Source organism: Carassius auratus, chromosome 47 (assembly GCF_003368295.1).
Source record: "Carassius auratus strain Wakin chromosome 47, ASM336829v1, whole genome shotgun sequence".
NCBI lineage: Eukaryota > Metazoa > Chordata > Actinopteri > Cypriniformes > Cyprinidae > Carassius > Carassius auratus.
The window spans coordinates 9,463,175-9,521,342 of NC_039289.1; the positions used below are offsets into that span (position 1 = coordinate 9,463,175).

The 58,168-nt window shown below is 39.3% G+C and overlaps 3 protein-coding genes across 3 annotated transcripts; 2 read left to right on the forward strand and 1 right to left on the reverse strand.

The window, feature by feature from the left end:
• The first annotated feature begins 7,212 nt into the window (after positions 1–7,212).
• On the forward strand, positions 7,213–31,889 carry LOC113065034 (CD276 antigen-like). The gene is made up of 4 exons (XM_026236151.1): positions 7,213–7,340; positions 29,743–29,783; positions 29,888–30,208; positions 31,260–31,889. Exons 1-4 carry the CDS (start codon positions 7,330–7,332, stop codon positions 31,376–31,378), a joined length of 492 nt encoding a protein of 163 aa, XP_026091936.1. The 5' UTR covers positions 7,213–7,329; the 3' UTR covers positions 31,379–31,889.
• A 10,158-nt stretch (positions 31,890–42,047) lies between these two features.
• Positions 42,048–44,576, forward strand: LOC113065035 (uncharacterized). Its single transcript, XM_026236152.1, has 5 exons — positions 42,048–42,347; positions 42,450–42,782; positions 42,855–43,013; positions 43,092–43,192; positions 43,313–44,576. Exons 1-5 carry the CDS (start codon positions 42,275–42,277, stop codon positions 43,409–43,411), a joined length of 765 nt encoding a protein of 254 aa, XP_026091937.1. The 5' UTR covers positions 42,048–42,274; the 3' UTR covers positions 43,412–44,576.
• A 5,841-nt stretch (positions 44,577–50,417) lies between these two features.
• Positions 50,418–56,356, reverse strand: LOC113064561 (leukotriene B4 receptor 1-like). Its single transcript, XM_026235414.1, has 4 exons — positions 55,796–56,356; positions 54,812–55,012; positions 50,824–50,867; positions 50,418–50,705 (listed from the first exon to the last, which is right to left on the reverse strand). The coding sequence occupies exons 1-4, from the start codon at positions 56,354–56,356 to the stop codon at positions 50,462–50,464; spliced, it is 1,050 nt and encodes a 349-aa protein (XP_026091199.1). The 3' UTR covers positions 50,418–50,461.
• Between the last annotated feature and the right edge of the window lie 1,812 nt (positions 56,357–58,168).

Sequence of the window (58,168 nt, forward strand, 5' to 3'; positions counted from 1 at the left end):
GTGATTATTGTCAATCAGTTTAAACATTCATAATTCAGCACAGATCTGAGCTGATTTTAGCTTCACAAACGCTACAGCTCACACCTGTCTTAGACTCGCTCTACGAATATATCGGACATGGGCTCTGAATGAGTGAAGGCTCTGTTAAATCATTCTGGATAGCAGAACATCACAAAGTGCACTAAGAAGTGAGCATCCCTCTTTCTGTTTATGTGCAACGTTCTTCTTCTTCGTCTGCAGTTTGGCGGTTGTCGGGTAAATAAACGCCATCTAGAGCACAGCAGGAATCACAGCATTCGATCAAAGCACCTGTAAATTCTAAGAAATAATAAAGCATCGGTTGCTTATCCGTTTTTTATGTAACATGAAACAGGTGTGCTATTATGCTTTTTCAACTTTAGTTAGTGACGTGAAAGTGACGTGACGTGACATGACATTCAGGCAAGTATGGTAACCCATACTCAGAATTTGTGCTCTGTATTTAACCCATCCGAAGTGCACACACACAGAGCAGTGAACACACACACACACACACTGTGAACACACACCCGGAGCAGTGGGCAGCCATTTATGCTGCGGCACCCGGGGAGCAGTTGGGGGGTTGAATGCCTTGCTCAAGGGCACCTAAGTCGTGGTATTGAAGGTGGAGAGAGAACTGTACATGCACTCCCCCCACCAACAATTCCTGCCAGCCTGGGACTCGAACTCACAACCTTTCAATTGGGAGTCCGACTCTCTAACCATTAGGCCACGACTTCCCTTAGACTATAATGTTGCTGTTTGAGCATAGAAAAAGATCTGTAAAGTTACAAAGCTCAAAGTCCAATTCAAAAGAAGATAGTTTATTTAACAGAAAGCACTTTTAAAAACTACAACGAACGACCGTTTGAACTATAATGCATATTTTCCGGGATTTGTGATATCATAAATATCAACGAAAGGAACGAGACCTGGTTGGGCTGCACTAGAGAAGGCAACAAGTGTATTATAAACATAGATTAAAAAGGGCGGTTACAATCATCCGGGTTTAAAACTCGCTCAAATTTTGACGCAGTATTTAGGTATTTACACTGAAGCTCACAGGTGGCTATGGTAAGGGGCGTGTCATTTCCTGACCAGGCGCTGAGTGCTGTCAATCACAGTACACACTGGCCAGGCTAACCAGTCACAGCACGTTTCGTATTTCAGAAGGCGGGACTTCATATGATACAGGTCAGTTCATGCCAGACTGGGGAGAGAGGTGTAGTAATGTAAAATATGTGAAAAATAATGCTTTTAGAACAACCTAGTATGAGAGCAAGTACACCGCGAAAACAAAATCAAGACATTGTAAAAGAGCATAATAGGACACCTTTAATTAGACTAATGGATATTATTATTATTATGTAAAATATTCCATAGCCTATTCTTCTTTATCCATTTTCAGATTTTAATTTAGTTTAACCAGGGCAAAAAACGGTGCTAAACGTTTTTGAAACGGAAGCGGTGGTGCGTTGAACACGAGCGGCAACCTCACGCTCTCTCTCGTGAAGCCAATAAGGAAGTGACTAAAACTGCAATTCATTGACTGGCCGCTTGAGGCTGGCTGCAGAAGAGAGTCAGTCCCATAGACTCCCCATGTTAAAATGTCCAACTTTACAGCAGAAAAAAACATGTTTACAACCTGGTTCAAAAAATTATTTTGGTCTATATTGCTAATTTTGCCCTTCATGACAACTGTGAGGGGGGTGAATTTTTTTTATAACTCATCCGTTTAAGTTGTAATAAGCCTTAAAGTTCTGCATAATTAAGGGCGTGGCCATTTGAGTGACAGGTGGATTGCCGCTGCTGACAATGCCGTCGCGCTAGGTGGGCGTGACTTCAGCAATCAGTTCCCGCCTTTTTGCCCATTTTCGATTATCCGGGTGAGTCGCGCGGTGACGCGCTGCCAAGATAGTGACGGCTCACTCTGCACACTTTAGGCTTCAAAACCAGGGGGCAAGAAACTCGACCGGAAGTTGAAGTCGGGTGGGGGCTGCCATCTTTTAGCAGAACTTCACTTGCGTTAGCATTCCCATTGACTCCCATTCATTTTGGCGTCACTTTGACAGCGAATAACTTTACATCTGAGGCGTTTAAAGACTCCGTTTGTCCATTATTTATTTCTAAAGATACACAACAATGTATAAAGGGCTCCATTATCTTCTATGTTACATTATGGCCCCGTATACACAGTTTTTGTAAAAAATAGGCTAACGATTGTGTCATAACCACTCGTCTCTCTGTCGCATTACCGTACAGACATGAGGAGAAGCTCGCAGGCAATTAACTTAATATGGCGTACTGGCGTTACATTTTAAAATACTATACAAAATAATTAATCAGAATACTTACTCCTGCTCACTCACGACAAAGAACTCCCCGCTCAAGCTCGGCGTCTCTGCAAGATTAATGATGGCAGTTTGCACGCACAGCCACTTAGAAGATTTACATCTGTCAGACAGGTTGCTGACGTCGTCAAGCTTCGTTTGAGTCTGCGCGTCAGAAACGGAAGTGCTAAAAAATGCTAAAAATGGGCTTCACTCGTCTCAATTGAGTTCCAATGGGGTCGCTGTGTCCATTTCTTTTACTGTCTATGTTCAAAACCGCTATAGAGGAGTCTATGGGTGACGTTACGGACACTACGTCCATATTTTTTTACAGTCTATGGTTGAACACTGTTCTGATGACAAGAAGGCCATTCTTCGTGATATAAGCACGTGTTTAATACTGCAAAATACACCACGCCTTCCCCTTCAGAATAAAAGAGAACATCCCAATCGAGGGGGAAGGGTTTGTGGAAACTGAGGTTAATTATCGTGATCCAACATTTGCCTCGAATTTCAAGATGACAAGACAAACTTTTCAGATGAAGGATAATTACATCCGAGACGTATGAGCTATATAACCATAATATTTTTATTGGGAGTATATTATAAGTCCAGTTTTAGGGGATCCATTAGGAAAAGTGCTTTGTCAAGTCCCAAACCTGCAAAGCTCCGTAGAATCAGGCATGAAACAGCGCGCCAGTTACAGTCTGAAGGTCCATCCAGCAGTCTTTGCACAAACTGCAACCGAAAGGCTGCAATCCTGCTTTGAAGATGCATTAGTCCTTGTCCACCCTCCTCCTTAGGCAAAAACAATACATTTTGTGAAACCCAGTGTAACCTATCCCAAAACAAGTTCACCATGAGAGTCTGAATTTTTTAAAGTCCCTGCAAAGGAGGATCTACACAGGCAAACCTATGCCATAAGGAAGACGCCACCAAGTTGTTAACAATTAAAACGCGTCCTCTATATGATAATTTTGGAGACAAATGCTTCCACTTGTCTAGGCGTCCTTTGACTTTTTCAATTAAACCTTCCCAGTTTTTCTGTACTACTGTCTCCTCACCCAGAAAACCCCCCAAATATCTAAATCCTTCTTTTCCCCACTGTAAACCAGAAGGGAGTTGTGGTTTTCCACCTTCCCAGCTTCCTATCAGAAGGGCTTCACTCTTATTCCAGTTTACATTAGCGGAAGACAAGGTTTTAAAATCTCCAAGCAATTCGAATAAAACCTGCACATCACTTTGCTTACTAATCATTACTACTAAATCATCAGCATACGCTGATAATGAAAAGTTGCAATTACACGATGGCAAAGAAATACCCTCTAGTTACAACCTAATTTGCTGTAATAAAAGCTCTATGGCCAAAGAGCATACCAGAAAGGGAGCACCCCTGTCTAATACCTCTGCAGGCTTTAAAAGTAGCACACAAACCACCGTTAACCTTGAGAATGCTCTGAATGTCACTAAAGAGAACTTTCACCTGATCTATAAAGGTTTTGCAAAAACCAAAGGCTTCCAGAACTCTCCATAAATAAGTTTGCTCAACGCGATCAAAAGCTTTCTCTTGATCTAATGATATAAGGCCATAATCTGGATTTAGCCTCTTAGAGACATAAAGAAGATCACGAATCAGAAAAACATTATCAAAAATTGACCTCCCGGGGACGCAGTATGTCTGATCAGGATGAATTACCTGGTCCATAACCTCTGCCAATCGATTTGCTAAGACCTTAGAGAGCAGCTTGTAGTCGCCACACAGGAGGGAGACCGGTCGCCAGCACCTGATGTCCGTCAGATCACCCTTCTTGGGTAGGAGAGTCAGGACCGCTCTGCGGCAACTCAATGGCAGAAACCCTCCGGCTAAACTGTCATTCAGTACCTCTAGCAAGTCCTCTCCAATCTCTGACCAAAGGGACTTATAAAAGTCAACAGGCAGACCATCAATCCCTGGTGCTTTTCCCAACGCCATACCTTGGAGGGCTTTAACCAGTTCCTCCATGGTCACAGCACCTGAGATCTTTGCGTTGACTTCCTCCGCCACTTGAGGAAGATTTTAAAAAAAAAGCACTGTCACGCCTATAATCTGGACTCAGTTCATTTTTATATAAAGACTCATAAAAATTAGCTGCTCTCTTACGGATATCCTTAGGGTCAGTCAACAATGCTCCAGATTAAGAACGTAAGGCATGAATAACTCTATTCTGCCCATTTTTCTTTTCCAAGCTAAAGAAAAACCTTGATGGTACATCCATTTCATTTATGCTTAGAAAACGTGACCTGACCAGAGCACCCTGCGTTTTAAGCCCTAAAAGGTCAGATAGCGGAGTCGTCTTATTTTTTATAAGAGACTCCACCTCAGGCAAGTGAGCCAATTCTTGCAATTTTAAAATATCAGTCTCTAAGGAGCTCAAACTCAGGGTTACCTCTCTAGTGACGTTCTGAAAGTATTGTTGACATAGTTGCTTTATCTGGACTTTCCCAAAGTCCCACCATTGCTGCAGTGTTCTAAAATAATTCTTTGTAGTCTTAAACATGCTCCAAAAATATTTAAAACTTTCCCTAAAACACTTGTCATCCAATAAATTGGTATTTAAGTGCCAATAGGCACTCTTTGGCTTGATGGAATTTAAACAGATACCACACTGCACCATACTATGATCCGAAAGCCCAGATGGAATAATGAAACGGCTCTCAACAATACTCCCATGATGTTTAAAAACATAAAACTTATCCAGTCTTGCTAAATAAATTGTGTTACCACGAACATGAGACCAAGTGTATTGCCTTTGTTCTCCATTAAGCTGCCTCCAAATAATCAATTAATTCATGTGTTTTTTTTAACTGAACAAGACGCTGACATGAGGGTACATGAGGTTCCACATGATTCCTGTCCAGATTAGACTCTGTGCAATTAAAATCACCACCCAAAATTAAACACTCGTCATCAGCAACATTTTGTAAGATAGAAGACAAAGTACTTAAAAAAAGCATTCTCTCAACAGCTGAAGTTGGTATATACACACAAATAAAAACAAAGACAACATTTTCAAAAGAGGCTCTTACTTTTAAAAGTCTACCTTTAATAACCTCTTCAACCTGATAAGAGTGTGGGCTGAAACCCTTAGCGAAGAGAACAGCGACTCCACCACTAATTGTGGTATATTGTGACTTAGAACAGCAACCCCATTCCATTCCACTGCCCAATCAGCAGCATTAATAACATCAGTATGTGTCTCTTGTAACAGCATAACATCAATTTTTTTTCTGAGGAATTATTTCAAATAATGCTGCTCTTGTTTTTATACATATCTCTGGCACCATTCGCATTCAGAGGAGCAACATTAACGTGACACATACTTAAAGAAAAGAAAATAAAGAAAAACAATGTCCACAAAAAAAACAAAAAACACTAAAAGCCATGGAATTAGGTTTCCTCCTATCCTCATTACTACACTCAGAGTTAAGTTTCCTCACAATTTCTTTAACTTGTAGACCTCTTTATTTGTAAAGGACCCCTCCATCATGAAAGCCTTAGTATTCTCAACAAACTGCTCTGTATTAGGAAAAATTTCATCAATGCACACACCCCTCTTATTCTTAGTAGCTCTAAGAAACAGTTTAATATCATCAACCTCGTAATGACCAGAAAAATCACTCTGAGAAAGACAAACACTTGAATCAGATGATGTACTATCACTTTCCGTATCTTCATACAACTCACTTTTATCTGATTTTTTGCGTGTCTATCAATCCCAGTTCTACCAGGCTTCCTCCTCTTTAACGGGACTTAAAATCTGCCTGCACTGTTTCCATTGGAATGACGTCACCTACGCTCTCCACAGCAGGCTGCAGCTCAACATCGAGAGCATAGTTTAAATGCTTCTCCGTCTCATTAACGGCTCCCCCCTCCTGAACATTAGACACAACTAATGTAACACCAGTAACTGTGCTTTCAGGCGCAGGTTCTTCAGTTACAGCGATCGTAGGAACACCATCACTCCTATCCTCTGAGACGTCTCAACCGGCTCCGTTTCAGCACTAACGACATCGCTTCTGACGTCACCACCACCTGACACATTGGTTGAATTTTTCCCGGGACAATCACGAATTAAATGATTAGTTTGTCCACAACTAAAACATCTCATGTTTCCCGATGTCACGTAAATGATGTAATCATAGTCATCCGCCCGAAAGTGCAAAGACAGATCCATATCAGCATCATCATTCACTACCATGTAGATGAACCGCCTAAATGAAACTACATGCTTCAATAAACACAATGAACACAAATCAAACGAAAGACCAGAAAAAAGCCAGAAAGAAAGAAGATTAGATTTACTCAGACTCACCGAAGAGCTCTCACCCACACGCTCTGCACACTCACGCTCGCACCGGAAGTGAAAGTGAAAGTGAAAGAGACAGAGAGAGAGAGAGAGAGAGAGAGAGAGAGAGAGAGAGAGAGAGGAGAACTGGGCTACGTTCAGCCCCGACAAAACGTTGCGCACCGTTTTGAACTTGAACATGCCCCAGTTGTTAATATTTAATGTGTTTTGAACAAATAAGATCCACGTAAAAAGCAGCACGGTCTAAAATTTGTCATGCAGCTATACCTTAAATCAATAATAGCCTATCAATAATAACACAACATGGTTGGAAACAGGTGTTAGTGGTTTATTGATTAATTTTTATGATCGTTTTGTGTTGGTCGTAAACACCTACACGTTGAATTTTTTTTTTTTTTTTTTTTTTTTTTTGAAATAATGCAAATAACAAACACATGAGCATTATGTTGCTGTAGCCTACTATTCTTTTAACCGAACGTTTTATTATTTATATTACACAAGATAATATAACTGCGCATGTTCAGATCCAGACCACAATGCAAATTCAGGACAAGCTTCACTGTAATATTTAAGCCGAATTTTCTGCTCAACTCCTCCAATAACTGTCCGTTTATCTTCATGTAAATTTGTCGATCATGGTCAAAAGGTACGTTATGCGGAATATGTCGTCGTCTAGCATTGACGTTAAACACAGACAGTTATCTTTATTGTTCTCTGGCCTGTAGCTGCTATCACAGGCTTTGTGTTAGCTAAGCTTCAGTCACTATATTTATCTACAGACATATGTACATTTACGACGAGAGCGAGTCATAGATATTCTTAGGAACAGACGATTGTAATTGCCAATGAATTCGTTGAAAAACTGTCCGGTTTGTTGCGCAGTAAGGTCACCTTTAGCTTTTTCCAATAATAGCTTGTCAGGCTATAGCTGCACATAAACAACTCGTTCATTCAAAACTCGTGAAAAATGCATCAAAGCAAATCGAGTGTTATTGTATGTATTTACGCCTACTCTGTGTACTGTATTATATGGTTCATGTGTTTGTATTATATCTAACGGCAGACTGCACCTGCTGCAAGTAATTTCAGGTTAATGCATCATTTATGTAATCATGTTACATAGAGCAAGAATCTGTTTTAAAAGATTTATAATAATTCAAATATGCCTTTGTCCGTTAGTGGAAATGTAATGTAGCCTATGTTAATGTCTAGCTTATTTAAAGCAGCCCATAGTTTCTTCCCTAAATGTATGGGAGCATATGGGTAGCAATATTCAATTTGGGATGTAATATGCAAAATGACAATGCAATATGTAAAATTACAATGCATTTCTGTATTTACATTTACATTTTCCAATTAATTTGTGCAACGTTTGGTGCAAAATGAAAATTAAATTAAATATTTTTTCATTTGCCATTTCATACACCAGTTTCAATATATAAAATTAATACTAATTTTAATGCTTTATAAGTTCACTCAAAAAAAGAACTCATTGGACAAACACAATTTAATTGAGGGCAGGATTTCCATCCAATAAATATGTGTAGACCCAACTCATAAAATAATTAATTAATGCAATGAAATGTAATCAAGTTGTCCAACTTAATTTTGACCAACTTAAGTGGGTTGGTCCAGCTCAATTTTGACCAAATAGTTAAGATAAAATGGATACATTTATAAAATTAGTTTTATGCCTCTTAAAGTTATAACATTTAATAAAAAAAAATCAATTAGGAAATCATCATCAAAGTAGTCCATGTGACATCAGAGGGTCAGTTAGAATTTGGGGGCCCATTTCACTAAGGAGGTTTAACCAACTCTTGAGTTTAAACTTGAACTCTGAGTTGTCTTACCCTGAGATGTGAAACTCTGAGTTTTCGGTTACAAAACAGCTGAAATGAGTTGGTTTAATCAACTCTAAATTGACTGACTTTGAGTTAAGAGCATGCACCACAACTATAAAAAGCCATTTATCAATGGAGCGCTGATATTACGATTCACCATGGCAACAGATCCCGCCAAAAAGCCGTCTGCATACTTCAGACTCAATACAAATGCAATTCTTCTCAGTGTTACAATATCACAGGAGATAACTGGCAGAACGTTAGATTAATGAACTAATAGCTAATCATTTTATGGTATCTCATGGGCAAAAAATATATACGGTATATAATAATAATAATAATAATAATATTTTAAGTGCATTTTTCTTATTTTACAAATTATCTGCCAATAGAGTAAGAAAAATAAGGCAGTGGCTATTTACACTGTGGAATTAACATACTTTCTTAGCGATAGATCCTAATTACAGTAGGCTAAGTGCAAGTAGCTCTAGATGCTATTTACAGAAAAAATGTACAGTGAAAATTAAGATATATTCTATTTACCATGTAAAAGTAGCAGTTCTCTGCAACAGGCTAAGTGTAAATAATAATTAGATGCTAGTTATTCTTTATACTGGCATATACATTTGTACCTCAGTATTGTTATACATTAACTGAAGCTATAATAACAGATTGTAAATGATTATATTTATTACAATTATAAATAGTTTTATCATTATTAAACACTCGTTAGGCACTTTACTTCCACTTTTAGAACATTTTGTTCATTTTTATTGAAAATAAATTTGTCAAAATCAATCACGTTACAAGCTAGTTTTCCGTGCCCAAAACATTACAGCCTACACCACTGAAGCCATTATTCACATGTGTCGTATTTAACCTTATGTGTCGATGGAGGGCGGAGCTACAGTAGATTTGCACTTAGTATTAGACACTCAGAATAATCTTGTTTTCCATTTGCATTAAGATTATTGTTATTACCACACTGGCATATCAGAAGAAAACCTGCTCCTGACCAGGTTAGGTTCATAGAGAAAGTTACCATGGTAACTGACTCTGAGTATAAGTTAGCTCTCTTTCAGAAACAGGCTTGACTCATCCTGCTTTCTCAGGTTTGACAAACCTCCCATTCTGAAAGAGAAAACCTAGAGTTTACCTCATTTCAGGGTTAACATACTCAGAGTTTTCACAGTTTTTGCAGTATGTAATGTTATTTACTGTTTTGTTCTTAGATGAAGGTAAGCACGTACATGAAAATTGTTGAAATAATGCAAATAACAAACACACTAGCATTATGTACACAACTTATGCTGTAGCCTACTTGCTTTTAATCAAACATTTTATTTTACACTAGATAGGCTAATATAACAGAACAGATCTGAACTGCGCATGTTCAGGTGCATACTTTCCTGTCCACTAGTGATGGGAAGTTCGGTTCTTTTCCGGGAACCGGTTCTTTCGGACGGTTCGATTCAATAAACCGGTTGAAAAACCATAGACCGTAAAAGAAATGGACACAGCGACTCAACTTTATTTATAAAGCCCTTTCAACACCACAAGTGGAACCAAAGTGCTGTACAGAAAGTATAAAAGAGAAACATAAAAAAACAAAAAACAAAAAACAAAAACAGACATATGACATACTCACTTACAAAGCATTGTCAAAAGCCAAAGAAAACAAATAAGTTTTAAGCGCACTCTGAAAAACACCCAATGAAGGACAAGTTTTAACTGACAGAGGAAGGTCATTCCAAAGCCTAGGAGCTGCAACAGAAATCGCCCGATCACCTTTACATTTTAAACGCGTTCGTGGAACTGTAAGGAGCAACTGATCATTCGAGTGCAGAGATCTGCTGGATTAACAGCGGCTGATTAAATCAGTAACATATTCGGGGGCTAGACCATGCAGAGATTTAAAAACGTACAACAGTGCTTTGTATTGAATTCTGTAACGTATGGGTAACCAATGTAGTTTAATTAAAACCGGAGTAATGTGCTCGTTTTCTTAGTACCCGTTAAAAGTCTGGCAGCTGAGTTCTGAACGAGCTGCAAACGAGAGAGAGAAGCCTGACTCACACCGAGATACAATACATTACTATAATCCAAACGTGAAGACACAAAGGCATGAACAACTTTCTCCATATCATTAAAAGTAAGAATAGATTTCAATTTAGATATTGATCTAAGATGGAAGAAACTATTCTTAACAACAGCATTAATTTGCTGCTCAAATTTAAGCTCAGAGTCAAAAATGACTCCAAGGTTCCTCACGCTAGACAGTTTTTTCCCAGGAAACAACCCCAAGCAATCATCATCCACACACCCCTTACTTCCAAATAAAATTAGCTCAGTCTTATCCTCGTTTTATTGGAGAAAGTTATTTGCAAGCCAGCACTTAACTTCTGCTAAACATGCATGAAGAGACTGAATGGCACTTTTATGCCCATGTTTCAGTGGTACATACATTTGAGAATCATCTGCATAAAGATGATACTGAATCCCAAATTTTTCAAAAATAGAACCTAGAGGAAGCATATAAAGGGAAAATAAAATTGGTCCCAGTATAGAGCCCTGTGGAACCCCACACACAAAGGGGGCAATGGAAGCAAAATAATCCCCTAAAATGACTGAAAGAGTCCTACCCTTCAAATAGGAAGAGAACCATTTCAGGGCTTAGCCCTGAATACCAACCTGATCCCTAAGTCCCCATTGGATTCAACAGAGACAAGTGAAGTCAATTAGAAGCACGCACTTCCTGGGGGTCGGGCATACTGCGCAGACTCAAACTGAACTTGATGACGCCGATGTCACGTGAGCAACCTGTAAGTCTTCTAATCGCTGTGCCAAGAGAAATCTGAATCACCCACCGAATCTTGCAGAGATCTTGCACCGGTTCTTTACATCGTTACATCGAATTATTCGTTCGCGAACCGGATATCACAAACTGCTTTGTTTTAAACTCTCGAAAGAGAAGACAATGTTGAATAAAGTCGTAGTTTTTGCTATTTTTGGACCAAAATGTATTTTCGATGCTTCAAAAAATTCTAACTGACCCTCTGATGTCACATGGACTATTTTGATTATGTTTTTCTTACCTTTCTGGACATGGACAGTATACTGTACACACAGTTTCAATGGAGGGACTGAGAGCTCTCGGACTAAATCTAAAATATCTTAAACTGTGCTCCAAAGATAAACGGAGGTCTTACGGGTTTGGAACAACATGAGGGTGAGTTATTAATAACATAATTATTATTTTTCGATGAACTAACCCTTTAAGTCTTGTGTGTCTTTCTGCTTCACGCTGAATAACTCAAATCGGACACGTCCGACATAAACGATTCATGGTTCAGTGTACTGGTGATCCAGTACACCCGGCTGCAGCCTGCAGATCGAGGCGGGGCTGCACCTGGGGTGGGCTTGCACGTGCAGTCCCGCCCAGGGCCGTGTAGAGACCTTTGGAGGTTCAGGCGCTCAAAGTATAAAAGGGGCACATGGAACAAGGCTTTAAATAGCGCGGTTCAAAATAGCAATACAGCAATATATTGTGATGCATTCCTTGCCGATTTGCGTATTGATATGGATGATTATGTATTGATACAGCAGCAAATGCTGTGATGCAGTTTTGAAAAAGAAAAAGATTAGAAGAGACAATTTTAAGTTTAAAAGGAAAAAAAGGAAAAAAAAAATCCACCTAATAATAGCTCTGGGATGAGAAACTGAAATGTCTTAAATTGTCCCAGCCTGATGGCTTTTTCTTCTCTGTTCTACAGAATAATTAAGAACAGCGGTTATAGTAAAAACTACAGAAAACACTCTACATTTTCCTCTTCCTCACCAGCCTCTGTCTCCTGGCTTGCTTACCTGCTCTTTCTGTCACTTGTGCATCTACATTTGCCTCTTTTTCTTCCTCTATCTCCATCTCCTCATCTGATCTATTACTTTCCAGTCTCTGTCCATCTAGGAACAAGGCACAATCTACTATTTCATCATCAATCTATTATTTTAACCATCACTACTATTCTTGCACCTAATCAATAAGTCCACCTTAAATATTGATACAAAACAATAAACAACTGAGTCATGCTATGAAAGCACTGTATAACTTATATAGGCTTATGTTTTATTTATTTTTCCTTTTTATTCAAAACAATTCCAAACATGCTTAATATATCAGGAAATATCTTGATTCTCAAACGTGTAAGTAAACGCATTTTGCACCTTTATAGATAGTTATTTGATCAATAAATGGAAAGGTAGTGTAATCTATTAACTACACATAAAACACAGACTTTTTACTTAAGTGCCATATCATGCCATAAAATATTTTTAATACGACTGAATTTGTATTTAATCAAGGTCAAGGTCAAGGTGAACTTTATTGTCCCACAAGGGGAAATTCATATGGTCATTCATTCATTACACGCCCTTATCACAACATATTCTCCAAAAAACAAACACAACACATAAAACACAATCTATACAAAAAATAACAGTACTACAAGAATGAAAATTAAGAATTACAATCCAACATTTGACGTTAAAAATTTATAATATTATCAAATAACTAAAACTATGATAGCTTGCGATGTGCGTGATCATTATACAATCTGATCGCTATGGGGACAAATGATTTATTATACCTTTCTGTTCTAATTCTCTGTTGTAAAATTCTACCAGTTGACCTATTACTTCTAATAAATTTATGATATAGAGGGTGAGTAGGGTCATTAAGGATTTGGTCAGTCTTTTTTGAAATAAGCTCATTGTACAGCTGAGCTACCGACACCTGGTCAATTCCGATGATCCTGCTGGCCATCTTAATCATGCGCTGCAGTTTCTTTTGGTCCTTAACATGCATGTTACCAAACACACAGATGAGGCCAAAGGACAAAACACTCTGAAGTAGGCTTTTATAAAACATTACAAGAATGTGTTTTTCTAATCTAAAATTATATAATTTCCTAAGGAAGTACATCCGCTGGTGCATTTTCTTAATTTTGTTTAGTGCACATTCATTAAAAGTTAATTTAGAATCAATTTCAACTCCCAAGTATTTATACGTTGAAACCCTCTCCACTAATTCACCATTAATATTAGAGGGGGGAACTATCATTCTATTTTTGCTAAAATTTATAACCATCTCTTTTGTTTTCTTCACATTGATTTCCAGAAAATGTTCAGTACACCACTGAGTGAAACCCTGCAATTCCCTCTGAAAACCACTCACAGAAGATATGTCCGACTTTAAAAAACCAACCAATGCTGTGTCGTCAGCATATTTAAAATAAATGTGAGCTGAAGAGGAAGCTTGACAATTATTAGTGTATAATGTATATAGGATAGGCGACAGAACACACCCTTGTGGTGCCCCTGTATTTATAATTTTTGAGGATGATATGCTTGAATTAAATCTGACCTGCTGACTACGATCTGTCAAGAAGTCATAGATCCATAAAATAATTTGGGGATTTACTCCCAAATGCACTAATTTTCTCACCAGCAGGTGGGGTTGGATCGTATTAAAAGCACTACTAAAATCAATGAACACAATCTTGACCAGGCTTTGAGCATGTTCAAGGTGCTCATGAGTGCTGTTAATCAAAGATAATAGTGCATCCTCAACACCTCTCTCTGCACGATAAGCAAATTGATTCGGGTCTAAAAGGGGTGAAACCTCTTGGAGAAGTTGTTTTAAAATTATTTTTTCAAAACATTTCATAACTGCAGAGGTAAGGGCAACAGGGCGCAGATCATTAAATTCCTTAGGTCTATTGTTTTTTGGCACAGGCACTATTAAGGATTGTTTCCATAGGCTGGGAATAACGCCTGTATCTAATGACAGCTGAAACAACCTATGGAAGGGCTGTGCCAACTGATCAGCACACACCTTTAATGTCCTGCAGCTAATACCATCAGGTTCACATGCTTTACGAGGATTTACACGTCTAAAATAGAATTCGACCTCATCCATGGGGATATCAAAATCTATACCCTTCATGTCTCTTACTGCTGTAATGATCTCATTCTGTTCAACTTTAAAATCATGTATATCAAATCTACAATAAAAATCATTTAATTCATTTGCCATATTAAAATTATTCTCTGCTACCAACGGATGCTTCTTGGACGTATATCCTGTGATAGATTGGACTCCCTGCCAAGCTCTCCTAGCGTCACCTTTAAAAAAGTTTTCTAACTTATGTTTATATGCTGCTTTACACTCATTGATTTTGCTTTTAATCTTTTTCTGCACTGTCTTTTTCTCTTCTCTTCTTCCTCCTGATTTAAACACTCTCTTTTTCTCATTAAGGAGTTGCTTTAACTCTGGGGTAACCCAGGGCTTATTATTAGGATACATCTTAATAGTCTTTCGGGGGATGATTACGTCCTCACAGAATTGTACATACCCCGATATAGCAAACACTGCTTCATTGACATTGTCAGTCCCATCGGTCACTACATTCCAATCTGTGCTCTCCAGGCAATCCTGAAGTGCCTCAGTCGCAACAGCAGTCCAGCATTTAACCTCCACCTTTTTTGATTTTTCACGCCGTAGGCGGGACACATATTTTGGCATCAGTTTAATTATATTATGGTCCGAATTCCCTAAACCGGGCAGGGCCTTAGAATAAAACGCATCCTCGATATTTCCATAACAATGATCAAGGCAAGCTTTATTGCGTGTTGAACAGGTAACATATTGTTGGTACGTAGGTAAATGTTCCTTTAAACTGCATAAATTAAAGTCACCCAACAAAAAATTAGCTGCATCAGGGGCCTCTTCCTCCGTTTTAGTTACAAGTTCATGAATCGTAGTGGCAGCGGCCAATGTGTCGGCGGAGGGCGCAATATACACAACAAACAGTCTGATTTGGTGTATTTCTCTAGGCAAATAATGAGGCCTTAAGGAAAGCGCTAAAAGTTCAATGTCCTTCGTACAGATCTGATGCTTCATCGTAATATGACCAGGGTTACAATATGTATTGTTAACAAACACGCACACACCTCCACCTTTCCTTTTCCCGGAGTTCTGATTACGGTCCATCCTCACCAGCGTGTAGCCCTCTAGTTCGACCGATGAGTCGGAGTCTGTCTCAGTGAGCCAGCTTTCTGTCAGGCAGATAAGGCAGGATTGCCGGTATTCGGTGAGATACTGAGTGCAGGCCCGCAACTTATCTGCCTTATTCCTTAGGCTTTGGACATTGCCGAACATGACAGTTGGAAGTGATTGTCTGTAGGGCTGTCTTTTCACTCGTTCCCGGATTCCTCCTTTCCTGCCACGTTTTCTTGCTTTGGCGTTCTTGCTACCCCTGACACATTCCGGTGGTAACAACGATGTGTCATAGGGATGAAATCGCATTGCAGGGGATTTAAAATTTAGCAGAAAGTCCCGTGTGTAGGTGATTCGCGCTCCCTGGTCACTATGCATGCATTGATTGTAACCGGCAGCATAAGTGATCAAAATCACCAGCAAGATAACTGAGTTCGTCTTCATTCTGAGCCCTGAACATTCATCTAATAAAAAAAAGAAAAAGACTTACTTTAACCGTCAATATTGATGGATTATAAAACAATTAATAAAAACAAACAAACACAGCTAAGGACGCGTAAAGAGACCGTGTCGCCGCTCGCGCATGCGCCACATGTAAATTTTAATAACAATATTGTAAGTTACTTATTTTAACACTTTCATTTTACAGAGAGTAAAGAACATTTACATTATAAAATAACATTTTCATTCAGTCTAGCCAGAGTTCAGGCACTCTCAAAAACTACCATTACAATCACTGAAGCACTTTACATTACATTATGCACATAAGGATTTTTTGTAGTTTTCTCTCTCTCTCTCTCTCTCTCTCTCTCTCTGAAGAAAGAATTCGCTAAATAATTCAGTCAGCGAGCAAGTGAACAAAAACAGCGCATTTCATGATGACTCCTCTGCACGTCTCCGATTGGCCATTGCATTCGCGCAACAGAACCGTTGATTGGTTATCATGAAGCGTTGTACGAACGTCTCTGGCTCAGAGCCAGCCGAGTAACCCCAGAGTGCAGTCTGGACGATGGGGCGGGGCGACACTTCGAGGCGGAGTCGACACGTGTCGCCCCGCCCATATTTGTTTTCCCCGCCTTTGACATTTTCCTCCGAGCCAGCAGGGGGCAGTTTGCGTTGAAACAAACAGAACGGTGGCAACTACAGCAGCAGAGTAATAACGCTATTCCGTTGATTGCTTGAGGTGAGTAAAAGTGGTTGTGTAAATATTTTATAATATGAAATGCGATGTTCGATCATTTATTTATCCATGGTACGTTCAATTTGAATAATTATTGTTAATAATTGTTATAAATTGCAAATTTTATTGTTCTTTGTGGATTGTAACAGTACACTCTGTACATGGCTTTAGTTCATAGGTTCGATTTTACTGAGGTATGGCATCACATTTGTCAAGTTATTTGAACAGACATGCATGATTTTTGTGTGTATATTATTATTATTATTATTTTTCAGGATGACATGATCAGGAGGTGGTGGTGTTCTGTTCTCCTGGACAGCTTTATTCCGCAAATGTATGTAGCTGTTTGAATGTTGCTACATGAAACATTACTCTGTACTATATCTAGCAATATACCTACCTCTTGACATTTGTTCTTTTAGAGCTCAACCACTGAGGGGAGGAACTTCACCATTCACCATGTCTTCAGGCAGAGTCCAGCAAAGCAGGTTATTACATTCATTAAGAACTAATAATTACAAATGTGTGTACATGCAGAGGTATTTTAGTTATTACAGCTACATAGTTGTTCAGATGTGAAATTGGTATTATGTACAAGTACTATATTGGTCAATACTGTGGATTATTTAATATATAACTATCAGTTAACATCAGCATCAAAGACATTTAAAAACATTTCAGCTTAATTCATTTTCAGACAGCAGCAAGTTTTTTAAATAACTTCTGTTTGCGATCTAATGTGGATTTTGTTCACCATATAAGATATAAATATTTATATTCAATGTAGAAGATCTTCATGTGGATCATGCATACAAATATATACAAATATCTCACTGGATTATTACAATTAATGGCAAAATGAATGTGTGGAAATGTAAACTAATATATCCTACTGACACACAACAGCAAAAGATATAAATAATTGGCTTAAAACAGTTTTTTTTCAATGTAAAAATACTAACATGCCTAATACTTCTGCACAGTACTGTATATATAAACATTTTATTAGTGTTATTATAAAAGAATGAGTATGCAGTTGTGACAACAATCTATAGAGTTTTTAATGAGAGTTTTAAAGCAAGGTTGACTGTGTCACGCTATCAGTCTCTGTTTCCTGGGTGTCCCCTAGTGAGCGCACTTCTCCTTAGGCACTTCACCATAGGCACTTTAATTCCGCTTGTCTGGTCATGTCGTCACAGTAATTGCACTCCAATTAAATCGCACAGGTGTTGACTATCCTTAGTCATTAGTCTCCCTATATAGAGCTGTCTTTCTCTGTCGTCTTTATGGAGTCCTTACCCTATGTGTCTCATGCTCTCGTTCCCCCAGACTTCCTCTACCTTCTCGTTCTTCCGAGTTCCCCGTTTCATCCGGTTCCCTTTTTGTTTGGTTTGTCTCTCAAGACAGTTTTATTTTGTATTTAACCTGTTGTGCAATAAACCTTACCTGCTATTGGATCTTACCCTTTCCTTGTGTTTTTCCCTTAACCCAACCGTGACAGAAGGACTCCATCATGCCTAGATCCAGCGGTGTGAGATTTCGAATCTGTTCCCCAGCCACCATGGAGGAACGGAGGAGGAGATTCCGGAACTTAACCACCCTTCATCAAAAGGGAAGCGAGGTGGGTGGCCTGGCGCAATTGTTTTGGACTTTGGCAGTCGGGTTAGGTTACAATGATGCAGCACTTAAAGATTTGTTTAATAATTGCCTGGATGATCCTTTACCTCAATGGGAGATGAAGGGGTTAGAGATCCTGGACTTTTGGGGGTTTACCAAATACCTGCACCATCGTGCTCAGTGGGATGCAACAACCACACCAGAAGTTCCAGACAAGACTGCCACCTGCCCAGCGCCACCGCACAAGATGGCCGCCAGCCCAGCGCCACAGTACAAGATGGCCGCCAGCCCAGCGCCACAGCACAAGATGGCCGCCAGCCCAGCGCCACAGCACAAGATGGCCGCCAGCCTAGCACCACAGCACAGGATTGTCGCCAGCCCAGAGCCACAGCTTAAGATGGACGACTCAACGCCTGAGTCTCCAGACAAGGTGCCGCCGACTCGCCATCGTGGAGGACGGAGGAGGAGGAGACAGGCGTCGACCGTCCCTCAAGGCCTGGAGAAAGTCCCAGAGGCCGAGGCTGTTCCCGAGGCGGAGCCCGATGCAGTTCCCGAGGCGGAGCCCGACGCAGTTCCCGAGGCGGAGCCCGACGCAGTTCCCGAGGCGGAGCCCGATGCAGTTCCCGAGGCGGAGCCCGATGCAGTTCCCGAGGCGGTGCCCAATGCCGAGGTGGTGCCCAATGCCGAGGCGGTGCCCGATGCTGTTCCAGAGGCCGATACCGATGCTGTTCCCGAGGCGGTGCCCGAGGTGGTGCCCAATGCCGAGGCGGTGCCCGATGCAGTTCCCGAGGAGGTGCCCGATGCCGAGGCGGTGCCCGATGCTGTTCCAGAGGCCGATGCGGTGCCCGATGCCGAGGCGGAGCCCGATGCTGTTCCCGAGGCCGATGCTGTGCCCGAGGCTGTTCCCGATGCCGATGCAGTTCCCGAGGCGGTGCCCGATGCCGAGGCGGTGCCCGATGCCGAGGCGGTGCCCGATGCCGAGGCGGAGCCCGATGCTGTTCCCGATGCCGATGCAGTTCCCGAGGCGGTGCCCGATGCCGAGGCGGTGCCCGATGCCGATGCGGTGCCCGATGCCGAGGCGGAGCCCGATGCTGTTCCCGAGGCCGATGCTGTTCCTGATGCAGTTCCCGAGGCGGAGCCCGAGGCTGTTCCCGATGCCGAGGCGGTGCCCGATGCCGAGGCGGTGCCCGATGCCGAGGCGGAGCCCGATGCTGTTCCCGATGCCGATGCAGTTCCCGAGGCGGTGCCCGATGCCGAGGCGGTGCCCGATGCCGAGGCGGTGCCCGATGCCGAGGCGGTGCCCGATGCCGAGGCGGTGCCCGATGCCGAGGCCGATGCTGTTCCCGAGGCCGATGCTGTTCCCGAGGCCGATGCTGTTCCCGAGGCGGTGCCCGATGCTGTTCCAGAGGCCGATGCTGTTCCCGATGCAGTTCCCGAGGCTGTTCCCGATGCCGATGCAGTTCCCGAGGCGGTGCCCGATGCCGAGGCGGAGCCCGATGCTGTTCCCGATGCCGATGCAGTTCCCGAGGCGGTTGCCGATGCGGTGCCCGATGCCGAGGCGGAGCCCGATGCTGTTCCAGAGGCCGATGCCGATGCTGTTCCCGATGCAGTTCCCGAGGCGGTGCCCGAGGCTGTTCCCGATGCAGTTCCCGAGGCGGTGCCCGATGCCGAGGCGGTGCCCGATGCTGTTCCAGAGGCCGATGCGGTGCCCGATGCCGAGGCGGTGCCCGATGCTGTTCCAGAGGCCGATGCGGTGCCCGATGCCGAGGCGGAGCCCGATGCTGTTCCAGAGGCCGATGCTGTTCCCGAGGCGGTGCCCGAGGCTGTTCCAGAGGCCGATGCCGAGGCGGTGCCCGATGCCGAGGCGGTGCCCGATGCCGAGGCGGTGCCCGATGCCGAGGCGGTGCCCGATGCCGTTCCAGAGGCCGACGCGGTGCCCGATGCTGTTCCAGAGGCCGATGCGGTGCCCGATGCCGAGGCGGAGCCCGATGCTGTTCCCGAGGCCGATGCTGTTCCCGAGGCCGAGGCGGTGCCCGAGGCCGTTCCAGAGGCCGATGCCGAGGCAGTGCCCGAGGCGGTGCCCGATGCTGTTCCGGAGGCCGAGGCGGTGCCCAAGGCCGAGGCGGTGTCCGATGCTTTTCCGGAGGCCGAGGCGGGGCCCGAAGCCGAGGCGGTGTCCGTTGCGGTTCCGGAGACCGAGGCGGGGCCCGAAACCTTTCCCGATGCGGTGCCGGAGGCCGTTCCCGATGCAGTGCCCGAGACCACTTCGCCCTGGGGGACTCCGACGGTGACCATGAGGACGTGGTGGTCATCCGCTCCGCCCTGGGGGACTCCGGCGGTGACCAAGAGGACGTGGTGGTCATCCGCTCCGCCCTGGGGGACTTCGGCCGCGACCACGTGGAGGTGGTGGCCTTCCGCTCCGTCCTGGGGGGGCTTCTGCTTTGACCACATGGGGGTGATGGCCCTCTCTTCCGCCCGGGTGGGCATCACCTAATGTCCTCCATTTACCAATGTTTTTGTTTTCATTTGTTTTTTGTTTTTTCTATTTTCCTCCGTTGGACCTGGCCCTCCGTCCCTCCCCTCTTTCCTTCCGCCGGTCCACCACCCTCCTGGACTCCTTGTTTTGTGTTACACCTTCCGGTCTCTACCTTTCCATCACGTCTGGTTGTTCCGTCTCTTTTCTTCCATTTTACCTGGTTGTCCTGTCTTTGTCTCTGTCTCTCCATTCCACCTGGTTGTTTGTCTCTGTTTTCTGACCCTCCGTCCCTCCCCCTAGTCCGCCTCCGCTTCACCTCCCTCCTACCTCTTTTTCTGTTGGGTTTTCCGGGGTTTCAGGTGGAGCATCTGGTAGCTGCTCCGTAGGGGAGGGGGTAATGTCACGCTATCAGTCTCTGTTTCCTGGGTGTCCCCTAGTGAGCGCACTTCTCCTTAGGCACTTCACCATAGGCACTTTAATTCCGCTTGTCTGGTCATGTCGTCACAGTAATTGCACTCCAATTAAATCGCACAGGTGTTGACTATCCTTAGTCATTAGTCTCCCTATATAGAGCTGTCTTTCTCTGTCGTCTTTATGGAGTCCTTACCCTATGTGTCTCATGCTCTCGTTCCCCCAGACTTCCTCTACCTTCTCGTTCTTCCGAGTTCCCCGTTTCATCCGGTTCCCTTTTTGTTTGGTTTGTCTCTCAAGACAGTTTTATTTTGTATTTAACCTGTTGTGCAATAAACCTTACCTGCTATTGGATCTTACCCTTTCCTTGTGTTTTTCCCTTAACCCAACCGTGACAGACTGTATTCAGTGTTTATATAATGTTTAATAACTTTTATATACATGTATAAATAAACCTATGTATGTTTTTGATTCAACAGCTTCCACTGGAAATCCTCAGGGAAGTTATTTTGTCGGCGGGTGACTCTGCATATTTGACACTTTCTCTGGTTTGCAGATGGTTTAGGGATGTGCTCCGAAGTTTTTCGGAAAGCGGCAAAGTTTGCCTGGCTAGACAGTAAGATTTCCCCGTTTAATGCTCATTCTCCAATTGAATTTTGTAGTAGAAGGCTGTTAAACTTTTTTTGTATTATTATTATTATTATCTTTCATGTATTTTGTCTTTACACTATAAGTTGTGGCCAACTGGAAGAATTGTCCTCCTGTCTCCTGACCAGAACGAGTTCAGACGGATGTACAGCATCAGAGAACACTTGCAGTGCAGAGCCCTTTTCAAGTTTATCCCACCAGGGTACAGGGAAGAGACCGGCGTGGTGATCTTCTGGGCTTTTGTTTACACAGGATTTTGTTCCAAGGACTGTTTTTTCTTTTTTTTTTTTTTTTTTTTTTTTTTTTTTGCGGCATGAAACACATTTTTGTGTTAAGTTCATTGAAGGGAAATAGAGAATGGGCTGAGATCAACTGGTTTTGATGTATTAATTGATGTAATTTAAAGTTAAACTTTGCACTGTATAATGTTTTAATAAAAAAGCTATGGAAAACACGTGCATGACAACAGGTTTCAGTCATTTACATCAGTCTATCATTCTTTAAGGTTTCTCATATTTGATGATAACATGATTTGCTATGCATTGCTCATAATGGATTCTTAATTTAGTTGTGACAGGATTGTGAGGATTAATGAGGTTTTCAGTAGTGCAGTTCAGAAAACAATTAACAGAAAGTAACAAGTGTTTTTGGGCAAGTTCTTTAGACCCTGTATAGTTCCTTCCTTGCAAAAAGTAACCATGGATTTATTGTAGGAAAAATATTTGTTGGCACATTAATTACTGTGAGCTGTAATTATAAAAACACCATAGTTTTACTATAGTTACTGTAGCAGAACCATAGTAAATTTTCGTAGGGGCCAAGGGAGACAATTTGTTACACACACGACACACACACACATATATATATATATATATATATATATATATATACACCGGCGGCGCCAGGGGGGGTCTTGGGGGGTCTCAAGACCCTGCCAAAAAATGCCTTGACCCCCCATTTGACCCCCCAGCCTCTTCCTGATTAAAATATATATATATATTCGGGATAAAGATCCAAAAATGTTTCTCTTCAAACTACGCAGAACAATAATAAATAATAATTATTTCGACATTTATTCATACACTGAACCGAGAACCGTTTCTGTCGGACGCGTCCGATTCGAGAACCGATGAGCTGATGATAACTGCGCATGCGTGATTCAGCGCGAAGCAGACTGACACAGAGCGCATCTGAACCGAACTGATTCTTTTGGTAAATGATTCTGAACTGATTCTTTGCTAATGTTATAAGCGCGGGTAAACCAAAGGCTTGAATGAAGGGCAATCATCGCCAATGACGGCATTACATCGAGCGCAAAAGAACCGGTGAACCATTTTTTTTCTCAACTGGTTTATTTGATCGAATTGTCCGAAAGAACCGGTTCACTTGAGCACCTGCTCCTTTGCCCCTTAAGTGCCCTTTTGTCAAAAGCAAAATTTCCTCGCATTTTTTTTGTAATAACATAAACTTTTGTGAATGCCTGCCCATACCCAATCATAATATTAGTACAATTTATTAATAATAATTTAGCCGTAAATAAGATGACCAACATGATGACTGTGACCTCATCCAACCGGGAAGATTCCTCATGCTGCACGCGCATTTTTTAATTGCTAGAGGATATTTCAACATCGTGGCAGCTGGTAAGTGGTGTTTCATTCTCAGCGAAGTGATTTTGGTGTTTATTTACTTATTATTATTTTACTAGAACGATGTGGTGTGAGAGAACATGCAGATATGTTGTTTATATTGCTGTGTGTAGCCTGTAGTGTAGAAGTAACACTAGAGTGCTGTTTGAGGGAGAAAAGTTTCACAGGCATCGAGGGGTCTGGTCTTTTTTATGTTATTTGAATAAACTTTTATTATATTACAGTACTTATTTATTTTTAACATGTAAAAATAATTATCACAACACTGGTAAGGCTTATTCAGATTTTCTCATTCTCTGAATTATCATTATAAAAATAAAAACAATTCAGAAATGAATTAAAATATAATTATAATTTAAATGTGATGCAAATATTTTTTCTACAATAGCAACAGTGTTTACAACAGCAAGACCACTTTAGCCTGTAAACTCAATAATATCTATCTGGAAATAAATGTAAAAATATCAATGTCAATAATAATGCATAATATACCTGACATGAAAGTGAAGTGTGAAGGATATGAATAACAAATGTAGCCTGTCATTTGTTTACATTGCAAAGGTGTTTTTGTTGTTGAATAGCAGTAATAAGCAGTTATTAGCCATGTCCAATGTATTTTTTGTTGGTTTTCATGAGACCCCCCTTGAAAAGACCAGGACCCCCCATTGCCCCCCCAATCAAAATTGTCTGGAGCCGCCACTGTATATATATATATATATATATATACACACACACACACACACACATATATATATATATATATGTATGTATATATTATTTGAATATATAAATTAAGGTACTCCATGACTATCTACGTAACCATACTTCGCATAATATTGCCGTGTCATTTTCAAACCAGCGAGTAATGCCGAGGTAGCGTCTACACTACAGCCATTGAGGGAGTAGACCATTTATTTTTATTCTGTTCGTCGTAATCCAAAACTCTTTGTATTTATACGGGATGTTGTGGAAATGCAACAATAAATGCAAAAACACAACATGTATATTCACTTTTTAATTTATATTAAAAGTTTACTCATCTTAGTGTCTACTTCCGCATTCCAATCCTGCTAATAGCGTCATAATTCTCTATACCAATAAGCTGTAAAATCGTCACTCATCTGTACACCAATAAGCTCATCTTAATCATAAACCAATAACCGCTGAGGTGGGCGGTTATTGGTTTACACGTGTCGCGAATACAGATTTGAATTTAGCAGCTGATGCTGCACTGAACGATCTCACAACAGTGTGATTATATCAAATATATAAAAAATATTATTCTGCTGTTTTTTTTTTTTTTTGGTCGTTTGGAAGCTGCATTTAAAATCAACTTGGCTCAGAAATCTTTGAACAGGCTTGACGCCTCTGCCCTAGATGCCTGTGAAACGTTTCTCCCTCAAACAGCACGCTAGCGTTACTCTACACTACAGGCTACACACTGCAATATAAACAACATATCTGCATGTTCTCACATCATGTCGTTCTTGTAAAATAATAATAAGTAAATAAATATAAAAATCACTTCGCTGAGAATGAAACACCACTTACCAGCTTCCGCGGTGTTGAAAATATCCTCTGACAATTAAAAAATGCGCGTGCGGCGTGACGAAATCGTCCCGGTCGGATGAGGAGGTCGTCGTCGTCAGGTCAAAGGTCATCATGTTGGTCATCTTATTGACGGCTAAATTATTATTCAAAATTTTACTAATATTTAGATTGGGCATGAGCAGGTATTCACAAAAGGAAACATTATGACAAAAAAAAATTAAAGGAAATGTTGCTTTGACAAAAGGGCACTTTGGGCACCAAAGGGCAAAGGGGCAGGTGCTCAAGCACCCAACGCCCCCCCCCCCCCCCCCTGCACGTGCCTGGTCCCGCCCCACACCTACTCTGATTGGTTCAATCGTCTTTCAAAGACATACATGATAAGAAATGTGTGCGTAGTTGGTGTAGGATGGAGAATGCAGTTTAAAAAGCTAAAAACGCCGTACAGTTTTACAAAGCCTTTACTATAATGCAGTTTTTTATTGTTAACCTGACTCACTTATGTCTGATTTATTGAATCAAGAGATGTTAGCTGCTGCAAGTTTAATCTTCTTGACCAGATTAATTCACAAATGAATAATTGGGACATTCTAAAAGCACGCTTAACGTGAAAGTACTTAATTTTTTTGCAAAAAGACTTAAACATAGCCTGAACCAAATTATAGATGAAGAAAAATGTAGCTTTATGCCCAAAAGACACACAAGCAATAACATACGTTTAATTTTAGACATGATAGATTACAGTGACCTCCTTCCGAATGATAGCTTCATATTATTCATAGACTTCTATAAAGCTTTTGATACCATCGAGTATAACTTTATATTAAAATCTATTTCCTTTTTTTTGGTTTTGGTAACTATTTTCATAAGGCAATTCAAACCTTATATAATGGAAGTTCTAGTTCTGTTAAACTGAAAACGGGAACATCAGAAAGATTTAGTACATCACGTGGTATTAGACAAGGCTGCCCGGTGTCTCCATTTTTGTTTCTTTTAGTTGCTCAAACAATGGCTACACAGATAAAAATGCCTCCCTTTTAATGAATTAATGATGTTGGTAAAAAGTTTAAAATATGCCAACTTGCAGATGACACAGCCATCTTTTTAAGTGACCGAAACCAAATTGGGACTGCAGTAAATAGTATAAAAAAATGTTGTGATGTATCAGGGTTGGTAATGAACATTAATAAATCAGTTTTGTTCCCCCTGAAAAATGGCAATCTGGCCAGTTTTGATGGAATACCAATTAATGAAAAATTGACATATCTTGGAATTGTAATTTGTAAAAATAAAGAGGAATGTCATAAGGAATTTTTATCCAATTGTTAAAAAAATACAATCTAAACTAAATTCATGGTTAATGAGAGACTTGTCTCTATTTGGCAGGGTCTTAATATCAAAGGCAGAAGGTCACGCTCTGTATATGTTGCCTTATCGCTGGATATCCCAAAAAATACAATAAAAAATAATTGGATAAAATACTGTATGATTATATCTGGAGGAAAAAACCCCATTATCTCAAAAAAGATGTTATCACAGGATGTAGAGACCAAGGTGGTCTGGAAGTGCTGGATTTTCATACTATAAATAATACTTTTAAAATTAAATGGATTATAGAATTCTTGAAAAGCCCTGACAGCATCTGGAACGCTTTTCCATCATATCTGTTCAATACTCTTTGTGGCATACATTTTCTACTGAAATGTAATTTTACTATTGATAAAATTCCCGTGAAATTAGCTGACTTTCACAAACAAGCCCTTCTATCTTGGATATTGATCTATAAACACAACTTTAGTCCACATTTATTTGGAATAATAAATAAATTCTTTATAAAAAGAAGTCTTGTCAGCCATGGTTTGATAGAGGAATTCTCTAGGTAGGACAGTTATTGAACAAAGATGGTTTACTCATGTCATATTCAGAATTTCTTTAGAACTTTAACTTCCGAGTGACACCAAGAGAATACGCAGTTGTATTTGATGCAATCCCTACAGGTTTACTTCAAATTCTAAAACGCATATCATTCACAGATATTAGTTCTGAATTTAATAGAATTTTTATTGGAGATACAGACATTACAAAGAAAGAATACACCAATAAATATATTAGAAATCAAATTTCATGCTCTGTTCCTCTTGCTGCAAAGTTTTTTTCTTTTGGTATTCAACCATGGGTGATTTAAATTGGGAAAAGGCAAATACTAGTATTTATAAATACTGTATTAATTATAAAATAAAATAAGTTTCATTTTAAATTTTACATCAAATGTATCCTGTTAAAGATACGCTAAGAAGATTTAAAATTACATTTACATTTAATCATTTAGCAGACGCTTTTATCCAAAGCGACTAACAAATCAGAACAATAGAAGCAGTCAGACCAACAAGAGAACAACAACAGTATGCAAGTGCCATTTTTTTTTTATTAAATGAAAAGACAAGAAAAGGAAAAGTGCTAGTGTTAGTTGGTTAAGTTCTGGTGAAAAAGATGAGTCTTTAGATGTTTCTTGAAAATGAGTAAAGACAAGAAGCTGGTGGAGGTCATTCCACCAGCTGGGCACAGTCCAGGAAAAGGTCCGTGAGAGTGATTTTGAACTTCTTTGGGATGGCACCACAAGGCGCCGTTCACTTGCAGAGTGCAAACTTCTGGAGGGCACATAAGATTGAACTAGTGAGTTTAGGTATGTTGGTGCCGTGCCAGTGGTCATCTTGTAGGCAAGCATCAGTACCTTGAATTTGATACGAGCGGATACTGGTAGCCAGTGTAACCTGATGAGGAGAGGAGTAACATGAGCTCTTTGTGACTCATCGAAGACAACCCTCGCTGCTGCATTCTGGATCAATTACAGAGGCTTGACAGTACATGCAGGAAGAGCCAGGAGAGCATTATAATAGTCCAGTCTGGAGAGAATATGAGCTTGGACAAGAAGTTGTGTGGCTTGCTCTGACAGGAAGAGTCTAATCTTCCTAATGTTGTATAAGGCAAACCTGCAGGACCGGGTCGTTGTAGCAATGTGGTCTGTGAAGCTTAACTGATGATCCATCAGAACTCCTAAGTTTCTGGCTGTCCTCGAAGGAGTAATGGTTGATGAGCCCAGCTGTAGAGAAGTTGTGATGAAGCAACTTCATCACAAGAAGAGTCTTGTGTCTTTTGCCAATCAAATAGGGAGACTATTTTTCATTTATTTTATAACTGTATGTACAAAAAAAAAAAAAAAAAAAAAATATGAAGGCTACAAGAACATTTCATCTCCTGAAGGAACTGAATATATTTTAATTCTCCCCTTCTATAAATTAATATGAATTATCCTCTGGTCTCTAAATGTTTTTTTTTTTTTTTTTTTTTCAGGTTGCACAGAATTTGTAGTGTTTTCTGTGTTTTACCTATTGCCCTGTGCGTTGTTCATAATAGTGGGCGTTTTCGTTTGTTATCTGGCTTGGCTCTGTGTTTATCTTCAGTTCTCTCTTCACAGCAGTTCAGTCAGTGTACTGTTTGAGTACATGAATTACTCCGGGATATTGGTTTATTCTAACTCAGAGGGAGTGTCAACCACGTTAAAAAGATTAACAGCTTAAGTCTTTTGTGGATTAATGCGTATGGGAGACGCGAATCGGTCATCACTACTGTCCACCATCATGCAAATTCTGGAAAAGCTTCACTGTAATATTTAAGCTGAAATTTCTGCTTAACTCCTCCAATAACTGTCCGTTTATCTTCATGTAAATTTGTCGATCATGCTCAACGTACGTTACGCGGAATCTGTCGTCGTCTAGCAATAACGTTAAACACTGACAGTTATCTTTATTGTTCTCTGGTCTGCAGCTGCGATCACAGGCTTTGTGTTAGCTAAGCTTCAGTCACACTATATTTATCTACAGACATATGCACATTTACGACGATAGCGAGTCATAGGTATTCTTAGGAACAGACGATTGTAATTTCCAATGAATTCGTTGAAAAACTGTCCGGTTTGTTGCGCAGTAAGGTCACCTTTAGCTTTTATTTCCAATAATAGCTTGTCAGGCTAGCTGCACATAAACAACTCGTTCATTCAAAACTCGTGAAAAATGCATGAAAGCAAATCGAGTGTCATTGCATGTATTTACGCCTACTCTGTATTGTATTGTATTATATGGTTCATGTGTTTGTATATCTAACGTCGGACTGCACCTGCTGCAAGTAATTTCAGGTTAATGCATCATATTTTTTATGTAATCATGTTACATAGAGCAATAATCTGTTTTAAAAGATTGATAATAATCCAAATGTGCCTTTGTCCATTAGTGAAAATGTAATATAGCCAATGTAAATGTCTAGCTTACTTAAAGCAGCCCAGACACTAAACGTCTTCTATATCTTCACACTTCTATAAAAGCCATCTGTCTGTATAAACTTATCAGCTAGGTTTCATCACCAGCTTATGTCATCATAAATGACCATTTGTTGACCTCTGTGTCTCTGCAGTGCCTGTAGTTGAAGTCTGTCAGTCCCCTCAGGAAAAGCTATTTTTAAGAAACAGAAGAAACTAGTTCCCTTAGGCATATCTTTAATATTGGGAATAGTAGTTCCTCGCTGATTATTGTGTCTGTGTGACCGTTTTTGGTTTGTTTTTTTGCAGTGTGTTGCCCGTATGTTTCTTTATACTGCTTTTGAATGGAGGTAAGCACAACAACAACAACAAAAAATGTACAGATGAATCTAGTTTTTGAGTCAGCACCGCCTGTCTCTTGCTTGTTCCTGGTCTGTATTTGCTTTCGTTTCAGCATCTGTGCAGGACACAGTTCAGGGTTTCATCGGAGATTCTGCACTTTTGCCGTGCCATCCCGAGAACGGGCAGCTTAAAGTCATCACTGCACACTGGAGATATGACGACCACAAAAATGTTTACGACATATTAGATGGCCAAGGGAAGACGAAGGAGCAGGACGCAGAATACAACGGCAGAACAGAAACATTCCCTGCAGAGTACTCGAAAGGCAACTTCTCCCTCAGGCTTGGGAATCTCCGGAAAAGTGATGAAGGGTCGTACTGCTGCTTCATGCCTGAGTCGAATGAAAGCAAATGCATAAATCTTCAAGTCACAGGTGTGATGAAATGGCTATAATTTGTTCCTAAAAATGAATGATTTATATTTAAGTGTGGTGAAGTGTGTATTTCTTTTAAATGTTAAAATATTTTGCACAGTAAGCTGTTCATAGGTTGAGGTACTGAATGCTACCTGTAATAGGCCTTTTAGTGAAGAAGTGCACTATGACCGAGAAATTCAAAACAGCACGATTTGAACTAGACCCAAAAATAAAACAAAAAAATGAAAATCACAAAACAAAACAACAAATCTAATAAATGAATAATAATAATAATAATAATAATAATAATAATGCAAAAAAAGTTTGCCAAACAAACATAATATACAACAAAATAACAAATGCGGCTTAATTTTAAAACTAAATAACCAGTCGGAAAAACAAAATAACAGATTACAGAGCAAAATGTTAAATTCCAATAAAACAAAATAAACCTGAAAAAAATGCATTTTAATACACAATAACTTGTCTGACAAACAATATATATTCTAAGACAAAATAACAAATCTGCCTAAATACATGTTAATACAAAATAAGCAGTCTGACAAGCAAAATAACAAATTCTACAACAAATCTAATTAACAAAATAACTAGTTAAAAAATAAGAAAACTATAACTAAATACATTTTTTTTTAATTATTAGTCTGAAAAATAACATAACTGACGTTGATTTTTATATATATATATATATATATATATATATATATATATATATATATATATATATATATAACAATTATGAAGAAAAAATTAATCTGGCAAACATTTCTAACAAACTAAAAACAATTTACATATTGTGACAGTACACAATCAAAACTAAATCTGATATCCAAATGTGAGTAAAAACTCAAGGTGAAAAACAGGAGTGGAGCGGTTTGAATATTTGGGAAACCTGTCTGGAAACAAATGATTATGCTTGCCCTTTCGTTTGATATCATTCGTGGCACAGAAATGACACACTTCACCTGTAGAGTTTGAGTGCTTTTACTGAGTGTGTACTAGCCTACATGCTACTCTTTTTCATTCTTCTTTCATTGTTTTTATGTTTTAGAGAAACCAAGAGAAATCCAAGAGAAACAAAACTCAAACGGTGGAGTTGAAACCACAGCCGGGAGGATTGTATCTCTGTTAATTTCTCTCTTCTCTGCTGCTGTTCTGCTCTGTGTGTGAGTTCATAACTGTGAGCCTTGACGTGAGCGATATTACTATATTCAACTTATATAGTATAACTTTGGTCAGATTATATCCACTAAACTGTTTGCACTAGCTTTAAGCATTTTATTTATTTATTTATTTAAAATAATTGTATTATTTACATTTGTTTTAATTTATTTGACACTTTGATTTGATTTAATTGTGTCTGTTGAATTTTACTTGTTCAAGCACTGGTCTGTTATGTTTACTCTGTTGTGTAAAAGTGTTCTGTAGCTCAAGTGGTAGATCATTGCGTTATCAAGCGCAAGAGGGGTTCGATTCCCCGGGAACACATGATAGGTAAAAACTGATAGCCTGAATGCACTGTAAGTCGCTTTGGATAAAAGTGTCTGCTAAATGCATAAATGTAATTTAATTGTATTAAAATTTTAATTTATGCAGCCTAAATAGTGTGAATACATTTGGTTTGTTTGAAGAAAATTCCATTACTTTTGTCTACCAAGCAAGTCCAAAAAAAAAAAAAAAATGAATGTAAAGAAAGAAAGACTTGTTGGGATAGAATTATACTGGCTACTTTAGGAAGAACCTGACGTGTTCAATCTGTGACATTTAGGGGTGGGCTAAATTAAAATAGACGATATCTTAATACTAGACCTATGTACTTCTATGTGATTTGCATCTATAGTGTAGGTGTTTTGTTAATATTACATTAATACAGGAAATACAAAGTTTGCATCCATCAGTTTACCACATAGCAAACGGACTTGGCCCAAATGTGGCCTCAAGGTGGCACTGCTGGCCTAAGGTCGGCAATTGCATGTACATCAAACGCTCATTGGCTCTTGTCGGTTTCATCAGAGATTGCAACGTGACTTGTTTCTGGTGATGCATGTTTTGATTGAGAAACGCGCGCCTTGAGGGAGTGTATCCTGATAGTATTTTCAGCGTATAACAACTTAAATTATGTCCTGCTCCTCGCACTACTATATTCTGCCTGAGAGGACTGCAACTGCAATGCATCGTCATTTGGGTTACTGTGTCACTGCTCTTTGTCACATCTGTAATAAATTATTATGATTAAGTTACATGTGTCTATCTGTTACGTTTCTCTTATAGACTGTATACTTTATACACTCACTCGTTAATGGTTGATTTGTTCTTTATAAAAATAGATAGAAAAACCAAAGCAATAAGTTTTTTTATTGCACAGTTACATGATGTTTGTGTCTACATTAAAGCATGTCACAAAATGAAAAATTGCGATCATAGTAATATACAAGGTAATAATATGAAATATTAAAATTCCCAGACAGCAATATACAGTAGTGTTGGCCCAGATCTGGGCCGACACTGCTTGGTGTCTGGGCTGGGTCTGGGCTATATCAGAATCTGAATGAGCTTTATTGCCAGGTATGTTTACACATATGATGAATTTGTTTTCGTGACAGAAGCTCCACAGTACAACAGAATGACAGCGACAGAACATAAAACACATAATAAAATAATAAAAAATACAAATGAGGCTCAGGTGTGGCTCAGATTTGGGGATTCTGGTTTACTTAAGGCTGAAAGTTGGCACCAATAATAAAACCTGTTTTGGCCCAGATCAGGGCCAGCTAAGGCTGATTAACTGGCTGAGATTCGGGCCGGTTATGTGGTCCACTGGAGTCTTTAATCCAGTTCTGGGCCACTTCCAGGCCGTCATTCTTTGTGGTACTTCGGCCGAGGGAAAAGTCATTGTGTGGCCCGGGTCTGGGCCAGAAGACCTTTGCTATGTGGGGTGATATTGTTGACTCTCTACAAAAGAAAAAAACGTCTCTTTTTTAAGAGAGATAGGCCACATCGAGAGTCCTGAAAGCCAGAATCTTTTAGACCATTTTGCATTTGCAGCTAAACCATTTCGGGGCTTTGAGTCAGAGTACAAGCAAATGCAATATTTTACGCAGTCTGGATGTTTTGTACATCCAGAAGAAGTACTGTACCTTTCCCTGGAGTCTCATACATTCAAAAGAGAGACACATTGGTGGGGACTGTAAAACAAGTGGCAGTCTGAGATACTTTTCAGCGTATTCCTCTAAGGCCTCTGCTGAAGCTGGTGTTAGAAAGTCCTGGAACAATGGAAAAGATCTTTAAGTGGCAAAATCAAGAAAGCACTGCTCTTGAAGATTTTAGAGATGGCACAATCTGCAAAACAAGTGAACTCTTTTCTAAAGAGTTGTCCATTCATCTTGTGCTGTACAACGATGAATGTGAGATGGTCAATTTTTGGATCAAAAACCTCAGGTCACAAGCTAGGTTTTATTTTACTCTTAAGTGCTTGCGACCTGAGTATCTCTCCAGCCTAAACTCTCACTTCTTGTTGGCAGTGTACAAGACAGATGACATAAAAACTTATGGAATATATGCTGTCTTAGATCCAGTTGTGTCTGAAATTAAGAATCTAGAAATTGAAAGGAGTTCAGGTTGACACAAAATGTTTTCAAGGGCACTATTATAGTAGGCGTTGCACAAGTTTGTGGAGATAACTTGGGTCTTAATTCCATCCTAGGCTACACAGAATGTTTCTCAGGGAAAACTGTGTGTCGATGGTGTTGGGTTCAAAGAGAGGTTTTGAGAGAACAGACAGTTGAGGATCTGTCAGTGATGCGCAACAGGAATAACTACCACTCTGTTCTACCTCAGAATAACCCAACTGAAACCGGCATCAAAAGAGAGTGTTCACTAAATAAACTTCAGTTCTACCATGTAACTGACAATGTAACTCCTGATGTCATGCATGACATTTTGGAAGGGGTTGGAGGTTACGAAACCAAGCTTGTTCTTAATTCTCTGATTGACCAAAAACTCTTGACACTTGATCACCTGAATTATAGACTTACAAGCTTTGATTATGGTTTTTCTGATAGTCGCAATAAGCCATCACAAACCTCAGGATCTTAAAAACCCTGATGGGGCCATGAGACAAACAGCAAATACAGATGTGGTGCCTTCTAAGGCTGCTCCCTCTTATGATAGGAGATTTTATTCCAGAAGGTGAGAAAGACTGGGAACTACTACTTTCATTACTCGGCTGTATGGAGTTGATTTTCTCTCCAGCCTTGACTGCAGAGGCAGTTATATTTTTGCAGCATCTGATTGAGGAACACCATGGTTTGTTTCTGGAGCTTCATCCAGATAGGCATTTGAAGCCAAAACACCACTCCATGCTTCATTATCCTGGGGCCATCAGGAAACTTGGACCTTTGGTTCAGTTCTGGTCCATGCGTTTTGAGGCAAAGCATGTTTTTTTTCAAAAGGCTAAGTCATGTAACCTGCAATTTTCGGAACATTTGTAAAACACAGGCTTTCCGACATCAGATGATGTTGTGCTACACCCTGCTGTCTGAGAAGATGTTCTCACATGACTTTGAAGTTGGTCCAGGATATACCACATTCCTGGCATCTGTAGACGGTTTTGAGAAAGTGAAGTGTGGTTTTGAGGGAATTCCATTGTTCTCGGATGTCTATTTACCATCTTGGATTAAGTACAAGGGAGCAACCTACAGGTCAGGAATGGCACTTTTTGTGTCTCACTCTGCTGATGGTGAGCCCCAGTTTCTCCAAAGTCAAATTCATTGTGAAAAAATGGGACACAGTTGGATTTGACAGACATTATTTTGCCTTTTCTGTGTCTCCTTCTGTGCTTGACTTGGTAGACATTCACTTCATTGATGATCACCACCCTCTACATGTTAAATGACAATGAGAACCACCATTACATTTCGCTGCGATACAGGCTATTTTAGGAGGGGGGCTGTTAGGGGGGAGTTCAAAAACATTAGTCCATGCTTGTGTACACCTACTACTAAATACTACCTCATGGCCTTTTAAACAACATTCTATTCATACAAATATCAAGTCATCGTTGGCACATGCGAAAAAATAATCAATATGCTGCCAAATAACATGTTTGTACTATAAAAGTTGTTGTATCACAGTAAATGTAATGAACTATTAAGAACAAGACACAATTGAACAATTCCATCATTTTGAGTGCCTAAATGAAAGAAATGGGATAGTATGCCAAGAAATGAACTTGGAACATAAATTACATTTCACTTCCTCCTTATCTATGACTTCAGTTAAATTAAGCCAAGTCTTTCACTGCATCACACATTCAGCCATCCTAGCAAACAACCAACTGACCAAATGAGGAATGAAGTAAGCAAGGGTGTAAGGACAGCCTGCATGATAGAAGGAAAATCTGCGATGTGCGATAACATTGATATATTGAGATGACGATATGACTTGCCATACATAAACAAACACTAAGGTGTGCATATTAGCTCCGTGGTTGTTTTACAAATCAGATTAGGACTAAAATTTCATATTTTAATTATAACGTATAAGGTTTACAATAGCAAAGTCACTATACAAACTCGATATCTGACATCACAATACTGGCCAACATTTGCAAAAGGATGAAGAACTCGAGCATCAGTCCTTCCTCCTCCTCTCTCTCTCTCTGCTGTTATTTCCTGCCTATTTACTTACTGAAAGGCAGACCGTTGCAAATTCTTTTTTGACGTTCTGCTTAGATCCGTCTCTGTCCAAGGCAGTTGGCAGTTGCAGGAGAGATCAAAGTCCCATAATGCAATTCGAAATGTAAATTAACAGAAATACACCCATAAATGACCTTATATGGACAATTTCTGTAAAAATACACAGTAATACAACTGTTAAATAAACAGATATTTCTTAGAGTGCAGGGTAAAGGATATGTGAGTACTAGGGCTGCACGATGTGTCGTTTAAGCATCGATATCGCGATGTACGAATCAACGATAGTCACATCGCAGGATGTGCGATGTAGGCTGTCATAGTTGATCCGTTATTCATTAACTGTATGGGCCAGCTGCTCGCCGGCCCTTGACGAATGTGATTTGCGGATTAATTGCACATCTTAACCATCATAGAGTGAACGTTTATCATTTGCATGTGTTTTTAAGTCCTGTCAGTTTAACAGGGTAGATGGAGAGCGCGCGTGAGCGAGAGAGACAGAGCGGGAGAGAGAGCGCGCACGAGCGAGAGAGAGTAAGAGAGAGATCGAGAGAGTAAGAGAGAGAGAGCGAGCCCAGGCCACACGCTCAACGTCTTCAAACAACACGAGCGCTGTCTTGCTCTCTCTCCCTCGTGCATATTAATCACTTGACACGATGGTGTAAGTGTGCTTAGATTTCATATCTCAATATATATCGCAGAAAAATAAAATATCGCAATGTCATTTTTTTCCAATATCGTGCAGCCCTACTAAGTACAGTGTCTAAGACTTTTTACAAATAATCACAAATTAAAAATTTAAAACATGGCTGAGAAATACTGCTTTAAGATATTCATGTAATCATGTAAGTGGGGCCAGTGTTGTATTTTCTTAATCTTTTTCTAAATTTCATATTATTATTATTTTTTTTTTTTTTTTTTTGAAACAAAAGGAAGCATGGTTCAGTCCAGGTAGATTTCACAGACCTGCCACAGGCTTCCTGGAGGAGCATCTTCGGAACGTGTGCAAAAAGATCCGAAAGGGAAGACAAAAAACAATTTCTTCAGAAATCCCAACATACAGCAGCCATTTTACTTTGTCAGGTATGTGGGTATGTCTTTGTCTGGTATATAAGTGAGTGTTCCTCTTTAGGAACATGAGCTGCTCAGGGAAAGGCCTTCAGCATGACTGGCTCGGAACCACATGTGTAATCAGTCCAGTGGATGGGTGAGACGTGACTCTGTGTGTGTGTGTGTGTGTGTCAGTCGCTATCTGTTTGTGAGTCACTGACTTTTTGAGACCGGTAGAATTCAGCTTACAAAACATATCCATTCCTATTGTATCAGTTACAGCGACTGAGTGTCACACAACTCTGACTGAAATTCAATGACGTCAAGGCTGTAATGTGATGGTTATTAAGGCACACATGACCAGAGTTAGCCATTACCCTTTTCCAGTAGTACACATCTCCCTATATTAAAATCTCTGGCAGAAGCTGAACGAACCTGCAGTCTGATGTGGGAACTCTGATTTTAAGGTCCACATGTAAAACAAAGATTGCTTTTGGTAATTGTGCACTGAACTGAATGTCCTTTACCGAAAAGGTTCAGTTTGAATACATTTACTGTTACACTCCTATTAACCAAGATTGATGATTAATGTGATTTTATGTTTCTCACAACAGAGTCAAATGTGGACTCGGAAAGAGCGACTCAAATGACAGAGTGGCTAAAAAATAATATCTGGCCAGCCAGTCAGGTTGAGCAGTACATGAAAGAGACCGTGATCCAAAGGGCCAAATGGATTTGTGACCATGGATCCAAGACAACAATGGAAATGGTCAAAGAGTATCCACGTCTACTTGACACTTCTTACAAATTACAACTTTTGTCGTGCTTATCTTTTTGCTCTTTTTAGATATCAAAGGATTTTTGAATTTTGAATCCAGACTGAGATTCCAAACTCATCGGGTACCTGTGTTTAAGGATAAGATTCTACAGTTTGCCGGCAAAGAGAAACAAGCTCTTGAACTACTTCAAAACATTGAAATGATGTCAGCAGGTAATGGGTGTTAAGCAAACAGTGTTATAAATGAGTACGGTCCAAAATTAATTACTTTACCATCAATGCCAAAAAGTATAGATTGTGAATATTGTAATTACTGTTGGTAATGACAGTTTCCACTACATTTGTCAGTGTACTATTTCTTTTTAACACAATTTTACAAATGAATGTCATGTATGCAGATTTAGCTGTCAATTTTTATCGCAGTTTTTATTTTATTTGTTTATTTTAAAGAGAGACAGAGTGACATTGCCGTGCAAGTCCTGCCAATAGTCCTTCCAACACGTGTACAAAATTGGAAGAAAAATGTTCAGACCAACTTTCCTAGAAACTGCAATATGTATTTTGATTTTCTTTTTGTTATTAGAGAAAATACAAAATTATATTTGCTTTTATCTCCCATTCACCCCATAGAATCGTCTTTTTTAATTATGACTACTTCCACGTCTGAGATTCACAGTAATGTGAAAAGGGTCCATTGTAACTATTTATTGGAACCTTTTTATTGCTTGAATTGCTTTTAAGGTTCTGTTATCTTAAACGCAATGCTCTTAAAAGTTCATTTTACACAATAATTTTAATTCTGTAATTTATCCTCATATAATGGCTTGATTTGTTAAAGTCTTTAATGATCCAAAATGTAAAGTATCCTAAATGCACCTCTAAAGATATTTAAGTTTTGTATTCTCAGTGAAATAAAGCCAATCCTTTTCATTTTTATTTATTTTTCCTTTTCTTTACGATTGGGTAAAGATAGTATCTGCGATCAAAAGAGTCCGTTGAATTCCCTTACATTCTCATGCTTGGAGACAACCAGTGCTTTCAAGCCTTCACCATTATAAATGGAGCAGCACTTCAGCAAAGTACATTACTGGCTGCACTGGATGTTTGCTTTAAAGCATTCTACATCTTTGATTTAAACTACCCCGAGCAGTGTTCCCTGGTGTGGCAATTTCTACAGACTGTGGTGTATGGACTTCCTGGGGAGGAGACAACAGCAGTAAGAGCTCTGCGAGCATTCATTTTTGCAGACAGACTTTAACTTATTTACTTTTTATTTTTTTATTACTGTGACCTGACTGCTTTATTGGATTCTGTGTTCTTTAACTTGCACACTGTTACATGAAATGTTTACATATTTCATATATTTAATTCTATTTTTCTTATACAACATTAAAATTACATTGCAATTGATGAGTCTTACTGGTGATTCTTATATCCAAGGGAATATTGTTTGTGTAAATGTTATTACATTTTTTCATATTTCAAATTTGTATTTTCTTAAAGTAAATTTTTCTGATTAAGTCAGTTTTATGCTGTTTCCTTATTACATCGACATACTTTTCCACTCTGCAATTATATTGCAATTGATTCTTACTGATGATTCTTATATCTTCAGATATTGAGACTTATGTAAATGTTATGAAATGTTTTCATATTTTAAATTTGTATTCTTAAAGTAAATTTTTCTGACTGAAGTCAGTGATGCATTTACTGTGATATTTGATACATTTTCATAGAAATTGTCTTAATACTGAGGTGGGGAAAATGTGTCCAATGACATTTATACTTTTTTTTTTTTTTTTATTATTGTGCCTTTTAAATTTGATGCATTCAAAATCGATGGTAATAAAATAATAATAATAAAAAAATTGTAATATAAAATCACAAAATAAGCATTAAAGTGTTTGTTTTTTTGTCAATGCAAGCGTTTTTACATGCTGTTATGACGAAATCAGCTCCGTCCATTAGACATATTAGATTTAAGGTATGCTATTTTAGCCTAGACATCCTTTAGAAAAAAAAAAAAAAAACAACGTGTAATACTAAAACGAAGGACGACATTTTATTTAGATCACCTAAATTGCTTCCATATACTACCGTGTTTCCCGTATGGGGAATTCACATAGACAGTAAAAGAAATGGACACTGCGACCCCATGGATTCAACGGATAAAAATGAAGTCAATTAGAAGCACACACTTCAAATTGAAGTGGGCGGGGTTGTATTACCGAAGTAAGTATTGCTGTAGATTCATTATTTTAATCACTTATATTTCTGACCCATTTTGGGTTAAATTCAACCCAGCAGTGTAGTCATTTTTTAACTAATAGTTGGGTTAAAAATCACAACACAGCAGGCTGGGTTAAACATAACCCAAATAACCCAGCGTTGGGTTCGTCCCTTTTTTACCCAGCGCTGGGTTGTCAAAATAACCCAAATTGGGTGTTTTTTTTTTTTTAACCCAGCAGTTTTTAGAGTGTAACTAACCATTGACAGGCGACTGCACTGCCCCGTTTCACTGTTTAGAATGGGATTTTTCTCATGATTTACAAGTAGTTGAAAAAATTAGCGATATTGTTAGTAATCAGCAGGACAAAATATATAACACTAGCCTAGTGGTTTTTTGGATATTTTACTGCAAATATCGTATAAATTGTACCTTTAAGTGAAGTTATAAAGCAGGATTTAAATGACGATTGTAACTGATCTCGATTCAGGTTAATCATACTTTCCATTAATTTCTTAAAAATAAACCGTTATATTGTTGGAACACAAAATAAGTGTTAAAATTATATTTATATATATTTATATATATATATATATATATATATATATATATATATATATATATATATATATATATATATATATATATATATATATATATATATAATCTGTTTAATTTTCAATAACATAAAGATTCTAATTAGTAGATGCAATATATATATATATATATATATATATATATATATATATATATATATATATATATATATATATATATATATATATATATATATATATATATATATATATATATATATATATACTGCAGTTAGCCGCTTTAACCAGCAGATGGCCTGCGTAGCCGAGTGGGTGCGCGCCTCTCGAAACTGAATGTTTTGCGAAGTGAGTGAGATGACGGTGGAAAGGTCTACCCACCATGAACGTTTCTAGGAGGCGTTTTACTTGGTATCTACCTGTATAAGGACGTGAAACTCAGCCCGTTCTGCTGGTGCAGCATTGTCGGTGGATAAATATCAGATCGATAGGTCTGTCTGTAACGTGTAGCTGCTCATTTAAACTGCAGCTCAGAGGTGATAGACAGCTCTCGTTCACAATGAAAGATTTCCGGTTGCTTTGTCACAGTAAATCACTGTCAGTGTTTATCTTACTAGTCAGTCGTTTAGAAGACGAAACTTCTCGTTACCTAATATGGAAAGCATTAATGTAAATCCCCAATACAGTATTTAGTGGACTTCTGCTACTTTGTGGAAAAGCAACTTTCATTAAAGCTTGGTTTTAATGAAGAGAAACAGAAAGAGAGAGAAGTGTGTAAGGCTCAGTTCCTGTTGTTATATACAATGGAAACAGCATGATACACTCGGCACAACTTAATATCCATTGTTTTTCCCACATCAGTGTATTCAGTGCTGTAACCTATAACTTAAATTAAGTATTTTCGTTATTCATGCCATTTAAAAAAAAAAAAAATATATATATATATATATATATATATATATATATATATATATATATATATATATATATATATGATTATATATATATATATATATATATATATATATATATATAAACGTTACATCAGATTTCATTTGTCTCATTTAATTTGGATATTCTTTGGTAAAGATTTTTTTTTTAATAACAATAATAATAATAGCTTAATAAGTCAGTGGTCTTTTGTTCAAATCTACAGTGTTGGCAGGCAATATTTCACACTGTTTTTGTACTGTAACTTGGTTAAAAGACAATGAGTAAAGCAATGATGCCATCATTACTCAATGTAAACTATAGATAATAATGAAGATCTTACTGTTATAAGACCCCCCCCCCACCACCACCACCACCCCACCAAAAGAAAAAGGAAAGAAAGAAAAGATAAGTTTGTTTCTTCATCTGAACAGATTTGTAGAAATGTAGCATTGCATGACTTGTTCACCAGTGGATCCTCTGCAGTGAATGGGTGCCGTCAGAGAGTCCAAACAGCTGATTAAAACATCACAATAATCCACAAGTAATCCACACCACTCCAGTCCATCCGTTAATGTCTATTTATTTTTCCATCCATGATATTGCTTTCTCCTCATCAAGAGGATCTATTGGTTAGCAAGTGATGTAATGCTAAATTTCTCTAAAGAAACAAACTCATCTACATCTTGAATGTCATTTTTGGGTGAACTGTTCCTTTAAACATCTATCAGGTACGGTTTGTGAGCGTGACTTCCTTTCAGTGGGTGGAAGAGAATCATCCTCTTCTGAGTTTCAAAGCTCTGAATTACATTTCCTTCTTAAAACTTTTTTTGAATGCAAGCAGATTTCGTAATCTCCATGTATTTTAACTGCGGAAATGACACAAAGATCATCCACCATCTTATCTGTAAGTATTTTATACAGTAACTTATTGTCGAACAAGTATACTGTTTCGTAAGATTCCATTTTTTTTTTGTGTTTTACTTTTATTTATTTTTTTATCTTGCAGGTCTTCTAGTGTGGTGTCAAGGTGTAGAAACATTAACACAGCTAACACATTTGGGAGACAATGTGTTCATAAACTGTGATCTTGAAGAAAAAGAGATCTATTGGATGCTAGTAACGATGGAACTACCAAATCGTCCGGTTATAATATTGCGGTTGTTTTCAACGTCACCAACTCCTTTTTACTACAATGCAAGTTTCAGACCCAAATATTCAGTGCAACACGAAAATCGTCTTTTTATCAAAAATGTCACTCTTGACGAGTTAGGCGTTTATTACTGCATGACCACAGAGGCACCTCCCAAATTCAGCAACAGCACCAGACTTCACATCTCTGGTGAGTGAGCGTTCAGTGATCAGGCCATATGGAGGATGTTCAGTGCTTTGAACACAGGACTGTTTTTTACAGAACCAGCTAAATTACTTGAATGCCAGAATCACACTGTGGTGGAGAATATTGAGCAGAATCACATGGTGGTGAATTGTACTGACCAAATTCAGAGACCGTGGATGATATTTGTTATCTTATCTGGTCTGATGCATGGTGTTCTGGTCTTTGTGGTCATTGGTAAGTTCTGTTCTTTAATATAATTTTGATGAATTAAATCTATCTGTAAAATATGACCACGATTCTCTTCTCTTATAGGTGTATGTTACTACTCTAGAAATATTTTAAAAAGACAAGAAGAAGATTTAGAGGGGACTCAGATTATGCCTCTGGAACAACGTAAAGAGCCAAAAACTGTGGTAAATTATGTTTATCTTTTTTAAAATTATTATTCAAAACTTCAAAGATTACTTTTTCTCGTTATTATAAACCAGATAGAGATGCATAACGTATATGTGTAAATGCTGTTGCTCTTTCAGTATACTGAGGTGGGCTTTTCCTTGACGTCTGAAGAGTTTGAAAAAAACTGGTGCTTTTCTCCTGCAGCACGAATCATAAACAGAAACGCTCGTTCCTGACCTTAGACCAGCGGGTTGTTTATACTTTTGTTTTAAATACATAATTTCATAACATATGTTTACTTTCTTAATTAATAAAAAAATAACGAAGAAATAGACATCACAAATGAACTTTTCTCTCTTTTTTAAACAAACAATGCAGTCATCCACCTACTTGATGATGGCTAGCCAGACACATCTTTGCAGTTCAAATGTAGGCGGTGTGGTTAGCCTTGGGCAGTTAAGCTCAGGAAAGCTTTTCACACATGGTCACCTGATCACCAGTGAACTGCAAAGCCAGGTAGTTTAACCTTTAACAGTATGAAGCTTTTTGTTTTATTATTATATACATTGTGATATATAGATATATATTTATAGATGTAGAAATCTAAACAATTGTGCAGAAACAGCAATAATCATTCTATCAAATTGTTAAAACCCCACTGACTTGCACTGACGTTCGTTTTTCCATTTGAGGTTTGGAAAATCATGTTATGGCAATATGTCTAAAGCGGATGGGAACCATCTGTCTAGACAAAGATGAGACCATATGAGTCATTATTTCTCAAGTGACCAATTCAGTGGAACTGATGGTTTAAGTACTGAGCTTAACTTAACACTTTACTTGAGCTAAACCACACTGCAAACACTGCTGCGAAGGAGAGTCAAAAGTTTGCATGTACAGATTTAATGTTGCTTTTCTTTTAGGAAATGCAAAACATCTTCCACTTCATGTGAACACAAGCAAGCAAACACTCTGAAAGGTTCAACACAATTTTGTGCAATATTAACGTATGAAATGACATGTAAAAATCGAAGAAGTTAAGCTGCAAAACTTTCTTGTTGTTGTCCTTCACACAACAAAGCCTTGCACTTACAGGAAGTCAGACTGAACTCTAACCACATTTTGGCCATTTTCTATGTCAAGAGCCCACTTAAAATGTTACAGCAGTTTACTCTAAATATATTTCAACACATATATGTTTTGGCCATTTTATTAAACTTCTTACAAAGTTTGATCTTCTATTCATCTATTTCCTAAACCGCTTTTCTTACATGACGTTACAGGGTTTCTAGAGTCTATTGCATCTTTTGCTGTAAGTAAACACCCTGGACAGTTGAGCCCAGTCTCATGAAAATGTGTATAAATAGTACCCCAAATAAAAACCAAAACCTGTGTTATTGATATGCAAAAAAAAAAAAAAAAAAAAAAAAAAATATATATATATATATATATATATATATGTGTGTGTGTGTGTGTGTGTGTGTGTGTGTGTGTGTGTAAGTTTGGCGTGCATATAATATGCAGTTTTCGTATACATAGGATACAAAATTAGTCGGCATGCATACAGGTGCATCTCAATAAATTGGAATATTGTGGAAAAGTTCATTTATTCCAGTAATTCAACTCAAATTGTGTATTAATCATGTATTAATGTTACACATGTTAATCGTGTATTAAATAAATTCAGTGCACACAGACTGAAGTAGTTTAAGTCTTTGTTTTTGTTTTTTTATTGTGATGATTTTGGCTCACATTTAACAAAAACCGACCAAATCTCAACAAATTAGAATATTGTGACATGCGAATCAGCTAATGAACTCAAAACACCTGCACCTGAGCCTTCAAAATTGTCTCTCAGTTTGGTTCACTAGGCTACACAATCATGGGGAAGGCTGCAGATCTGACAGTTGTCCAGAAGACAATCATTGACACCCTTCACAAGGAGCCACAAACATTCATTGCCAAAGGAGCTGGCTGTTCACAGATTGCTGTATCCAAGTATGTTTACAGAAAGTTTGTCACAGTGTCTGGTTTGTGTTCCCTGGGTAACCACTAGATGTCCTCCTTCCCCACGGTGTCTGTCACTTCCTGAACCACACTTCCCACGATCTCTGTCTTCGCATTGCACTAAGCTGTCATTAATCATTAATCCTTGCACTCAGTCAATTCCTCATTAGCATTTGTCATCTCATGTGTATTTATACCCTGTCTGTCTTAGTATGTGGCACAGAGTCCTTGTTTGATTATCACGTCCGTTTCAAGTCTTGTTCTCACCTTGTGTCCTTGTCAGTTTATGTTGTCTGGATTGATGTTTGGTTTTGACCCCTGCATGGACTGTTTACTCTTTGGATTACCCCTAATAAATGACATACCTGCATTTGGATCTCTCCCCGTGTGTTCCCGTATCCCGACCGTGACAGAAGGACTCTGTCACAGCGAAATCCAGCCGTTTGTCATTTGATGCTTCTTATCTAGCCACCAAGCGGGTGAGAAGCGATCTTTTTGAAGGAACCCGACTGGTTGTGTTTCGCGGGACCAGGGGAGGTCGCCGAGGAGGGAATGGTCGAGAGAAGGCTCACCATCACTCTCCACCATGGCCCCCCTTCGACCTGGGGCTCGTGTGGGACGGATCAGAGCCACCGTCTCACCATGGCGGACGGAGAAGGGAGAAGAAGTGCACGTCCACCGAGTCAGCGCCACTGCCCATGCTGGCTGCAAGCCCAGCGCAGCGAGGCAAGATGGACGCCAGCCCAGCGCCACTGCCCAAGATGGCCACTGAGACATTATTGGATTATTTCTCCATGCTGAACAAGATCCTAGAGATTCCCAGGAGAGTTCACGTCTGCTGATCCAGAGACTGTTTTTATCACGTCTGCTGAGCCAGCGCCACAGCCCAAGATGGCCGCCAGCCCAGCGCCTTGGCACAAGATGGCCGCCAGCCCAGCACCTCAGCACAAGGTGGTCACCAGCCTAGCGCCACGATGCAAGATGGCCGCTAGCCCAGCGCCAATGCCCAAGATGGCCACTGGTCCAGAGCCACGGCCCAAGATGGCCGCCAGTCCAATGTCATGGCACAAGATGGCTGCTTGCCCAGCGCCTCTGCACAGGATGACAGCCACAGCTGACCTTCCAGAGTTGAGTTAGGTTCCCGTGGACCCTCCAGAGTCGAGTCAGGTTCCCGTTGTCCCTCCAGAGCCGAGTCAGGTTTCCGTTGACCCTCCAGAGTCGAGTCTGGTTCCCGTGGACCCTCCAGAGTCGAGTCAGGTGCCCGTTGACCTTCCAGAGTCGAGTCAGGTTCCGGTTGACCCACCAGAGTCGACTCAGGTGCTCGTGGATCCTCCAGAGTCGAGTCAGGTGCTCGTGGACCCTCCAGAGTCAGGGTTAGTCACCATTGACCTTCCAGAGTCAGGGCTAGTCACCGTTGACCTTCCAGAGTCAGGACTAGTCACTGTTGACCTTCCAGAGTCAGGGCTAGTCACCATTGACCTTCCAGAGTCAGGGCTAGTCACAGTGGAACTTCCAGAGTCTAGTCAAGTCACTGGTGATCTTCAGGGACAGAGTCAAGTCACTGGTGATCTTCAGGGACAGAGTCAAGTCACTGGTGATCTTCAGGGACAGAGTCAAGTCACCATTGATCTTCATGAACAAGTGCAAGATACCAGTGATCTTCATGAACAAATGCAAGTCACCAATGATCTCCATGAACAAATGCAAGTCACCAATGATCTCCATGAACAAATGCAAGTCACCAATGATTTTAATGAGCAGAGTCAGGCCACCAATGATCTTCAGGAGCAGAGTTAAGTCAGCATTGATCTTCTGGAATCCAGTCTAAACACCATGGGATTACCAGAGCCTCTCCATATCTCTGCTGAACTACTGGAGCCTCTCCTCATCTCGGCTGGATTATCAGAGTCTCTCCACGCCTCTTTGGAACTTCCAGAGCCTCGTCACATCTCAGTCAAACTCTCTGCGCGCCCGACTGATCCTGTTGTGGCCACGGAGGCTACCCTTAATTTTTTCATGTTCTTTGTTTCTGTTTTCTTTTCTTTTTTTTCTTTTTTATACCTGGCTCTCCGTCCCTCCCCCTGAGCCTCCACCTGTCTACCTCCCTCCTGGTCTTGTTTTGTCAGTCATGTCTTGGAGCATCTGGTAGCCGCTCCGTAGTGAGGGGGTATTGTCACAGTGTCTGGTTTGTGTTCCCTGGGTAACCACTAGATGTCCTCCTTCCCCACGGTGTCTGTCACTTCCTGAACCACACTTCCCACGATCTCTGTCTTCGCATTGCACTCAGCTGTCACTAATCATTAATCATTGCACTCAGTCAAATCTGTCTTAGTATGTGGCACAGAGTCCTTGTTTGATTATAACGTCCGTTTCACGTCTTGTTCTCACCTTGTGTCCTTGTCAGTTTATGTTGTCTGGATTGATGTTTGGTTTTGACCTCTGCATGGACTGTTTACTCTTTGGTTTACCCCTAATAAATGACATACCTGCATTTGGATCTCTCTCCGTGTGTTCCCGTATCCCGACGTGACAAAGTTAACAGACAGAAAAAGATAACAACCAAGAGATACACAAGCTTATGAGTTTTGTCAAGCAAAATCGATGCAAAAATTTGAGTGAACTTCACAAGATATGGACTGAGGCTGGTGTCAAGGCATCACGAGCCACCACACACAAGACGTGTCAAAGAATTTGACTACAGTTGTTGTATTCCTCTTGTTAAGCCACTCCTGAACCAAAGATGACTTCAGAGGCATCTTACCTGGGCTAAGGAGAAGAAGAACTGGACTGTTGCCCAGTGGTCCAAAGTCCTCTTTTCAGATGAGAGCAAGTTTTATTTTTCATTTGGAAACCACGGTCCTAGAGTCTGGAGGAACGGTGGAGAAGCTCATAGCGCAAGTTGCTTGAAGTCCAGTGTTAAGTTTCCACAGTCTGTGATGATTTGGGGTGCAATGTCATCTGCTGGTGTTGGTCCATTGTGGTTTTTTTTAATCTAAAATCACTAGAACTTTTTTACCAAGACATTTTGGAGCACTTCATGCTTCCTTCTGCTGAACAGCTTTTTGAAGATGCTGAATTCATTTTCCAGCAGGATTTGGCATCTGTCCACACTGCCAAAAGCATCAGAAGCTGGTTAAATGACCATGGTGCTAGTGTGCTTGACTGGCCAGCAAACTCACCAGACCTGAACCACAGAGAGAATCTATGGGGTACTGTCAAGAGGAAAATGAGTGACAAGAGACCAAACAATGCAGATGAGCTGATGGCCGCTGTCAAAGAAACCTGGGCTTCAATACCACCTCAGCAGTGCCACAAACTGATCACCTCCATGCCATGCTGAATTAAGGCAGTAATTTAAGCAAAAGGAGCCCCTACCAAGTATTGAGTACATGTACAATAAATGAACTTACTTTCCAGAAGGCCAACAATTCACTATTTTTTTTTTTATGAAGTATTCTAATTTGTTGAGATGTGAATTGGTGGGTTTTTGTTAAATGTGAGACAAAATCATCACAATTAAAAGAACCAAAGACTTAAACTACTTCAGCCTGTGTGTACTGAATTTATTTAATACAGGAGTTTCATAATTTGCGTTGAATTACTGAAATAAATGAACTTTTCCACAACATTCTAATTGATTGAAATGCGACTTTATGATATGCAGGTTTCGAGTACATATGATACGGATCTACCCCACAAGCCTAAAGCATATATCAAGTTTTGCATATGAAACATGAGTTTTCATTTTTATTTGGCATACTATTTATAAACACTTTCATAAAATCGGGTTATCATTGTACAATGCTACTATTATTGCCTTTGTATAACTTATAATTGCCTGTTTTATCATGCATATTTTGAGGGAAAGAATTCAAGCTGCCCAATTTTCTTTAGTCATGACTGAAGAACAAGCTACAATGATATAAAACAGGTCCAAAAGTTACTTTTCACTTTCTGCAACATTTCTGATCATTGTCTAATTAGATCATTGTTCTTATTTTATAACAGAATAAGACTGAAAGATTAAAAAAACATGTTTTTGATTTAGCTTAAGGACAAACAAGCCTGTCAGTATGTCCCTGCCTTAATTCTGTATCACAAGTGTTCTGTTCAAATGTGTTTTCCAATATTAAATGCATTTTGTATTCTTTATGTATTTCATGTTTGCAGAATAAATTTATCAACATTATCAAATGTGATTCATTATTTCCTGATAGCACATCATTTAAATTATGTATGTGCACAAACATTACATCAATTGTTAATGTAGAATAAAATGTGAAGTCTTTTCAGATGTCTTTTTTTTAACAAATCGTGAACTTCCATTCTAAAATTTTACACAAAGTTACACGGGGAATGGTTTAAAATACAACTTCTCAATCAGACTATGAAACAAGCAAACATTTCAGTCAAAGAACTGAAATAGCGTTGTGGTATTCATAACCTGAATACCACACCAACCATAACAACTTAAACAAGAACCTAGCCTTAAAACCAGAGGAAAAGGATAAGTCGATCAAATGTCCTTAACTCTAGCCTAACCCTAAACCCAACCTTGAAATCTGATTTATTGATTTATAGGTATGTTGTTCCAGAACTAAAAGGATGCTGATCTAGCAAACAAGTCCTATATGAAAATCACATTCACTTCTATGTGCAAAATCCTCAAGGAAAGTCTGCAGATCTGTTCTTAACAAATCTATATGTCAAACATCCCTAAGACAAGGTAAGTTTACCAAAGTAGCAAAGAAATTAAGTTCTATTTTCAGAAGTTATACTATTTGAAGTCATTAGCAAATAGTTCCAAGCATAAACTACACAATATAGTAGTTTGTGCTCAAAGCTAGAGCAATAAACAAAATTTATGAATTTTTACATTCCTGTCATAACAATTACAACCATTTCCACTGCACTACTAGACTCTTTCTGAGTTGTTTGCATAGGCCTTTTTCTCTCTGTTGTGTGGTGCCCTCTACTTGACAAAACCCAAACCAACTCTTTGAGATTTACATTAACCCCCCAAAAATATTTGGAAACTTGAGCCAGTTAAACATTTAATTGCATTATATAACAAATTATCAAACAAAATTAAAGTTATCTTAAAGAAAGTGGTTCTTTAAATTCACTTAAGTGAACTTATCCGTTTGTTTGACATCAACAGCATCATTCAGTCTAACCCATAACTGTACAAATAAAGAAAAATACCAAGACCCAAAAACAAGCCCAACTTGTCCCTTCCCCTTTTTCAAATGTTTAAATCGGCATACAAGCAAGTTAAATCAGATTATGTCTTTTAGATGATCAACCTCTTCCTTCTCCTCTTGATCCCGATTTTGCTGATTCTGCTGATTCTTTCTAATGGACTCAATCCTTGAGCCCTCAAAGAGCCTTGCCATGAAGGCCAGACCTTCACGTTTAATGTATGACTTTCCAGCAAAGGTGTAGAGAACAGGGTTTATGCAGCTGCTGATGAAGGTGATAGTGGAGCTAAGGCCTCGGAATGAAACCCAGATTTGATCTAGTCTGAGAGGAAGAGGATAAATTAGTCACTTAACTTTTGTAGATACTAAATTATTTATTTCATACACAATGAAAGAACTCGGAATATTATTTTTTTCAGTGTGTGTTCAGCTAAGCTCACCTGGCTTTTGCATGGGAATCTTCTGCGAGAAAAGTCCTTGCAATCTGTGCAGGAAGGTCATAATCAACACTCTTAGATATGATAATCCCATTTTAAGGGATCTATGGTGAATACCCATAAAATACACACTTATAATGTTTTAAATAAATACAATATATACAAGAACAAACATTATCATGAAAATATTTACAGGTGCTTCTCAAATTAGAATGTTGAGGAAAAGTTAATTTATTTCAGTAATTCTACTCAAATTAGGAAACTCATGTATTAAATACATTAAATATTTAGTCTAAGTCTTTTTTTTTTTTTTTTTTATTGTGATGATATTGGCTCACATAAAAAAAAAAAAACACCAATTCACTATCTCAACAAATTAGAATATGATGATATGCCAATCAGCTAATCAACTCCCTGTGTTCCTTGGTTTGTTCTTGTGTTCGGGTGGAGCATCTGGTAGCTGCTCCGTAGAGGAGGGGGTAATGTCACGGTGTCTGGTCTGTGTTTCCCTGGGTGTCCACTAGTGGTCTCACTTCCCCATAGGCACCTCACCGCAGGCACTACATTTCCCACAAAGCCTTGTCCCTTCATCATGGTAATTGCACACCTGTTTATTGCACTCAGGTGTCTTCACATTCATCATCATTATCCTGTCTATATAAACCGGTCTGTTTTCTGTCTGTGTGATGGAGTCCTTATTTTCCGTCACAAAAAAAATAATTGCCAATAAGCTGGCTGTTCACAGAGTGCTGTATCCAAGCATGTTAACAAAAAGTTGTATGGAAGGGAAAAAAAAAATGTTTGTAAGAATTTTAGAGAGCATCACAAGGAATAAACTGAGGCTGGAGTCAAAGCATAAAGAATTTGGCTACAGTTGTTGTATTCCTCTTGTTAAAGGAACACTCCACCGTTTTTTTAAATAGGGCTTATTCACATTATTTCCTACATTTAGATAGGTGGGCAAATGCATTTTTGTGTCAGTGCATGCATTGTTTTAGTTTGACTGGGTCGCTGTTAGCTTAGCTTAGCACAATGAATGGAATCCTTTGTTGCCAGCTAGCATGGCCTGAGTAAAAGTGATCAAAAAAATAAAAAAAACGCACCTAATTACTTCTTGTGGACTGCGTATTCACAACGAGTACAAATAGCGATCCAGATTAACACTAGGCGATTTCCTAGGCAGATATTGTCTTGGGACTATATTATGGGGAAGCACAGGCGAAGCACTGCTGCTTAGGCGAAGCACTGCTACTTCGGCGCAGAGATATCACGCAACACATGAAATCCCACGACTTCCGTCAACATACCGGCGTGAATAGTAGCTGCCTGCCTGGCTATTTTCCTTACAGTACACGAATGGCGATGAACATGGCTGATTTTGAGAGAGACGAAGAGGGTGACTTCTCAGACAGTCAAGAACCAGAACCATACCTATTTGAACCAGAGTTTACAGAAGACGAGCTGCGTGCTTTGGAAATAGAACGACAGTAGGAGACTGCGGTCAAGCCAGCCGCACTTCAGAAAAACACCGTCAAGCCAGCCGCGAGTGAAATTTATATGCGCGTGTATTCGTTGCGATCGTTCAACAGCCTGAGGACGTGAGGATGAGAGCCAACATGAACTGGTGGTGTGAATGTGGGGGAATATGCCAATCTATGCCGACGGAAATAGAGTGTCTTTGTTGTAAAGAGTGGGATATGTTTTTGCCATTGATGACCAGGCTCAACACGTCAGATCAAGATGAGCGTGCCCGAAGTTGTGTCACATCTACAGAGGATTTCACGGCGCTGATCCATTCTGCAGTACTCGATTTTTTTTTCCGGTGTGACAAAGTGAACTGGAAAAAACGCCCCACGCCGAATGGACCAAATGGACAGCTGTCCACAGAGTAAGTGATTATTTTAATCATGACGCATGTATAGATCGACCCATATTATACCTGTATTCACATAGAGTTGATGTTTTCATGTGTTGCGTGATATCTCTGCGCCGAAGTAGCAGTGCTTTCTTCTGTGCTTCCCCATAATATAGTCCCAAGTCAATATCTGCCTAGGAAATCGCCTAGTGTTAATCTGGATCGCTATTTGTACTCGTTGTGAATACGCAGGCCACAAGAAGTAATTAGGTGGGTTTTTTTTATTTTTTTGATCACTTTTACTCAGGCCATGCTAGCTGGCAACAAAGGATTCCATTCATTGTGCTAAGCTAAGCTAACGCCGACCCAGTCAAACTAAAACAATGCATGCACTGACACAAAAATGCATTTGCCCACCTATCTAAATGTAGGAAATAATGTGAATAAGCCCTATTTCAAAAAACGGTGGAGTGTTCCTTTAAGCTCCTCCGGTACCACAGACAACGTCAGAGGCATCTTACCTGGGATAAACAGAAGAAGAACTGGACTGTTGCCCAGTGGTCCAAAGTCCTCCTTTAAGATGAGAGCTAGTTTTGTACTTCGTTTGGAAACCACGGTCCTAGAGTCTGGAGGAAGGGTGAAGAAGCTCATAGCCTAAGTTGCTTGAAGTTCAGTGTTAAGTTTCTACAGTCTGTGATGATTTGGGGTGAACTGAGACATTAATTAAAGCAAAAGGAGCCCCTACCAAGTATTGAATACATGTACAGTAAATTAACATATCTTCCAGAAGGCCAACAAGTCACTATTTTATTTTTTTATTAAATGTTTCATTGGTTTTATGAAGTATTTGTTGAGATTGTGAATTGTTGGGTTTTTGTTAAATGTGAACCAAAACCATAAAAATCAAAAGTACCTAAGACATTGACTTCTTCAGTCTGTGTGTACTGAATATATTTAATACATGATTTTCACAATTTGAGTTGAATTACTGAAATAAATGAACTTTTCCTTGACATTAAATTTTTTTGAGAAACACCTGTATGGGGTAGTTCACAGAAAAATGAAAATTATGTCATTAATAACACCCTCATGTTGTTCCAAACCCGCGAGACCTCCGTTTATCTTTGGAGCACAGTTTAAGATATTTTAGATTTAGTCCGAGAGCTCTCAGTCCCTCCATTGAAACTGTGTGAACGGTATACTGTCCATGTCCAGAAAGGTAAGAAAAGCATCATCAAAGTAGTCCATGTGACATCAGAGGGTCAGTTAGAATTTGTTGAAAAATCGAAAATACATTTTGGTCCAAAAATACCAAAAACTACAACTTTATTCAGCATTATCTTCTCTTCTGTGTCTGTTGTGAGCGAGTTCAAAACAAAGCAGTTTGTGATATCCGGTTCGTGAAGGAATCACTCGATGTAACCGGATCTTCTTGAACCAGTTCAACAACACGGACATGTCCGACATAAACGGTTCTTGACTCGAGAACAAATCATTCTATTGATCATTATCTGGCTCGGCACTGTGTTCATCTTCAGTTCTCTCTTCACAGCAGTTCAGTCAGTGTACTGTTTGAGTCAATTAATTACTCCGGGATATTGGTTTGTCTGAACTCAGAGGGAGTGTCAGCCACATTAAAAAAAGTTTTTAGCTTAAGTCATTAGTGGATTAATGCGTATTAGAGACGCGAACCATTTCAAACGAATCAGTTCGATTTGGTGAACTGGTTCAAGAAGATCTGGTTACATCGAATGATTCATTCGCGAACCGGATATCATTGAACTGTTGTGTTTTGAACTCGCTCACAACAGACACGGAAGAGAAGACAATGCTGAATAAAGTCGTAGTTTTTGCTATTTTTGGACCAAAATGTATTTTCGATGCTTCATAAAATTCTAACTGACCCTCTGATGTCACATGGACTACTTTGATGATGTTTTTCTTACCTTTCTGGACATGGACAGTATACCGTACACACAGCTTCAATGGAGGGACTGAGAGCTCTCGGACTAAATCTAAAATATCTTAAACTGTGTTCTGAAGATAAACGGGGGTTTTGAAAATTAAGTTCAATCAGAAAAGAAAATTTTTCATGATTTCCCACTAGCTTGTGTTTTATTTGAGTTGCACCCATACCTCCACCATATTCATGGTGTGGAAAGGAAGCCAGGTCAAGCCGAAAGTGATGACGATAAGCATGATGAGTTTCTCACTTCGGATGTGCCTACGAAACCGCGTCCTTCGAATTCTGCACAGGATACACATGTAACTGCTAATGATCAGCCCATACGGCATCAAGAATCCCAGCACAATTTCCAAACAATGCTGCAGTATCACCTAAAACAGAGTGAGGTCATATATGACAGCCTGCAAATAGATATTGATTTAGACTTCTCTTACATGCTTAACAAGTTGCTCAGTTTTTTTTCCTGTTGATTTCAGGTCTACACCGACCATTTCAAATCCATTTGAAATTTAATTCCATTTGAGCTCAATCTCATCTATTGAGGCGTTTTTGAATGAAGCCTTTTTTATTCCGACTGAGCCATCAATCTGATTACTAATGGATTATTTGCATATTAATAACTGAAAGAGCGAGACGTTCTTACAGATTGTGTTTGATCACGAACCCTTTTCACTTTTTCAAGTTAATTAAAGTGAGATGCATTATAGATAAACCACAATGCCCTTGCTTCCACCCGATTTCTACTATATTAGTCCTCTGTGTCTATTGCTGGAGCAGATATTAACATTGTGTCATTAACAATGATTTTTGTCTTTAGACTAGCAAAAGACAGTTTAAGCTTGTGTCTATACCCTTCTATGACAACTTCAACCCTGACACACAGAAGCTAAAATAGGACCATAGCATCAGAAAGCTCAGTTGTGCAAGTTGTCACATGTGCAATTCAGTTAAAACAGTGATAAAGGATTTTGACACACTAGAGCACTACTAAAAAATAGCTAGATATTGCAAAAGCAACAGTAAACCTCTGAGCTGCTGTGGTATTAACATAGTTAAGTTAGTAGCATGCTTAAACTTGAGCTACTATTCTCTTTAATGGTTACTAAATATAACTAGTTTATCTAGTAAATGTTTATCTGGCGAACATTACTCACATGTCGTGGCTGTGGATGTTTACAAACACACATTAAAAATGTTGGTTCTAGCTCACTCCTGAAAGTGGTCCAGAAAACAGGGTTGGGTATTGATATGCCGAGAGCAAAAATCCACAGTCCCACCAACACCCGAATAATCGCCCTCCGGTCTGTCAGGACACCAGCATGGTTCCACAACACCACAGCCACCATCCTGTGCAAACTCATTAGCGTTATCAGAAATATTGAAGCGTACATGTTGGCACTGCAGAGGTACAGCAGAATCTTGCACAGTGGCAGGGTAAAAACCCAGTTGCGTTTTAACCAATAAACAATGAAAAAAGGCATCAAAAGCATCAAGAATCCATCCGCAAAGGCGAGGTTTAAAATCAGGAGGGTTGTGATGGAACGGTGGCGGGTTCGAGCCAGGATGCTCCAAATGACCAAGAGGTTTCCAAAGACACCAACTGGTAGAAAAAGGCAGAGGATCAGAGCCCCTGAAATTGATACAGCACTGCTTCTCACGGCTGTGATATTGTTTGTCCCAGAGTTGGTGGTATTGGTGAGAAAGTGGACAGACATGGTATGAGAAGGAGTGCGAGAGGAGAGTGGTTCCTTCTTAGAGAACAAAACTCGGTCTGAGAAACTCTCGACTCCAAAATGGCACCAGCTAAAACATCAGTAAACACAGAACTACTTATTGTGCATTAGCACAGCAACACATTGATAGCCTTCCAGATGAATTACCAAAATGATATGTAACCAAAGTGCAGACTGGAGACTGCATAATGTGATCCATATCTCAACTTGTTTCCTGTTCGACTAGACATGCCCATCATAGCAAACAAATTCAATGCCAGCCATCTGTCAAGGAGCCATAACACACAATTGACATGAACACATCTATATCAGATGAGGGGAAGGGAAAGGAGAGGTATAATAGCTTCCTTACATTTTTATAGCATTTGTGTGGATACTTGTATTGAAACCAAAGGTTAGTTTGGCCAGGAGACCAAAGTCAATCATCTACTCACCATGGGATTTTTTACAACCACACTCTCTCAGAAAACAATGTGAAAAAAAAAATCTAACTTTGAGAGATGCACAAGATTGTCACTGGGGTAGAACCCTCACATGAACACCTTTGTACCTTTTCTACTCCTAAAGGGTGCATATTAGTAGTTCCTTCAGCTCAAATAGGCGAGCATGGTTCTAGCAACACCAAAGTCATAGGCTAGGGGTATTGCCCCAGTGAAAAGCATTTTCATTTAGAAGTCTGGGTCTCTCCAAAAGATGCTGAAGACCTTGTTAGTTCAGGTATGTTTGATTGGGGTTGGAGCTAAAACCAGAAGAACTTATCCTCTGTGATAACCACGTAGGTAAGGGCCTAACATAAGTAGACCATTCTGAAATTTAAAGTCACAAAACAACAACCTAATGTCTAGTGAACTTCACACAAACATACAGATCACAAATTCCCCCTTAGGACAGGACCATTCTGGGATATTGGGTTACTGGGATATCACCATTAATGTGAGCACCTTGCTATCAACACAACATTGATTTAGCCAGGTAGATCTCCCACCCAGATTCACCTCCGGCTCAACCCTGCTTCGCTTTAGAGTGCAACTGGTTGTGAGTTACATGGTGACATTTATTGATTTCAAATGACAGGTGTACAAAAAAAAAAAAAAAAAAAAAAAAAAAAAAGCAAATAACTTTAGGGCATCCAAGTTCAATAACTATTTATTTTGAGATATTTGGCAATAGTGACTGAACTTTGTAAGTGTCTCAATGATCAGTATGTTAATATTGACTTACAAGTCACAGATAAATCAAATTTTGCCTTGTTGCCTCCTGCTGGCAAACTGTGCCTATGATGCAATGGGATGGAGTCATCACTCTGTTTTTTTTTTTTTTTTTACCTTTTTCTGCTGTTGATTCTGTAACAAAACAGTATAGTTTATAACAGTAATATTTATTGTCTTTTAACCAGGAAATTAACGTTAATTGACAGACAGTTGACACTGAGAGGACAAGTAAATACTTGCAGCAGATCTAAATATTTATAACCAATCATAACTGGTTATGATTGATTATTCATATTTCCCCTTTGAGCTGATTCGCTACAGTGGTTACCATGGTTAAACTATAGCGACCATGGTTTTTTGGTTAAATTTGTAGCCATGCACATGAAAAAAAAAAAGAAAAAGAAAAAAATTATATATATATATATATACACTAGTAATTTATAGCAAATACTATAGGGTTTTTAAACCATGCTTTAGTAAAGTACTTAAATTAATTTGTTGTGGTAATTCTATAGTTTCTGTGATAATATAACAATTATAGTAATATAAAAAATTACCCAATATTGCACTACTTTTTCTACAA

Excerpts from the sequence above, each read along its gene's own strand:
- LOC113064561 (XM_026235414.1), bottom strand. The coding sequence starts at position 56,356 with ATGTCTGTCCACTTTCTCACCAATACCACCAACTCTGGGACAAACAAT. Across the intron at positions 55,013-55,795 it reads AACATCCACAGCCACGACAT|GTGATACTGCAGCATTGTTT; the intron begins GTGAGTAATGTT and ends ACTCTGTTTTAG. Across the intron at positions 50,706-50,823 it reads GATTCCCATGCAAAAGCCAG|ACTAGATCAAATCTGGGTTT; the intron begins GTGAGCTTAGCT and ends TCTTCCTCTCAG.
- LOC113065034 (XM_026236151.1), top strand. Across the intron at positions 29,784-29,887 it reads TATACTGCTTTTGAATGGAG|CATCTGTGCAGGACACAGTT; the intron begins GTAAGCACAACA and ends CTTTCGTTTCAG. Across the intron at positions 30,209-31,259 it reads CATAAATCTTCAAGTCACAG|AGAAACCAAGAGAAATCCAA; the intron begins GTGTGATGAAAT and ends TTTATGTTTTAG.
- LOC113065035 (XM_026236152.1), top strand. The coding sequence starts at position 42,275 with ATGCAAGCAGATTTCGTAATCTCCATGTATTTTAACTGCGGAAATGAC. Across the intron at positions 42,783-42,854 it reads CACCAGACTTCACATCTCTG|AACCAGCTAAATTACTTGAA; the intron begins GTGAGTGAGCGT and ends TGTTTTTTACAG. Across the intron at positions 43,014-43,091 it reads TCTGGTCTTTGTGGTCATTG|GTGTATGTTACTACTCTAGA; the intron begins GTAAGTTCTGTT and ends CTTCTCTTATAG.